The 71,235-nt window shown below is 48.4% G+C and overlaps 4 protein-coding genes and 1 non-coding gene across 6 annotated transcripts in view; 2 read left to right on the forward strand and 3 right to left on the reverse strand.

Moving 5' to 3' along the window:
- Positions 1-11,158: 11,158 nt before the first annotated feature.
- Positions 11,159-12,175, reverse strand: LOC124672738 (putative cyclin-dependent kinase F-2). The gene has a single exon (XM_047208912.1). The coding sequence runs from the start codon at positions 12,173-12,175 to the stop codon at positions 11,159-11,161; it is 1,017 nt and encodes a 338-aa protein (XP_047064868.1).
- A 2,997-nt stretch (positions 12,176-15,172) lies between these two features.
- Positions 15,173-24,826, reverse strand: LOC124679189 (tubulin alpha-1 chain). Its single transcript, XM_047214992.1, has 5 exons — positions 24,584-24,826; positions 23,663-23,877; positions 16,847-17,046; positions 15,865-16,373; positions 15,173-15,747 (listed from the first exon to the last, which is right to left on the reverse strand). The coding sequence occupies exons 1-5, from the start codon at positions 24,694-24,696 to the stop codon at positions 15,432-15,434; spliced, it is 1,353 nt and encodes a 450-aa protein (XP_047070948.1). The 5' UTR covers positions 24,697-24,826; the 3' UTR covers positions 15,173-15,431.
- A 31,841-nt stretch (positions 24,827-56,667) lies between these two features.
- LOC124679400 lies at positions 56,668-59,230 on the reverse strand. Its single transcript, XM_047215164.1, has 2 exons — positions 59,122-59,230; positions 56,668-58,229 (listed from the first exon to the last, which is right to left on the reverse strand). The coding sequence occupies exons 1-2, from the start codon at positions 59,228-59,230 to the stop codon at positions 56,686-56,688; spliced, it is 1,653 nt and encodes a 550-aa protein (XP_047071120.1). The 3' UTR covers positions 56,668-56,685.
- Positions 59,231-63,902: 4,672 nt separating this feature from the next.
- Positions 63,903-63,991, forward strand: LOC124680022. Its single transcript, XR_006995427.1, has one exon. It is a non-coding gene; the product is annotated as a small nucleolar RNA SNOR75 (small nucleolar RNA).
- A 4,093-nt stretch (positions 63,992-68,084) lies between these two features.
- The window catches only part of LOC124674763, a 6,995-nt gene continuing 3,844 nt past the window's right edge, over positions 68,085-71,235 (forward strand). The window contains exons 1-3 of one of the 2 annotated variants that reach the window (XM_047210817.1): positions 68,085-68,120; positions 68,198-68,296; positions 68,888-69,103. The gene's annotated coding sequence lies outside the window, so the exon portion shown is untranslated. Of the gene's footprint in view, positions 68,121-68,197; positions 68,297-68,887; positions 69,104-70,149; positions 70,526-71,235 lie in introns of those variants that run through there. The other variant, XM_047210818.1, reaches the window with a different exon arrangement.

Genomic DNA, 71,235 nt, shown 5'->3' on the forward strand with positions numbered 1-71,235 from the left:
ATAAAAAGAATTGTATGGTCTGTATATTGAAAAACGGATAGATCTGCATCAACAAGATAGTGAATTACAGCTTCATTTAAGCCATCAAACTCAGCACTCGTTCAATCAAAATAACGAGCATGTCAAGCACTATATTAAATAATATTGGTGATAATAGATCGTCTAGCCTCACCTCTTTATCATATGCCAAAATGTGATTGTAGAATTTTACGGTGATCTTCTAATCTTCTATCGTGTCAATTATCTGATGTTTTGGTTAGAACATTTCCGGTGGATTTTTACAGCGATCTTTAGAGAACAACTGAAGGAACAAGGCCCTAGACTACTTGTCGCCCCTCGAAGCGGTTGACGGTCTGACCCCATCGTTGCCTCCCTCCCTCCTCAGCTTCTCCGCCGTCCACCGCTCCATCCGCCGCGCGGTCGCTAGAACTTGCATCCTCAAGTAGCCGCTGCCGTAGCGCCTCGTTGGCGTCATCCTCGGAGCTCGAAGGACGCGACTAAGGCCCTCTGCTCCGCCACCTTCTCCTCCGGGTCAGGCCCGCTCCACTAGAAGTCATCATCGTCGGACTCCTCCTCTGAAGCCGCCGCCTCCCTACGGCGTTGCTCTCCGCATCGAACGTCGGCCGCGTTGGCCACCCACTCCTCCTCTGCCTCCTGCTCTGCGTCAGCCATGAATTTCACGTCCATGGCCGCATCGATGACATTGTCCGCGCTATCTTCGCTCTCGTCGTCGGAGCTGTCGGACGTGGGAGGTGGAGTCGAACGTGGAGGTGGAGTAGCCTGGCCGCCGCTGCTCATGATTGCAAAGGTGGAGGAGAGGTGCGAGACGACACTACGGTGGAGGTTGTGGCGGCTAGGATTTATGTGGATGATGAGGTAGCCGCGCACGCGCCCTTCTTTATGTACGCCAGAGGCAGCCAGGGGGCGCATCACGTGTGGCATCGCCATTAACTTCGTTGGCAGAGGTGGACATCGGTCGCTCGACACACAAGGTATCGCCATTAACATTGCACAGACTACCGAAGCGATGCCTCGTCGCCAGTACTGGCGCGTCTGAGAAGACGCATCGACATAGGTCAATGTCAGGCAGGTCCAGACGCATCCGAAGCGCATATTTGAGCCACGGTTGCGTCTTCACGGATAGTCCAGTTACCATGCGTCGGGTCACTGGCCTGGGTGCAGACGGCATTTTTCAACCTTGTAGAGTGATATATTTGTGTCGCCAGTTAGAGATGCCTAACATGCCAGGAACGGAAACTCACACAATAGCTGAACTCTGTACTCAACACAAATTCCACCCAACATTGTCTTCCTTCTCCAATCCCGCTAGAGGGAGAGCACATCCGGTGTTCAATCAGCTCCGCTGGCCCACCGAGGGAGCAGGCCTCGCCTCCTCCGCTCGTCGGGCCAGGTATGGCTGCGCAGCTGCTGAGCCTGGGGGCTGGGTCTGCTCGTCTGCGTCCGCGGTGATCTCTGTCCAGTGTCCAGTCCTCCTGTTCACCGCCTCAAGTTGTGTGTTCGGCCCCTCAGACCCTCCCTTCCGTTCTTCTTTTCCTCCCTAACGTTGTTGTTTGGAATTCGTGCAGGTGCGGCGAGGAGGTTGGACAGGATGCTGAGATGCCCGCGCACGCCGATGATGTCCCCCAGCTCCCCGGCCAACATCAGCCAGTCAGGGGGTGCTTGTGGTACGTTCAATACTCATTATTAGCGATTGTCTGCTGGTATCATTGAACACCTACAAGGCTACAACACATAATACCTAGATTGGCTGTGGAAGTGGGGAAGGAGATCTTTTCTAATGCGGGAGACCCAAGTTGGCTCTACCTCAGAAGCAAAGAAATTCTTCCTCTTGGGTGGTGATTGAAATACTCAATGAGACCAAAATAATTAATCATCACCAGGCATGTTCCAGCATTTACAAGTTAAAGTGACCGCAATGGATATTTTTTTCTGTATCATGATGTGGTCATATTGTTCTTTCGGGGACATACGATAAAACTAATATTGTTACATTGACAGAATATCTGTTCATGTCCTATCTGTCGCTTCTGGACAGAGTAACAAACTCATTGGAACTTGGGCATTATTTGTCTTGCATTCAAGCAAGATCCATGCTTATTATGTGTGGGAATGCCCACATGAGGAAAATACTTAACCAAACACATGAGCTGAAACAGTTAGCCGCATATTGTGGTGGCAAAAGGCATGCTTCAGAATGCGCATGATGCACTATGTGCATAGAAAGTTTTCGTGTCAGATACATCCCTTGTGGTTGTGAAGAGGAAGTTACCCTGTGAAATTTGAGCACTATGGCTCTTGCGGTTAAGTATGATCCGCACTTATTTATTTGTGGGAATGCCCACATCAGCAAAAACAATTAACCACATATTGTGGTTGAAAAATGGCTATTTCAGCTTCTACAAGTTGAATTCAAACCATTGAATACTTTGTACTGTTGGTCTTGCAACGGAGCAAGATCAGTACTTGTTCTGCCTGGTAGTGCTTGTTGTGAATGAGCAACTAGTATTCACAGAGGGCCATAGGCCAGTACATGTACATGTGTGACAATATGCAGGTAAGTCTCTCATACACTGGGGAATAACGGAAAAGGGACTATACAACTCTAACACCCCCCCCCCCCCTCAAACTCATGGTGGGTCAACAACACTGAGTTTGGAGAGAAAGAAACCATGCTGTGCTCTAGTCTGGGCCTTCGTGAAGAAGTCAGCAAGCTGAAGCTCTGAAGGCACATAATGAAGAGCCATAACCTGATGCTGCACAGCATGACGCACATAGAAGGCATCAACACCGATGTGTTTGGTGAGCTCGTGTTTCACCGGATCACGCGCAATGCTGATGGCACCAGTACTGTCCGATAAGAGCGGCGTCGGATCGTCAGCAGAAACACCAAAGTCCGCAAGTAACCAGCGTAACCAAGTCACCTCAGCCGTCAAGAGAGCCATCGCTTGCAACTCAGCCTCAACACTCGAACAAGAAACTGCAACCTGCTTCTTGGTCTTCCAAGCAATGAGAGAGCCACCAAGAAAGACACGATGAGGCGTAAAGAGACTTGCGATCCTCTGGATCACTAGCCCAGGTAGCATCTGAGTAGGTCTGGAGCTGTAAGGAGCTGGAGCGAGGAAAGAAAAGCCGACGAGAGATGGCGCCACGAAGATAGCGAAGGACACGAAGAAGATGACTATAGTGGACACTAGTGGGAGCAGCCATGAACTGACTCAGAATGTGGACTGGGTAGGAGATGTCAGGACGTGTGACAGCAAGGTAGACAAGACTCCCAACCAAGTGACGATAGCGAGTCGGGTCCGGAAGAGGATCACCATCAGTGGAACGGAGGCGGACATTGAGCTCCATAGGAGTCTCGACAATGCGCTCATCACCAAGAGCAGCACGAGTGAGAAGGTCCTGAATATACTTCTCCTGTGAGATATAGAAGCCATCGGAGGTAGAGGAAACCTCAAGCCCAAGAAAGTAGCGGAGAGGACCAAGATCAGTCATGAGAAACTGATCGCGAAGACGGGCCTTGACAAAGGCAATGTACTCAGGGTTGTCGCCTGTGATGATCATGTCATCAACATAAAGAAGAAGCAGAGTCCGACCACGAGAGGATGTGTGGACAAAGAGCGCAGGGTCATGTGCGCTAGGGACGAAACCAGCAGCGGTGACCACAGAGGCAAAACGCTGAAACCAGGCGCGAGGGGCTTGCTTAAGGCCATAGAGAGAGCGCCGGAGACGACAGACCATGCCATCGGGAACAGAGTAGCCAGGAGGTGGCTGCATGTATACCTCCTCACTCAACTCACCGTTAAGAAAAGCATTCTGCACATCAAGCCGACGGACGGACCGGTGACGAACGTAAGCAACGGCAAGAAGAGTACGAACAAGTGGTCATGTGAGCCACCGGAGCAAAGGTCTCGTCATAGTCACGGCCATGCTCCTGCTGAAAGCCGCGAGCGACAAGTCGAGCCTTGTAGCGCTCAAGAGAACCATCGGAGCGAGTCTTGATTTTGTAGACCCACTTGCAGGTGATGGGACGAACAGAGGAAGGAGGAGTGACAACATCCCAAGTGCCAGTACGCTCAAGAGCAGCAATCTCCTGAGCCATCGCTAGCTGCCATTCGGGATGAGCAAGTGCATCCCGATAAGAAGTCGGCTCAAGGACAGCGAGAAGACCGTAGTGAGTGGGAGAATAGCGATCAGGAGGAGGACGAGGACGAGCACGAAGATGATGAGTCGGCTCGGACGGAGAGGGCATCGCATCAGAGGTAGAGGGCATGTCAGGAGAAGCAGCATCATCCTCACGGGGACGACGGGAGTAGTGAAAAGGGTAGGGAGGGACGACCGTAGTCGAGGAAGGTGACATGGGAGAGGAAGGTGTGGAGGGTGGTGACGGTGGTGAGGGAGGAGAGGGAGGTCTGGCGGGTGGAGGAGGAGAAGGTGGTGAGATACTCGGCGGAGCAGGGACCGGAGGCACAGGAGGAGGTGAGTCAGGGAACATGAGAAAAGAGATATCATCCACCGAGAAGGAAGAGGAGGAGGGACGCGGGTAGAAAGGACGGGACTCATCAAAAGTAACATCCCGAGATATGCGCATCCGACGACCAATAGGATCCCAACACTTATATCCTTTGTGCTCGGTGGCTATAGCCAAGGAAGACACACTCAACCGATTGAGCACTCAGCTTGGTGCGTTCGCGTGGGGCAAGAAGAACATAGCAAACACAACCAAAAAGACGAAGGGTCGAGTAATCAGGAGTGTGACCAGTGAGACGCTCAAGAGGAATACCACCCTGCAAGGCTGTGGAGGGCTGAAGGTTGATGAGATAGGTGGAAATAGACACAGCCTCAGCCCAGAAGTGAGGAGGAAGAGAGGCAGCGATCATCATCGCACGGGCCGTCTCAAGCAGGTGGTGATGCTTGCGCTCCGCCACGCCATTTTGGGCATGGGCGCCAGGGCAGGAAAACTGGGCCAGAGTACCCTGCTCAGCAAGAAAACCACGCAACAGCTGGGAGATATACTCACCGGCAGAATCAGCCCGAAAGACACGTATAGGTGAGGAAAACTGAGTATGGACCATGGCAGCAAAACGCTTATATATCGAGAGAACCTCGCTGCGAGAAGTCATAAAATAAATCCAAGTGTGGCGAGAGAAGTCATCGATAAAAAGAACATAGTAGCGGTGGCCCCCCTTTGAAGCAAAAGGAGCCGGACCCCATACATCAGAATGGACCAAATCAAACGGACGCTGAGATACAGACGCACTAGTAGGATAAGGTAACTGATTCTGTTTACCAAGCCTACACCCCTGACAACCCTGAAGCGAGACATCTCCTGAGACAGGCCCCAGAAGACCTCGACGAAGTAAAGATGACAAGCGAGAACCACATAGATGACCAAGGCGGTGGTGCCACTGCTGAAAGGAGGCGGTGGTGGAAGCAGCAAGCACGCATGGAGCGGTCGATGAAGTGTGGGAAGAAGGAACATGAAGCCAGTCAAGCTCCCAAAGTCCCTGGGAGTCACGGCACCGAGGGCCAGCCCCAACCGGGGCCCGAGTGTGAGTGTCCTTAACGGAACAAGAATCAACATCAAGAATGACCCGACAACCGGAATCAGTGAGTTGAGCAGCGGAAAACAAATTCATGGTAAGACGGGGAACATGAGAAACATCAGGAACGGAAAAGGAGGAAGTAGAAAGAGTGCCACGACTAGCAACAGGGAGAGAAGTACCATCGGCAGTAAGAACACGAACAGGAAGAGGAAGAGGTCGAAGAGAAGAAAGAGAGGAAGAATCAGGAGACATGTGAAAAGAAGCTCCAGAATCCAGAACCCACGAAGATGTACCTGACTGTGGAGAGGAAACACCCGCGGAGGCAGCAAGCATCCGTCGAAGCGCAGCCGGAGGAGGCAAGGAGACGCTGAAGTCTCACTATATCCTCGCTCGGTGAAGCCGGTGGTGACAGCGCCGAGGGTGGAGCACGAGGAGGCACACCCCGCTGCTTCTGGTAGCAGTCAGACTCAAGGTGACCAGGCCTCCGACAGTGAGTGCAGAACCGAGGAGGGCGAGAGCGACCCCCACCGCGAGAAGAGCGGGCTCCTCCAGAAACAGTAGTAGGCACTGGTGTAGGAAGAAGCGGCGGGACAGGAGCAGGGGGGCCTCGAGCAGCAAGAACAGAGGGTGTCCCAAGCAGGCCAGCACCACGTAGACGAGTCTCCTCAGCACGAAGCTCAGTCAGCACCTCTGAGATAGGAACACGGCCTCGAGCAAACAACTGAGCACGACGAGGCTCAAACTCTGGGCGAAGTCGAGACAGGAACTCATGGATCCTCTGGAAGTCCATATCTGAACGTACTGTCCGGCAACACTGGCAAGTACCACATACAGCACTGCGAAGTGAATCAAGCTGGCGCCAGATCGCCGCACTCTGGGTGTAAAACTCATCAACAGTGGAGTCACCCTGCTGAAGATCATGCTCCTGACGCAACACAGATAAGTACAGAGAATCCCCAGAAGGCTGATAGCGCTGACGAAGGTGAGACCACATCTCGGCAACAGTGGCGAGGCCCATAAACTCGAAGCAAGCCGTGGCTGAACACTCTGAGAAAGAACAGCAGCAGCCCTGGCATCCTCATCACACCACTGAGTAAAGGTAGCCAAACTGTCACGGTAAGAGCCAAGAGCCTCTGAATAAGCAAGTACCTGCTCCTCATATGCCTCATCAGCAGTAGCCTCGGCAGACTTGGCTGCATCTTGATCAGCCTGAGTAGCATCCTCAGCAAGGGCCTGTGGCACGGACGGCGGAATAGGAGGCACTGGAGCAGTGGGGGGCGGCGGACAGGTGACCTCGCCAGTAAGAACACCCCACAGCCGAAGACCGCGCATGTGAATGCGCATAAAGGCAGCAAGCTCTCCATAGTTGGTACCATCAAAGATCACTGGGCACCGTGGAATACTGACATAACCGGACGAAGACGACGCCATTTTTTTTTCTCAGATCTGGATCGGGATCTCAGGCTGGCCGCCCGTGGCAGAGGCAGGCAGCGCCGGAGATGGCCAGCACGGCCAGCAGCGGGGCGGCGCCGGAGATGGCCGCCGCAGCCAGCAGCGGGGCGGCGCCGGAGATGGCCGGCACGGCCAGCAGCAGGGCGGCGCCGGAGATGGCCGCCGCAGCCAGCAGCGGGGCGGCGCCGGTGATGATCGGCACGACCAGCAGAGGGGCGGCGCCGACGGTAGCAGAGAGGACCGGCTGGGAACGGGCGGCGCGAGACGACCGGGAATGACACCGGAGATGGCCGGAATTGGGCCGGAGACAGCGGATCTGCTCGATTTTGAGCTCAAAATTCGACGAAAAAGGGGAAGAAAGAAGAAAGTGGAGCAGCGGCGGCCGGAAAGATCATCGGCGGCGGCGTGGATCGAGCACGGAGTTGCAGCGTGCAAAGAGCTAAACCTAGAGCTCTGATACCATGTTGTGAATGAGCAACTAGTATTCACAGAGGGCCATAGGCCAGTACATGTACATGTGTGACAATGTGCAGGTAAGCCCCTCATACACTGGGGAATAACGGAAAAGAAACTATACAACTCTAACAGTGCTTACATGCACTAACATAATTGACCACATGTTGTGGTTGCAAGAGGTGGCCATTCCACCCAAAGTTTGAACATCGCTATGTCACTGAATATGCAGAGTACGAGTAGTTTCTCATGTTGGGGTGCGTGTGTGTGCGCGCACACACGCGTGTGGTGTGTGTGTGGGGTTGGGGTAACTCCGCCTATGCTATGATGATTATCATGTTACGTAGCCGGTCCCAAGCCCGGAAAAAAGGAGGGACCAACCATCAGAACTTTAGTGTCTATTTTTTTAGTGTGTAATTTGATTCAGATATATCTTACTATGATTCAGTTCACTGCTCAAATTTATAACATTTGTAAGCACTAATGCAGGATGATCTCTTAATTAAAAAAACTTGTTTCACTGTAATTAGCCTTATCATCATTCCTCTCAAGGTAGTGCTGAATAATTTTTCTACTCAGTTGGATCACCAAAATCCTATGGATGATTCAACTCTTGTATTGTTGCACATGTAAAGAACTGGGTTGCGTATTATGATAAATATACTGGTTGGTACAGTTGGTGCGGTATTCTGTACCATCTTGATATATATGTATTTTTGTTCTTTTCACTGTAGCGATCCTTGAAGGCCCTTAGCCACCCGTGTTGCAAGTTGTGATGGCAATTGTACTAGATTGCTGTCAGGAAATTGTCATTTTCGTTTTTTTTTTGTAAATTTAACACATTGATATCAATTCAGTTTCAAAAAGTCAATGACTTTTTTTAGGGTAAAACAGTGGGGCAAAACCCAACAGCAATTTTTATTAATAAATAAAAGAGTTTACAATGTAAAAGGAGTACAAAGAAAAAACAAGACTAAAAGTCAATAACTTCTTTGCAGTCTCCATTGTTATTTGGTCAGCTGCTTTGTTTTTCTCTTTCAGATGAGCTCGATCTCAAGACTGAAGAGCAATGGTAACGGTTGGATTGTGAGGAAGTATTTGCGTACTGCTTCTGTTTGAGTATACGATTTTCTTGTGTTCCTTCACGATTTGAATTTCCTAAAGAAAAAGATAGATTTCTTACATGCTATTTTTTTCCATCTTGGAACATCATCAAGAGTTCAGGACTATCGAGGATTGTTTGCTAAATAATATTGTACATTCCCCTCGAGCAAGACGGATATGTCATCTAAATTCTTTTTTGCCAGTTATATTTTTTCTGATGGAATAACTGATACCTGATACATCCAGAAGAACCCCCTAATTTGTGTTATTGTAGGTAATATCATAATTTTGATATCCAGAGGAGCTTGCAGAAATTCAGTTGACAACAAGATGTTCATATGTAAGGGAAAGAACTTCTGTTAATTACATGCCTCAGTTTTTTATTCTTACCATAGATGCTATTTTTTCCTGCTCCGAGCACCAACACGTGGGAGGAATCAGTTCTCTAAGAACGAATGACTGGCGAGACTATTTGGTAGGAGTATTCACTAAAGCTGGTCTTGGGAAGATATCAGTCAGCTTGTTGTATGAGAAGACATAAGGTTCATCATCCCCGAAGATCCACTCTTGCAGTATATACTAGAACTGTTATTGCTAATGTCTGACCGAGTTTGTTTTTGTTCTAGATGCCGTGGTAACTAAGAGCATGTCTAACAGGCCCCGTATTTCGCTGCCCCGTATAAGTCTCTTATTTCGCCCCGTATCGAAAAACTGCTCCATTTCGAGCCATGCCGTCTAGCAGACCCCGTATTTCGCCCCGTATTTTCAAAAATTAAAACCCCGGGAAGTTCTTCTTCATTGATCATACTAGGGATCATACATACATTTTGATCATACTACAGATCATACTACATCTAAACCTACCTCTACTCGTCCAGGATGACGTAGGGGATGAAGGCGATCCTCGCCGCCTCCTCCCGCGCCTCCCGGGCCTCCCGCGCCTGCCGCGCCTCGAACTCCCGGACGGCGGCGATGGCCGCCGCCTCCTCCTCTGCCTCCGCCGCCGCTTTCTCGGCGGCATCCGCCTCGGACAAGGCGACCGCACGGCGGTAGGCCGCCTCCTCTTCCTCCTCTTCCGCCGCCGCCGCTTCCTCCTCGCCGCCTCCGCTTCCTCCGCCGCTGCCGCCGATGGTCGCCCTCCATTCCGCCAACGCCGCGCGGTCGCGCAGCCACTGCGCGCGCCATTTCTCGAACGCCTCGCCGCTCATCGGCTTGAGCGGCGGGTCCTGCTTGTACCACCGCCCACCCGCGGCGAACTCGCGGAGCGGGTCCGGCACGTACAGCGCGCCTGCGTACTTGCAGGCCGCGCGACGGCTCCCGGCGGCGGAAAGTTTGCACCTCAGCCGCCACGCTTCCTCTACGGTGTCCGGCGAGCGGGATCGCTTCGATCCGCTCGCCGGCGAGGCCCTACTGCGGCGGCGGGAGTCCATCCTAGCTTTTGGGGTGGAATGCGTGGCGGGGGAGCGGCTAATTGCTCGCCGGAGCAGGAGGAGGAGGCGGCGGCGCGCGGCGGAGCTAGGGTTGCGAGTGAGGGGTTAACCCCTCACTCGCACCTGCGCCCACTATATGTACGGGGCGACGGGGCCGATTTCCTGGGCCCCGTATTCCGCCGAAACGGGGCGGCCCGAATACGGGGCCTGCTAGACGGCCCAAACCGCGCCTGCCCCGTATGTCGCCGGAATTTTACGGGGTGGGCGGGTTATACGGGGCCTGTTAGACATGCTCTAAGACTAGTCTGGCAGTGCGCTGGCCACACCGACATCATCCTCCGGCTTTTTCACACCGCTCCTCTGCATCATGCATCCAGGGTATCCAGCGAGTTCAGTGTGGTACTTCTCTTGCACATTGAATGCAAGATATTTCGAAACAAAAGAAAGATCAGTGGCTAGGAGTAAAGAATGCGCTCTGTTTGTGACTGTATGTGTCGATGTATTCAGTGATGAGATGAATGTGTCTGTTCAGTGATCCAGAAAGTTTTCAGTGAAAATTGGGAGTAGAATGTGAGCTTAATGTGCCTGTTCAGAGATTTAGTGAAGGAAAAGCAGTAGGGAATGCAAAGCTGCCAGTAGCCCCTGAAGTCAGTTTTGCTTCAGTTTGCAATGTTCAGCGAAGTCGAACTTAATTTTGTGCTGCATTTGTGTCTCCCGTTTGGAACTGTACAGTGGAAAAGAAGTCAATTTGCAACTTTTTTTTCCGTCTCCTTGTCTCCTGTTGACTTCGTTAAGTTCTTTTTGAAAATTGCTGACGTTGTTAAGTGAATCATAGCAATTTCACCCACCATGTTAGCTTCGATGTGCTGTGCAGTGTAAAGATAGAGTCAGGGAGTTTCCGAAGGCGAAGTGCCCAGCTTTGGTCTCTACGCTATACATGTAATGAGGGGGTTATAGAATGTTGATCTAAAAGCATAAATGTGTGAATAAAATTTAAGAAAGACCCAAAGGAAATAGACAATCCCTTCATATATTCACTAATTGTACTTCACAGGGAAAAGAATAGGGATAGTACAATGTTTTGCTACAAATGCATTACAAGTTCCAGCATGCGCTCGAAGTAGATCAGTCTTTCGAGGTTGCAGCCGCAGCTCAGGATGGAGCGTCATCGGTGAACCATGGATGTCTGAGTGCGGCGCTTGCCGATAGCCTGTTGTCGATGTTGCAGGAGAGGAGCTTCCTCAACACGTGGAAGCCTTGTCGAGACAGGCAGCCCTCGGGAAAGAGCTTTCGCAGCCTGTTGCAGCTACGGATGTCTCGCGGCAACTTCACCAGCTTTCCGGCGAGCGGCAGCGACTTGTACGCCGGCCATGTGCTGTATCCCGGCAGACCGAGGACGTCGAAGATCTGGCATAGCTGGTCCCCGTCGTCGTCCCCGTCGAACAGCGGCTTGCCAGCGAGGAGCTCGGCCATGACGCAGCCGAGCGACCACATGTCCACCTTCGTGTCGTAGTCGGGCTTCCCCAGGATCACCTCGGGCGCCATGTATCGGAGCGTGCCGCACCTCCCGTACGGCGGGGTCTCGGAGGTGGACATGGCCAGACCGAGGTCGCAGATCTTGACGCCGCCTTCCCCGATGACGATGTTCCGCAGCTTGATGTCGCGGTGCACGATGCGGCGCGAGTGCATGTGCTCGGCCCCGTGCAGGAGCTCCCGCATGACGCAGCGCACCTCGGCCTCCGGGAACGGGCTGCCGCCGCGCTGCTCATGAAGAACGTGGTGGAGGCTGGGGCCGACGTACTCCATCACGAGGGAGAGCTCGTTGGTGGCGGGGTCGCAGGAGAGCTCCCGGAGGTTGACGAGGGATCGGTGTCCGCGACATGCCGCGAGGAACGCGACCTCCCGCAACATATCGCGAGCGTCGGCGGCGTGTTTCTTTGTGACGGCCGGATGGAGAGCCTTGACGGCGACTATCTCGCCAGTGGCTCGGTGGCGCGCCATGACGACGAGGCCGAAGCCGCCCTCGCCGAGCACGCCCGTCTCCTCATATTCGTCGGAGCAGCAGATGCGGCTTCTCTTGCAGCTTCTTGGCGCTGGGGTGGAGCTGGACTGCGGGTCAGCCAAGGAGTCGACGACGCATGCAGCGGCGGCAACTCGTTTGACGGCCATCTAGGTCAGAGAACTGGAGAATCTAGAAGAGGGGAGATCAGGAACGGAAGGATGGTGGGAAGGGATCACGGACAGTCCAAAATGGCGTGCGTATATATATTGAGATTTGAGAGGATGCGAGTTCGAGTAGTTCTTGGAGTCGGAGAAGCGTCGCATGGCGCGCGAGGCAAGTAGAGAGGCATTCGCGTACTTGGATTCGAAATCCTGCTAATCAATTTTGGAAAGCAATGCGGTGTTTCTCTAGCCCAAGTAGGATTAGCCTACCATAAGATCAGAACAAGTACATTTTGAGACGGAACTTTTTTTTGCTTTATTACTCAAAAAAGTTTAATCATTACACCCAGCCTCTGCATAAATGAGATGCACACAGCCGTTCAAAGTATCAAAAGTATCAAACACAGTGCTCATAGACGAATAAAAGATAAAACAGTAAATAATCCCGGCCAGGGACGGATCCGGGAATGAAGTATAAGGGGAGCAAACTAGTATGAGGGGAAACTAGCTAAAATCACACAAATAAGGAGCTGACATGGCTTGCGTTCAAGGAAAATCATGAGCCCCCCACCTCCTCCCCCCTCGCCCCCCTTGTCTCCGTTCCTGATCCCGGCACATCCTAGTTAGCCTCAAGACCCCTATTATGCTACCACCCATGTTAGGAAATAAACTCCTTCACTGTGTAGACACCTTCGTACAGAGGTCGCGATCCTCCAAACGCTTTCAAACGGAACCTAGAAGTGTGACGCTAATGTGGTCATATGCTTGCTACTTAAATCTCAAAAATATTCGCTTCCTACTTCCTCCACTTCTCTAAAATAAGTGTCATAATTTTTTTAATATGTAAGTGTCACGATTTTTTTAGATACGAATGTATCTACGCACTAAAATTTGTCTACACAAAGTTGTTACACTTATTTTGGAACGGGGATAAACTTTGCTAGGCAGTCCAAGAAAAAAGAGTATTGCATCCATTCAGTAATGTGGTATGTTTCGAAAAGCTTGGACCTCACAAGAGTAGTTGAATATAACCACCCGAATCCTTTTTTTTTTTTGCGAGAAAGCACTGATTGTATTAACCAACGGTTCTTACAGAATGGTCCAGAGCAAAGATATAAATTACAACTAGGAAGTACCCTATCATTAGGGGGTGAGCAATGTAAACACCTGGCCAACCTTGACAACTTTACTATTGACATCCTTCAATCATATCTGCTGCAGCTAATGTTAATCTTGACAGTGATTGTCCTCAGGAACGTACCCAAGATGAAGTTGCAAAAGACCAAACGAGATAATTATCACTACAGTAAAAGCCTCATATTTAAAACCGCAAATAGTGTAACTCTAAAAGTTGGATCTAAACTACCATAGAGATGTAGAAGCTATCACTTTGTAAATATATCACAAGGTACTATATACCAATCTTTGAACACAATGTGAGATATTTTAATCATCCGCAGTAAAACAATGAAGAACAATAAACAATATTGAACAACTAGCTAGTGCCAAAACAATGAACATCGATGAGAAACTGCCTAATGCAAATCACACACAATGCAAGAGATGATTTCATAGTGCAAGGAAAAATGCACAACCAATGCGCTTGTACATAGAACAATGTACTATAAGCCATCCCTTGAACTAAATGGTGCCACGTATAAATCATTGGTTGATTCAAAATGGTAAGCAGTAAGCCTCCAAGTAAAACCACACACCACTCAAGAGATGATACCTTAGTACCATGGATGAGCACATAAAAAAGTTGTGCTACTACCTCATATAAGCAATGTATGTGGGAAGACCAATCATAATTGGCATGCACTTCATGTAACCAAATGAGGCTCTTCCACACACACACACACATGAACCAACATATCACCAGCCATATGAAGAATGTAAAGCATAAACACCAACTTTCTCCCAAATTTGTAGTAGATGCAACCCTAAGCAATCAAATCGAACCACTAGACAATAAAGATTGACGGAATCAGCAAATCAGATCGCAATCGAACTATTACACTCAAGCTCAAACTCTAAACAATAAAGATTGAACAAATCATGAGATCAAACCATAAGACTACTGTTAGAAGTGCATATCTAGAACCCCTCTACTAACTTTCGAGCTGCAGATCTACCGTCCCATATGGCTGGAAAGGTTAGAAGTAGGGCTTACAAAAATTGCTGAGTGGATGAAGCAATTTCATACGGTGGGAGATGGAGGTGATGCAACGCTTCTGGACCGTCGCATCAGCGGTGGGGTCATCGTCCAAATCTTCGTGTAATCAATGGTCACATCGGTGCTAACGGTCAATAGTAGAGAAACCGCCGAGAAAGATGAGAGAGGAGATTAAGCAGGAAGAAAAAAAATTGGTCTGTTCACAAAGGGAGGGTGTCTCCCGCTCTTCCACGCGCGTGCACCCGCATCGCTCCTTTGTGCTCAATGGGACATGGCTTCACAGAAATGGCCGAATTAGCAGTTCCTATTGGGCCTAACTTGGGGCTACTTTTTAGTTCACACAGGGATCCAATCAACTAATATTTGCATCTCCATGCCTGATGTGGCTTCCTGCGACTTACCAATCACGCGCTTGCATATTGGCAACCTGCATAGACGAAGCGGTGGACGAGCGTCCAAGCTAAACCTCCAGCACTCACTGCTCAGATCATGTTACCCTGTAGACGTTCGATGATTCGACTTTGTGGGTGTGAGCTGCTAAGATCTCCGTGTGTACGCTCTGTATCAGCGATTCTGGGACCAGAACCAAGTTTTCAAAGCATCAAGCGGCACTAGGCTACCTACCCAACCTACCAAACGCACTGGCATCAGGTCTTCGTTCATGTCGGCAGCTTCTCCAGCCATCCCTTGCCGTACGTGCCAACTGAACCTCACAACGTCAAGAATCTTGATATCAAAACCTAGCAGCAATAGGATGTCTAAGCTAGATGCAAAGGTTATCAGTGTTTCCTCATTTCAGTATTTCAGATACAAAGGGAACAGAGTAATGAATGGAAACGGTACATTAGTGTATAGAATATCTGCAATTCAGCTCAGAAAGGGCGTATACACCAAACTTGGGTGTAGCATGGAAAACCAAAATGGAGGTATGAACAATCATGGTCACCAGGGGAGACTAACACAATTTTTAGTACATTACATTAAAGTAAACACGCATAACAGGAAATATGCAACTCAATGGAACCATACCAGTATACAGAACATAGAGCCAATCATTAACAAGCGAACTACTTATTAACCAGCTAATTAATAGTCATCGCCATCGTCACCATCATCATCCGCGCCTTCAGCGCCAACTTCTTCGTAGTCCTTCTCAAGAGCAGCCAAATCCTCACGGGCTTCTGAGAACTCACCTTCTTCCATACCCTCACCGACATACCAGTGCACGAATGCACGCTTGGCGTACATCAAGTCGAACTTGTGGTCGATGCGCGCGAATACCTCAGCAACAGCAGTGTTGTTGCTGATCATGCACACGGCCCGCTGAACCTTTGCCAGGTCGCCTCCCGGGACAACAGAAGGTGGCTGGTAGTTGATACCACACTTGAATCCGGTAGGGCACCTTTGTAGTGGTAGTATAAATAGGTTAGTTAGGCAATCAAGTGTCAGCTATTAAGTGGATAACTGCTTGTGATAAAACAAATAAAGCATAACTAATATCACGATGAAGACAGCTTACCAGTCGACGAACTGGACAGTTCTCTTGGTTTTGATGGTTGCAACTGCAGCATTGACGTCCTTGGGGACAACATCACCACGGTACATCAAGCAACAAGCCATATATTTCCCATGCCTAGGGTCACACTTGGCCATCATGCTTGAGGGCTCAAATACAGCATTGGTAATTTCAGGCACAGAGAGCTGCTCATGGTAAGCCTTCTCAGCAGAGATAACAGGGGCATACGACGAAAGCATGAAATGGATACGTGGGTATGGGACAAGGTTGGTCTGGAACTCAGTGACATCGACATTGATGGCACCATCAAACCTCAGGGAGGTGGTAAGTGAAGATATGATCTGTGATATCAGCCTGTTCAAGTTGGTGTAAGTTGGCCTCTCAATGTCAAGGGACCTCCGGCATATGTCATAGATAGCTTCGTTATCTAAGAGGACCGCAACGTCGGTGTGCTCAAGCAAAGAGTGAGTGGAGAGGACACTGTTGTATGGCTCTACAACGGCTGTGGAGACCTGAAATACAGAGTGGCATAAGATATTAAGACCAAAGGATAATGACAGGCTGAACTGAAAATAATGTAACAACTAATAACATATCTACCCATATTGTCCCCACAACAGCTAAGATGCAGATAACCTACTCACATTAACAACCTGACTGCTCCACAATCAAATGGACAGACATGTATAGTGCTAACAGGATAATTGTTGGTTCATGTGAAGCATATGGTTTACATAATCCATATAAAATCACGGTCCTTAAGTAGATTAATTCTACACCAGCATTAGCATTTTACCGGTTGACATATTCTACTAAAAATACCCAGAAATGATTGAAGAATTAGCTTCATGCATTCTCTACATATTTGGTGGATATCAATACTGAAGACAACATCCTCTAAGAACACAAAACTAGACCAGACTGAATAATACACTCAAATTTCCCGAAATCTTAGACATGACACTGGTGAATGAATAAGTCATACCTGCGGGGAAGGGTAAATGGTGAAACCGAGCTTAGATTTCTTTCCATAATCAACTGAGAGGCGCTCCAACAAGAGAGAACCCAGTCCTGATCCAGTTCCACCACCGACAGCATTGAACACCAAGAATCCCTGCAGCCCGGTACAATTGTCTGCCAACTTGCGTACACGATCCAGACATAGATCTACGATCTCCTTTCCAACTGCATTCACCAGATATAATCAGAATTGGGTACATCCATACTGCAATAGACTTTTTTTTTTTTTCGAGAAAACGCAAAAAGCCTTTGCGTTTCATTTCATTGAAAAGAAGAAGGAGAACAAGGTTTTTTTAGGAGTTACAGCCCAGGCATAAAAAGGACATCAAAAGATTAATGTACATCCCAGGTGTTCGGCAGGATGGCGCGCAGGCCTAGTGCGCCGGCCCTGGCCCATAGGCTGGCCTCGTCCCGTATCTTGGCGGTGACGTCGTTGATGGATGGTGTCGCGCCGTTGAAGACGCAGTCGTTCCGCTGCTTCCAAACCATCCAGGGAATGAGCAGCGACATCGAGGCCAGTCCTCTGCGCATGGCTTTGGGCGTCGCCTGCTTGGCTTGGCTCCACCAGGAGATGAGTGTGTCGTCGCGGTCAGGTGGCCTGCAGGTAGCGCGTAGCCAGGCAAGGATGTCGAACCAGACCTTCCTGGAGAAGCCGCAGCCGATCATGAGATGCTGCATCGTCTCCATGTCTTGGTCGCAAAGCAAGCAGCGAGCATGGTGCGGTAAACCACGGCGCTGCAAGCGCTCGGCCGTCCAGCATCGGTCGAGATGCGCCAACCAGTGGAAGAGCTTGATGTTATGGGGCGCCCATGTCTTCCAGGTTAGCCGCCAGGCATCACAGCGCACGGATCCATGGAAGGTGGCCTTGTAGCAGGAGCTAGCAGAGTAGACGCCGTTGTTAGTCCATTTCCAGACCATGGAGTCTGCCTGATCAGAGAGCTGGGTTTGCTCAATCCTTCGCCAGAGCAACAGATATTCTCCAATTTCCTCGATGCCCAGGACACCGTGGATGTCGCGAACCCAGGAGCGGTCGTGCAGGCCCTGAGCGACGGTGGTGGAGCGACGCCGGCGTTTGGGGATGCAGGCATATAGGTGCGGCACCAACTCGCGTGTGGACTTGCCGTCGATCCAGCGGTCCTCCCAAAATCTCGCTGTGCGTCCATCGCCGAGGCTCATGGTGGTGGAGGCGAAGAAGAGGGCCTGTTCCTCAGCGGAGAACTGGAGGTCAAGTCCTTGCCAGGCCCTAGTCGCGTCGGTTCGGCTGAACCAGAGCCAACGGAGACGCAGCGCAAGGCCAGACTTGGTCAAGTTCTGGACGCCGAGGCCTCCATACTCGAGAGGCCGGCAAACCCGGCTCCAATTGACGTGGCAACTTCCGCCGTTGGCATCCTTGCGACCCACCCAGAGGAATCCTCTCTGGATCTTCTCGATGAGCTTGAGCGTCTTTATGGGCGGCGCGTAGACGAGCAGCTGGTGCAGCGGGATGGCGCCGAGGACGGATTTGACAAGCTTGAGCCTGCCAGCTTTGTCCATCAGGTGGGCCTTCCAAGTGGGGAGTTTGGCGGCGATGCGATCAACCAGGGGCTGCAGCTGGGCATAGGTAGGGCGTCTGATCGTTAGCGGAATGCCCAGGTAGGTCATGGGCATTGTCACGATGGGACAGCCAAGGCCGGCGGTGACGATCGCCGCGTCAGTTTCCTCGCCATGGATAAGCGCAGCGGCGCTTTTGTTGTAGTTGACCTGCAGGCCGGAGGCACGCCCGAACAGCAGCAGGATTTCCCTGACGGCGGCGGTGTCGGCGTGGGTCGGGTGGCAGAAGAGCACGACGTCGTCGGCGTAGAGGGATATCTCGGGGACGCGCCGGCGAGGGTGGAGCTCCTGTAGGATGCCCAAGGCAGTGGCGCGCCTGATCAGACGCCCAAGCACGTCGACGGCGAGCACGAACAGCTGCGGGGAGAGCGGGTCTCCCTGCCGTAGCCCTCGGCGGTGCCAAATTGGCGGTCCTGGCTCGCCGTTGATCAACACTCTCGTGCTAGCTGAGCTGAGCAACAGGGCTAGCCAGTCGAGGAACTTGTCGGGGAAGCCGTACCGGCGCAAAACCTCGAAGAGGAAGGGCCATGAGAGGGAATCGAAGGCGCGGGCGAGGTCGAGCTTGAGCAGCACTCTTGGCGCTCGTAGCTGGTGGAGGAGGCGTGCCGATTGTCGTGTCAGGACAAAATTGTCGTGCAGGCTGCGTCCGGGGATGAAGGCGTTCTGGTTCTTGCTGACCAGGGCGTCGAGCTTGGGGGCGAGGCGGAGCGAGAGCGTCTTGGCGACGAGCTTGGCGACGAGGTGGATCAGGCTGATGGGCCTATAGTCGCCCATGGTTGCCGCGTCGGGCTTCTTGGGCAGCAGGGTCAGGAGCGCTTGGTTGAGGCGATGGAAGCCGCGGCCACGGAGGGCGTGTATCTGCGCAAAGGCTTCAACCATGTCGTCCTTAACAGTACTCCAGCAAGCGCGCAAGAATTCCGCGGTGAAGCCGTCGGGCCCTGGTGCTTTCCGCGCGGGGAGACGCTTGATCGCGTTCCAGATCTCAGCTTCCGTGAAAGGGGCGCCCAGGTCTTGCAGATCCTCCGAGGGCGCGATCAGCTCCTGCAGGTCAAGGGAGATGTCTCTCGTGCTGTCCGTGCCAAGCAGGGCATCGAAGTGCGCGAACGCAGCCTCGGCCATGTCCTTGTGGTCGGTGAGAAACTGGCCGTCAGCGAGGACGCTGTGGATACGGTTCTTCTGCCGGCGGAAGGAGCAGTGCTGGTGGAAGAAGGCGGAGTTGGCGTCGCCGTCCTTGAGCATGGCGAGGCGCGATCGCTGCCTGGCGATGGTGCGATCAAGGGATGCCAGTCCAAGGTAAGTGACCTTGAGCGTTTGGTGCAGCCACCTCTCAAGAGGTGAGAGGAGGCGATCCTCCTGGGCCTTGTCGAATTTGCCGATCACCTCCCGGCAGATGGCCATCCTTTGCCGCACACTGCCGACGGTGCGGGCGCTCCAGCTGGTGAGCGCCTTGGCAGTGGCTTGCAGGCGCAGCCAGAGGCGCTGGAATGGGTCAGGGTTGCTGACAGAATTCCAGGCCGTGGTGACCACGTCGTGGAACCCATCCTGCCGGAGCCAGAACTCCTCGAACCGGAAGCGACGGTGGGCGGCCGGGGAAGGAGTGCAATCGAGCAGCAGGGGGCTGTGGTCGGAGAGCACGGAGGCGAGGCAGCGCAAGTGGCATTCGCCGATCAAATCCTCCCAGTCCGAGGTGCAAAGGGCCCTGTCCAGGAGCACCAGGGTTGGAGGGTCCTGCCCATTCGTCCAGGTATAGCGCCGGCCGTTGAGGTAGATTTCTTTGAGGGCGAGGTCGTTAATGCAGCGGCGAAATTTCCCCATGAGACGGCGGTTGAGGTTGCTATTGTTTTTGTCCTCGTCGCGGTAGATGAGATTAAAGTCGCCGCAAAGCAGCCACGGGCCTGCGCAGGAGGCGCGGATATGTCGTAGCTCGTCGAGGAACGCGACCTTTTCATCATCGTCTTGAGGGCCGTAGACGACGGAGATCCACCAGGGCAGGGCGTCGGCGCAGGAGATCTTGGCCGTGAGCACATTGGTGGTGAACATAGGGTCAGTGACGAGCACTTCCCTGCTCTTCCACGCCAATAAGATACCGCCTCGCGTGCCCGCGGCAGGCAGGTAGGTGTAGTCGTCGAATTCGGAACCCAGAGTCTCAAGCACGATATACGACGGAATCATTTCCATTTTGGTTTCCTGAAGACATACAATAGAGGCGCCAGAGGAGAGAAGGAGGGAGCGGATGGCTGTGCGGCGAGCCCTGGCGTTGAGGCCGCGCACGTTCCAGATGCAGATCTTGAGGTTTCTAAGCATCGGAGACGTGGTCGACGGGGAGTGGCTCCTGGGGATCAGCAGGGAGCTCGCGGTTGACTAGCGCAGCGATGGCCTTCAGCACGTGTCGGGGCAGTGGCGCGGCGAAGATGTTGTCGTAGGCGCGCATTTCCGCGGCGGTGATCACCTGGTCGACGCCAATGATGCCGATGGTGCGTAGCACTTGGACCTGTGCGCGACGCTCAGCCGTTGGCGGCGCGGCCGCCGTTGCCACCGCAGTAGCACGCTTGGCGGAGCGGCCACGGCGCGGCGAGAAGGAGAGTGCGTGGCGTCGGGGTCGTCGTCCAGGGCAGGGAAGGGCCGCAGATATGTCCTTGGTGGCGGCCTTGAGGAAATCACCAAGCGTCCAAGCTTGTGTGGTGCACGGCGTTGCTCTCCTCCTGGTGCGGCGGATGGTGATTGGCGGCGAGGCGAAGCGGCTGGCGGGGCGGTGGATGGTTGGTGAAACCACGGCTTGAGGGTTGCAGCTTGGCGGGAGGGGCGATTGGGCCGCCGCGGTCGTCGTGGGCTCAGGCGAGGTGGGCTGGGCCTCGAAATCGGCCTCGGAGCATGGGGACCGGGCGGGACGAGGAGATTCGAAAACTGGCGCGAGGCCACGTTCGGCTTTGTCTCCAGGGGGGCCCCCGGCAGCAGCAGGGGTGGGCGACAAGGGATCCACCTCGGGAGCTGCGCATGGGGTAGATGGCAGCGAGTCTGGAACCTCGCTGTCCACAAAGCTGCTTTGCCCCTCGCTTTGTCCCTCGCTTTGCTCCTTGGATGCTTCTGGCCGGTTGGCCTCGGGATCGCCAGCTTCTGGCGCCTGGGAAGGCGACGAGGAGCTGTGGCCCACGCTGGTCGTTGGACCGTGGACGCGGTCAGCAGACGTCAAGGTCCGGTCCACGCCTCCTGTTTCCGCCGCAGTCGTGGTCGGGGCAAGATCCATGCAAGGGCCAGCTGTCTGAAGGACAGGCGTGGCCAAAGCAGGTTGGCGCGACGCGTCCGGGGTCGCTGCGCATGCAGGCCTGGGGCCCACGACGCAGCTTTGCCCCTCCTTTTGGCGCCAAGCGAGCTTTCCTCCTGCGGCACGGCGACGAGGACGGTGGGCACCACGGCGTCCCGGCCATGGCGCCATGGATCTGTCGGCGGCGGCGCGGCGCGGTGGCGGCGGCGCATCGTGGCGGAGGCCGGCGGCGGCGCCCCAAGTGTCAGGGAAGCGCAGCCCATCCGCACGCTGGCGGTGATCAGGGAGAGGCCACGGGAATGCATCCATGGCTAGCCCGTCGGCTCTGCCTCCGGCGGCGGGGGAGTTGGGGCGGCGTCGCTTCCTGCTGCGCCGCCGCGGAGGGCGGCGTTCCTGCGCGCCATGGAACTGCCCATCACGACCCTCGCCAGATTGGCCATCGGGAGCACGGCGGTTACCACCAGGGCGGCCACCGTCCCGTGCATCTGGTGATGGCGCGCGGACGTCCTCGTAGCGAACGATGTCGATGGAGATAGGGTAGGTGAGCCGCTTGATGGAGGGCGCTAGGGAAGGGTGGCGAGCCGGGGTGACCTCAACCACCTCCAGGATGGCGCGGCGGCGGATGGATGCAGGGTCGCAGGTGCGGGCCTGTAGGTCGCCATGTCTGCTCTGGTGCGCGTGCTGGGGTGAAGACGCTCGATCCAACAGCTGTCGTTGAGCAGATGCTCCGCGGTGGAGAGGTTCCAGGCCTGGGGAGGGATCCCCCGGAGCTCCAGTTCAACCTTGTAGTCGAACGAGCCGAGGCCGGCGTGCGCAAGCTTGCACCATGGCCGGAGGGACAGCGTGAAGCCGTACCCCGCGCCCCCGATGAAGTGGTCACCGGAGAGTCGATCCTTCAGCTCCTGCGAGCGGAAGATGAGGAGGAAATCCTCGGGCTGGTGGAGGTGGACGGAGAAGTCGCCGGGGCGGAGCTCGAACTGTTCGTGGATGGTGGCGGCGACCTCTTCAGCGGTAACCGGCGGGCGGGTGCCGGTGATGGAGGCGACCATGGCGCGGCGAAGGACCTCCTCGGCCTGCTCGACTTCGACCGTCCGCGAGACGATGACGCGCACCGGATCCCGAGGATCGACGGCGGGTCGGGCTCGGGTTGTCACTGGAGCGGGCGGAGGCGGGGGTGGAGTGGTGGGCCTGGGCGCGGCCGCCGCGAGAGGGACCATGGCGGTCAAGGCGTGTCCGTGCGGAGGCGTCCTCGCGCCGTCGCGGTGCCGCTGCTCGCAGTGGCGAGATGCGTGGCCGGAGACGAAGCAGATGCGGCAGCGGACGTCGCCGGTGCAGTCGCGGACCCTGTGGTGGGGCGACAGGCAGCGGAAGCAGAGGCCTTCCTCCTCCTCCGGGGTGGGGCTGCGCGGGCGAGTCGGGGCGCGTTGCGCGTGCTCGCGGAGGGGGCGACGTTGCCGGTGGCGCCGGCGGGGGCGCTGGAACCCGTCCGCGTCGACCTGGGCGCCGCCGCGCACGCGGTGGACCTCGGAGCGAGGCCCAAGGCGAGCTTGAGCGGGGACCCTGGCCGCAGCCGCCGGCGGTGGAGGCGACGACGCGGGAGGGCCGGCGGGGGCGCGACGCGGAGGGGGAGATGTGCTACTCGCCACATCGCGGTAGGAGCGCGACGAGGAGCCGGAGACGCTGCCGGAGCCCAGCCAGCGGCTGGCGCCGGAGCCGGAGGGCGCGTCGGAGACCGTCATGGTGGGGAGGGAGGAGCGCCGGCGTGGCTCGACGGCGGCGGCGGCGGGCGCGCGGAGGAGCTAGGTCAGGCTAGGGTAGGGGAGAGGAGCGGAGCCATCTCGGGAGAGTACTCCACCATGAGTTTGAGGGGGTGTTTACTGCAATAGACTAGAATTTCTATGACAATCACAAAAGTGGAAGATGACTTACCAGTGTAGTGGCCACGGGCGAAGTTGTTAGCAGCATCCTCCTTCCCAGAGATGAGCTGCTCCGGGTGGAAAAGCTGACGGTAGGCGCCGGTGCGCACCTCATCGATGACGGTGGGCTCAAGGTCGACGAAGATGGCCCTCGGCACGTGCTTGCCCGCACCGGTTTCACTGAAGAACGTGTTGAACGCATCGTGTGCTACCCCGACCGTGGTATCACTGAACCATCAACCAAACAGCAGTGTTAATAGTTGTGCTACCTCTAACCACCGATCTAGACAGAACAAATCCTGGAGGAAGATGCAATTTTTTAATAGCTAGCCAGATTAAACGCTTCGCTTCCCTGCTACAATATTTATGAAGCATCCTACGAGTGTTAATTATTCAGATCTAGCGTCTTGAAATGGATGTAAAGTCGCAATTGTCTCATGGTACATGCCTACGAATTTGAACTTTTAGTACAACCTACAAAAGAACATGAGACGTCTGTCCGGCCTAATTAACGGGGACAGAACAATTGCGCCAACTAGGAGAGTACAGCGGACCTGGGTAATTTCTTAATTATACACGTCGCGCATCTCGTCCTGTTCTTGCCATTCTCTCAACAACCGGCCGAACGAGAATCTTATCCCACAAAAAGCCCGACCGCGAAGTTGAAACGGGAAATACAAATGAACGGGACATGATAATCATCCACAAAAGGAAAATTCCATCCAGGCTACCGCAATCCCCAATCAACCGCTCCGCCGTATCACAAAGGATTTGGGAAGAAAATAAAGGAAAACGGAATATTAGGGGGCGAAAACAGAACAATTTAACGGGCACTCGTAGGTCAAGAACGCCTAGCGCGCTCACCGGCCGCCTCACGACATGGATAAAACGGAATGCATTTGCGGATCAAGATCCGAGGAGGATGAGGACGAACCTGGGCATGGTGCCATCTTGCTGGATGCCGTGCTCGAGGCAGTAGAGCTCCCAGCAGGCGTTGCCGACCTGGATCCCGGCCTGGCCGATGTGGATGCTGATGATCTCCCTCATCTTCCCTCTCGCCTTCTTCTCCCGGATCTCTCCTTGGGTATCAAGAATGAAACCGCTCTCTCTCTCTCTCTCTCTTTCCAAAATGTGTGAGATCGGGAGATAAAAGGGGGCGGGGCGGAGGAGAAGGGGAGGAGATCGGGGGTAGTTTCTTGGTGGGGCAGCGGGGAGCGGTTTGCTTTTACGTGGGAAGATGCTCCCTGGACATGATCCACGTGAACCCGGCCAGTTACAATGACAGTCACGTTTCCAAGGGAAAAATGGAAAACCAAAGTCACGAACGGAAACGGTTCCAAATAACTTTTTTTTTCTAGGTTCGATCGAGTTTATTAGAAAATATGTTAATATATACAACATCACATACATATTGTACCAAAACTATATGTTATGATCAATCTAATAAATTAAGTTGGTGATTTTAAAAAAAACTTGATCAGCCATAGAATGGTTTGACCTAAGAAAAGCATATGACTTTAATTATTTTGGAATTGAGAGAGTAGTATTAATTTGCACTTATTTGATTCGAAAAGATTCTAGAGTACATGATGCAAATAATTAGGCTATGTACTATTACAGTTACGGGTGAGAAAGTCTTGTTTATATTTTACATATTGCTATAAATATGTTACACGATGGGTTATATTAGTGTTGTTTTCAACAATTAATTTGCATGCTCCATAAAGCATTCCACAAATAAAGTTAAATAGAAAGATGTGTGGGTAAGAGAACATGTCTCGATAATGAAGAAAATGAATTATATTTACTTATTATTAGGAGATGCCATTTAGCTAAGAGAAGACAAGTTTTTATTATTATACTTTTATGCCCTCCAACTCATTAGTTATCCTACATGGCATTATGCAATAGCTCCATTTTATGTGCCCTTAAGATTTTTTCCGTGTGTAGACTAGTATTTGATTGTCAACTCTGGAATTAGGATTTTCTTGTGCTTTATTTTGGAGAGAGATATTCGTCCAATTTTTTAAAAATTGGTTTCCCTGTGGTGTGTTGAACATGATGCTATTTTATAAAAAAAATGATCTGTGATGCTAATATATACTGTATATATTGGTGAAAAAAATAAATTTTTGTACAGTATTAAAAATTGGTGTTTTCTCAAATCAAATAAATTCCAACAAAGATAAACACCAAAGATCCATGATAAAGGCGCATCAAGGTTCTCCTAAGTCGCTAGCCTTAGTTTCACCTTTTGTAACTGTAGTATCCACCATGACATTATTGTAAAAATCACGGAAAACTATATCTACACATGTTGTACTAATCTCGAAGACTTCGAAAACCCGCTGGACCCACCCACCCTAAGAGGTGAGAACCTTGTATCATTAACTTTTGGTGCACAACCCTTGGATGGAAAGTCATTCAGCGTCGTTGTTGATGAACAAGACCTAGAACATACATGATTGATATGAGAGAACACTTAACACCATAATCGCCGCCATATGCTAAAACTGCCATTGCAGCTAAAACTTTAAACTTGTGTATTCAGTTCAGAGTTGTGTAGTTAAATGTAAGTATTTGTATGAACTTTTCATTATCTTTTGCCCTATTTTTGTTTGTATATCCCAAAAACTGTGTAGTCGGCTAACTACATAGCTTGTACGTGGTTGTGCCACCGCATAAACTTATTTTTGGGCGGAAGGAGTACCTAAATCTAAGTCTAGTAAAATGCGCAACTCTAGTGAAAATCTTGGTGTAATTTGTACATTGTAGGCAATAAGAAGTGATCAAGATGTTTGAGTGCTCATTCAAATTCCTAGGAACATGACAATGATCTCGTAAAGAAAGGTCATTGGAATAGTACTCCCTTCATCGCATGAAACTTGTCTGAGATTTGTTAAAATTTATATATATCTAGATTCTATTGTCTAGATATAACATGTTATAAAACTTGGGTGGGACGGCGGGAGTAACTTATATACAGACAGGACTAAGTTTGCCGTTTATCGGTCAAAAACTTCAAAAATGTTATAACCTAGTGCAACGTTGCACGTTTCACCATTTGCCACCATGTGGCTGCATTGCCGGCGGCGTTGCGAAGACCGGGTGCACGATGGATGGAACATGGAAGAAAATAGTGGAGCCGGAGCAGGGCCACGCCAAGGTGTCCGTCCCGCGCCGGCACGTGAGGAAGCCACTTTGATGACCTGTTTCGCGTGCAAACGCCAGCGCGGCTCCGTCGGCTCGACTCTCGCTCGTGGCTGGCCCGGCCTTTCCCGGCGAAACGGCCGATCCGTGAGACCAGCGCAATGTCAGGAAAAAAACACGGCGCCTTCTCCTTCTGGTGGTAGTTGACTTTGTAAGGCACGGTATCAAAAAGCAACCACGACGATCCCTAAGCTAGAACTAGAACTCTGGTCAGATTTTTCCAGACAAACAGGGCCATTTTTTTTCCCGAAAAAGCAAAGGCTAAGAAAAGACCGAAACATACACACCTAACACTCAAAACAAAACTGATCAAAATCCATCCAGTACTCCTCTAAGACACTATAGAGTGAGCTCCTCCACGAAAAAAAAAAACCTTTCTCAATGAACATGACGGTTCTTGTGCATCATCAAAATCATCAAGAACCGGCCAAGTGCAACCAAGACACATACCACCCGAATTCGGCGAGCCCACCACGGCTCAGCTAGGAGCATTGCTGCCCCGGCCTCATTCCAAATCCAGGGTACGCCGAGGCACAACATCTACCTCCCAACAACCTCAACAGACATACAAGCGTGCAGTCTTTAGCAACCCGACATCAAGCATAGAAGACAACCACCACTGCTCACCCCGAGGCTTGCTCGCGCTGCCCGAGGAAGATCCTCATTGCGCAAGCCACCCTCGATACCACCCGAGAGGTCGGCACGCCACCTGCATCGCAAGATGCCTCAACATTGAGATCCACGACGAAGAACTACGGCCCGAAGTCAAGCTCCCAAGGCCTCCATGGAGGGTACAACGTCAAAGACGCCGTCGTCGCCTGATTTGGCTAGCCAAATCTGATGTTTTCACCCTAAACATGAGACTCTTCGTGAGGGAAGAGCCAGAACTTCTCGATGATGTCACAGAGGAAACATCGCGCTCAGGCGTCTCCATCATTGGCCCCAAAAGGCAGGGATTTTGGCCGGAGCATGATACCTCGCCACCGCAAGCACTGTACGTTCTTCGCCTGGAGCTCCCGCGCCGACCCTTTCCACTTAAAGCACTAGCCTTACGAGGGCATCCCGTCAGCAGCACGTCTAGCATGCCGGATCGGGTGCAGCCATGCCCACAAAGGGACAATCCGCCTCGAAGAGGCGCCACCAAGCCGCGAGCAACACATTGCCACCATGGTAGGAGTCGCTGGCAGGTCTGCGCACATCCACCTCAGAGATGTCCCTAGCCACCCAGCAGCACCCACCTTGCCGTCAGTGTCACGCAGACGCCCCAAGCCGTCACGCGAAGATGGCGTTGGGCTTAGCTCAACCTGGCCAGAGCAGTAGCACCAATACACTCGGAGGCGAGGAGGATGGACGAGGAGGTGGTGGTTGACATCACCTAGGCGCATGGGACATAATGGCCAGGGTCCGCCTGACCCAGTTGGGGCCCGTATGGCCTAGATGTGAGCCGGAAGACCCACGCCGCCATGGTGGCATCTCCGACCGCCTAACACTGCTTGCCGCCAGTGCTGTCGCCGGACACCCGAGAAGCTCCCGCAGCCACCGTTGGGTTTACCCGCGTCTCTCGACAAATGAGCAGGTATAAGATGCCCACCGCTGGCGGCGGGGGAGAGGAAGGATGGCGGTGGGGCTGGACGGGGGTAGGGTTTTGGACCTGACTCGCCCGCGTGAACGAGCCAGGAGCACCGGTTCGATAAACTATTCACAGCTCACAAAATATAGCCATTTGGCGAAACCAATGCCTCATCCGGCAAATCTATTTTGAAATCTGATCATTGGGTCCAACGCTAATTGGAATGGAGCTGAAATAGTGGACATCGGCGTCAAAGCATGGACGGCTTTGAGAAAGGTCGTTGCCAAACCACATGGCGCTACCCGTGGATCAATTCCGCGCAAATTTTCTAGCCGCCAACCAGCAAAAATTTAGCTCCGTCCTTATTGGTGACGAACCCATGATTCATATTTTTTTAAGAAAAATGCTCTATATCCTCCGGAGGCTACAAACCTCCCAGCCTCCGGATTTCCCACCGTTGGATCCAATCATTCTGAGTCGTTAGATCGGGGTTCTCCCTGCAGTTTTGCTTTAAATCCCACTTTTGCTTCATTGAAGCAAAAAACGATTCAACATAAAACAAAAAACACAAATACCATTCTGTTGTGGACCTCGCCGGAGACTTCGCCGGAGCACCGTACTTCACCGGAGACTTCGCCGGAGCACCGTACTTCACCGGAGACCTCGCCGGAGCACCGTACTTCACCGGAGAACTCGCCGGAGCACCGTTGCCGGAGACCTCGTAGCAAAATATTTGTACTAAAGTAGCATTATGACAGAACAATTGTAGCAATACTATTATAGCATTGCAGCATTTGTACTAAAAACACGACCTCGTCGGAGAACATCGCCGGAGACCTTGTAGCAAAACTTTTCTACTAAAGTCACAGAATAGGGGAACAATTGAAGCAACAATATTGTACAATCGTAGCATCGATGCCCACTCCTTGAAGCACCGCCTCCACCAGATGGTAGTGTTGTCGCACCGGCTTGTAGCACCACCGTCCCTGGCTTGCAGCACCACCGTTGTCGGTCGCAAGCATTCTCTACCGACGAGGTCTCCGATGAATCTCTCGGCGAGTCTCCGGCCTGCTTCCGTCCGACATGTCTTTTTCTTTTTTGTATTTACATGAACCGCTTTTTGCTTCAATGAAGCAAAAGTGGGACTTTTTTTGCTGCGAAGAAACAATATCTGAGTGAGTCGCAGCACTCTTACTTTTTAGTCTTTTTAGTCGAACCGTTTTTTGCTTCAATGAAGCAAAAGCGGGAGGTTTTTTGCTGCGACGAAGCAAAATCTAAATTTCAGGTGAAAGTGGACACGTGTCACGCATGCAAGCAGGAGGCTGGAAAGTTTGGAGCCTCCGGAGGATTTCTAGCACTGCCCTTTTTTTAAAGAGAAGGCCGTAGCCCTGCCTTAAATTAATAAGGCCGTTGCCGGCAAGAGTTACAGGATGCTGAAGAACAGCTTACAAACATTGATGAACAAGCAAACGAAAGATTACAAAGAAAACAACTTGTCATCAAGGTCATCATCTCAAGGAAGAACCAAAGCGGAGGAGGAACAACGCCATGAAGCTCGCCACCAGGAATCCTGCCACCATCAAGTCCTGTCGCATCGCAGCCCGGATGCCATTGATGGCGTGTATTTCACACGTTCGTAGGGCAACCCCAAGAGGAAGGTATGATGCGCACAGCAGCAAGTTTTCCCTCAGAAAGAAACCAAGGTTTATCGAACCAGGAGGAGCCAAGAAGCACGTTGAAGGTTGATGGCGGCGGGATGTAGTGCGGCGCAACACCGGAGATTCCGGCGCCAACGTGGAACCCGCACAACACAACCAAAGTACTTTGCCCCAACGAAACAAGTGAGGTTGTCAATCTCACCGACTTGCCGTAACAAAGGATTAACCGTATTGTGTGGAAGATGATTGTTTGCAGAGAAAACGATAAAAACAAGTATTGCAAGCAGATTTGTATTTCAAGTATTAAAGAATGGACCGGGGTCCACAGCTCACTAGAGGTGTCTCTCCCATAAGATAAAAGCATGTTGGGTGAACAAATTACAGTCGGGCAATTGACAAATAGAGAGGGCATAACAATGCACATACATGACATGATAAGTATAGTGAGATTTAATTGGGCATTACGACAAAGTACATAGACCGCCATCCAACCGCATCTATGCCTAAAAAGTCCACCTTCAGTGTTATCATCCGAACCCCTCCAGTATTAAGTTGCTAACAACGTACAATTGCATTAAGTATGGTGCGTAATGTAATCAACAACTACATCCTCGGACATAGCGCCAATGTTTTATCCCTAGTGGCAACAAGCACAACACAACCTTAGAACTTTCGTCATCTGTCCCGGTGTCAATGCGGGCATGAACCCACTATCGAGCATAAGTACTCCCTCTTGGAGTTAAAAGTAAAAACTTGGCCAGAGCCTCTACTAGAAACGGAGAGCATGCAAGATCATAAACAACACATGTATAATAACTTGATAATTAACATGACATAGTATTCTCTATCCATCGGATCCCGACAAACACAACATATAGAATTACGAGATAGATGATCTTGATCATGTTAGGCAGCTCACAAGATCCAACAATGAAGCACAATGAGGAGAAGACAACCATCTAGCTACTGCTATGGACCCATAGTCCAGGGGTAGACTACTCACTCATCACTCCGGAGGCGACCATGACGGTGTAGAGTCCTCCGGGAGATGATTCCCCTCTCCGGCAGGGTGCCGGAGGCGATCTCCTGGATCCCCCGAGATGGGATCGGCGGCGACGGCGTCTCAGTAAGGTTTTCCGTATCGTGGCTCTCGATCGGGGGTTTCGTCACGGAGGCTTTAAGTAGGCGGAAGGGCAAGTCAAGAGGCGGCACGGGGGCCCACACCATAGGCCGGCGCGGCCGGGGGTGGGGCCACGCCGCCCTAGGGTTTGGCCACCCCGTGGCCCCTCTTCGTCTCGTCTTCGGACTTCGGAAGCTTCGTGGAAAAATAGGCCCCCGGGCTTTGATTTCGTCCAATTCCGAGAATATTTCGTTACTAGGATTTCGAAACCAAAAACAGCAGAAAACAACGAATCGGCACTTCGGCATCTTGTTAATAGGTTAGTTCCGGAAAATGCACAAATATGACATAAAGTGTGCATAAAACATGTAGGTATCATCAATAATATGGCATAGAACATAAGAAATTATCGATACGTCGGAGACGTATCAAGCATCCCCAAGCTTAGTTCGCTCGTCCCGAGCAGTAAAACAATAACAAAGATAATTTACGAAGTGATATGCCATCATAACCTTGATCATACTATTTGTAAACATATGTAGTGGATGCAGCGATCAAAACAATGGTGATGACATGAGTAAACAAGTGAATCATAAAGCAAAGACTTTTCATGAATAGTACTTCAAGACAAGTATTAATAAGTCTTGCATAAGAGTTAACTCATAAAGCAATAAATCAAAGTAAAGGTATTGAAACAACACAAAGGAAGATTAAGTTTCAGCGGTTGCTTTCAACTTGTAACATGTATATCTTATGGATAATAGTCAACATAGAGTAATATAACAAGTACAATATGCAAGTATGTAGGAATCAATGCGCAGTTCACACAAGTGTTTGCTTCTTGAGGTGGAGAGAAATAGGTGAACTGACTCAACATAAAAGTAAAGAGAATGGTCCTTCAAAGAGGAAAGCATCGATTGCTATATTTGTGCTAGAGCTTTTATTTTGAAAACATGAAACAATTTTGTCAACGGTAGTAATAAAGCATATGAGTTATGTACATTATATCTTACAAGTTGCAAGTCTCATGCATAGTGTACTAATAGTGCCCGCACCTTGTCCTAATTAACTTGGACTACCGGATCTTTGCAATGCACATGTTTTGACCAAGTGTCACAATGGGGTACCTCCATGCCGCTCGTACAAAGGTCTAAGGAGAAAGCTCGCATTTTGGATTTCTCGCTTTTGATTATTCTCAACTTAGACATCCATACCGGGACAACATGGACAACAAATAATGGACTCCTCTTTTATGCATAAGCATGTGGCAACAATTATTATTCTCATATGAGATTGAGGATATGTGTCCAAACCGAAACTTCCACCATGAATCATGGCTTTAGTTAGCGGCCCAAAGTTCTTCTCTAACAACATGCATGCTCCAACCATGAAGGTGGTAGATCTCTCTTGCTTCGGACAAGACGGACATGCATAGCAACTCACATGATATCCGATACGTCTCCAACGTATCGATAATTTCTTGTGTTCCATGCCACATTATTGATGTTATCTACATGTTTTATGCACACTTTATGTCATATTCGTGCATTTTCCGGAACTAACCTATTAACAAGATGCCGAAGTGCCGGTTCCTCGTTTTCTGCTGTTTTGGTTTCGTAAATCCTAGTAACGAAATATTCTCGGAATCGGACGAAATCAACGCCTGTGTTCCTATTTTACCCGAAGCATCCGAACACACGAGAACCGCCAGAGAAGAGGCACAGGGCCACCAAACCCTAGCCCGGCGCGGCCAGGGGGGGCGCCCCCTAGGGTGTGGGCCCCCCTTCGACCTTCCTGCGCCGCCTCTCCGCCTATAAAAAGCCCCTGGATCGAAAACCCGATACCAATTGACGAAACCCACGTAAACCTTCCGGAGCCGCCGCCATCGCGAAGCCAAGATCCGGGGACAGGATCTCTGTTCCGCACGCCGCCGGAGCGGGAAGTGCCCCCGGAAGGCTTCTCCATCGACACCGCTGCCATCTCCACCGCCATCTTCATCACCGCTGCTGCTCCCATGAGGAGGGAGTAGTTCTCCATCGAGGCTCGGGGCTGTACCGGTAGCTATGTGGTTCATCTCTCTCCTACGTGTGTCAATACAATAATCTCATGAGCTGCCTTACATGATTGAGATTCATATGATGATGCTTGTAATCTAGATGTCATTATGCTAGTCAAGTGAGTTTTACTTATGTGATCTCCGGAGACTCCTAGTCCCACGTGTGTAAAGGTGACAGTGTGTGCACCGTGTGGGTCTCTTAGGCTAGATTTCACAGAATACTTATTCACTCATTGAATGGCATAGTGAGGTGCTTATTTATATCTCTTTAAGATTGCAACATGTTTTGTATCACAATTTATCTATGTGCTACTCTAGCAATGTGTTATTAAAGTAGTTCTATTCCTCCTGCACGTGTGTAAAGGTGACAGTGCGTGCACCGTGTTAGTACTTGATTTATGCTATGATCATGATCTCTTGTAGATTATGGAGTTAACTATTGCTATGATAATATTGATGTGATCTATTCCTCCTACATATGCATGAAGGTGACAAGTGTGCATGCTATGCTAGTACTTGGTTTAGTCTCGTTGATCTATCTTACACTTAAGGTTACTTAAACATGAGCATTATTGTGGAGCTTGTTAACTCCGGCATTGAGGGTTCGTGTAATCCTACGCAATGTGTTCATCATCCAACAAAAGTGTAGAGTATGCATTTATCTATTCTCGTTATGTGATCAATGCTGAGAGTGTCCACTAGTGAAAGTGTAATCCCTAGGCCTTGTTCCTAAATACCGCTGAGTTACTACCGCTTGTTTACTACTACTGCGTTACTACCGCTACATTACTACTGCTTGTTTCATCGTTTTACTGCGTTACTACTGCCGCAATACCACCACCATCAACTACACGCCAAGCACTTTTCCGGCACCGTTGCTACCGCTCATACTTATTTATACCACCCGTATTTCACTATCTCTTCGCCGAACTAGTGCACCTATTTGGTGTGTTGGGGACACAAGAGACTTCTTGCTTTGTGGTTGCAGTGGTTGCATGAGAGGGATATCTTTGACCTCTTCCTCCCCGAGTTCGATAAACCTTGGGTATCCACTTAAGGGAAACTTGCCGCTGTTCTACAAACCTCTCGCTCTTGGAGGCCCAACACCGTCTACAGGAAAGGAGGGGGAACGTAGACATCAAGCACTTTTCTCGGCGCCGTTGCCGGGAGGAAAGGTAAAAGGCTCTCATACTACGGTCTCGTGTAAAGTATTTTTCTCGGCGCCGTCGTGTGTGTGCTCAAAGCTATTTCCTTTAGATCCTGCAATTGCATCTTGTTGTTTCTTGTTTACACTAGTTTGGCATAATGGACAACAATGAGCTTCTTATTCTATTTCCTGAATTAAAACATGGATTGTTTGGTGCGAAAATTAAAAAACCTATGGAACCTTATTTGCATGCTGGTAGTAATATTAGTATGAACGCTTCGAACACCATTGTTGATAATGATATAGAAAGTTCTAAGCTTGGGGAAGCTGGTTTTCATGATATTTTTAGTCCCCCAAGCATTGAGGAGAAAATTTTCTTTGATGATACTTTGCCTCCTATTTCCGATGATGATAATGATAGTGGTCTTTTTGTGCCACTTACTGCTGAGAGTAAATTTTGTTGTGATTATACTATGCCTCCTACACTTGATGAGAATAATAATGATAGCTACTTTGTTGAATTTGCTCCCACTACAACTAATAAAATTGATTATGCTTATGTGGAGAGTAATAATTTTATGCATGAGACTCATGATAAGAATGCTTTATGTGATAGTTATATTGTTGAGTTTGCTCATGTTGCTACTGAAAGTTATTATGAGAGAGGAAAATATGGTTGTAGAAGTTTTCATGTTACTAAAACACCTCTCTATGTGCTGAAATTTTTGAAGCTACACTTGTTTTATCTTCCTATGCTTGTTACTTTGCTCTTCATGAACTTGTTTATTTACAAGATTCCTATGCATAGGAAGCATGTTAGACTTAAATGTGTTTTGAATTTGCCTCTTGATGCTCTCTTTTGCTTCACATACTATCTTTTGCGAGTGCATCATTAAAACTGCTGAGCCCATCTTAATGGCTAAAAAGAAAGAACTTCTTGGGAGATAACCCATGTGTTATTTTGCTACAGTACTTTGTTTTATATTTGTGTCTTGGAAGTTGTTTACTACTGTAGCAACCTCTCCTTATCTTAGTTTTGTGTTTTGTTGTGCCAAGTAAAGTCTTTGATAGTAAAGTAAGTACTAGATTTGGATTACTGCGCAGAAACAGATTTCTTTGCTGTCACGAATCTGAGCCCACTGCCCTGCAGGAAGCTCAGAAAATTATGCCAATTTACGAGCATGATCCTCAGATATGTACGCAACTTTTATTCAATTTGAGAATTTTCGTTTGAGCAGGTCTGGTGGCCTAATAAAATCCATCTTTACGGACTGTTCTGTTTTGACAGATTCTGCCTTTTATTTCGCATTGCCTCTTTTGCTATGTTGGATGAATTTCTTTGATCCATTGATGTCCAGTAGCTTTATGCAATGTCCAGAAGTGTTAAGAATGATTGTGTCACCTCTGAACATGTTAATTTTTATTGTCCACTAACCCTCTAATGAGTTGTTTCGAGTTTGGTGTGGAGGAAGTTTTCAAGGGTCAAGAGAGGAGGATGATATACTACGATCAAGGAGAGTGAAAGCTCTAAGCTTGGGGATGCACCCGGTGGCTCATCCCTGCATATATCAAGAAGACTCAAGCGTCTAAGCTTGGGGATGCCCAAGGCATCCCCTTCTTCATCGACAAATTATCGAGTTCCTTCTCTTGAAACTATATTTTTATTCGGTCACATCTTATGTGCTTTTTCTTGGAGCGTCTCGTTTGTTTGCTTTTGTTTTTGTTTTTGTTTGAATAAATTGGATTACATCATGCTTGTGTGGGAGAGAGACACGCTCCGCTGGTTCATATGAACACATGTGTTCTTAGCTCATAATATTCATGGCGAAGTTTCCTCTTCGTTAAATTGTTATATGGTTGGAATTGGAAAATGATACATGTAGTAATTGCTATAATGTCTTGGGTAATGTGATACTTGGCAATTGTTGTGCTCATGTTTAAGCTCTTGCATCATATACTTTGCACCTATTAGTGAAGAATACATAGAGCATGCTAAAATTTGGTTTGCATAATTGGTCTCTCTAAAGTCTAGATAATTTCTAGTATTGAGTTTTGAACAACAAGGAAGACGGTGTAGAGTCTTATAATGTTTTCAATATGTCTTTTATGTGAGTTTTGCTGCACCAGTTCATCCTTGTGTTTGTTTCAAATAAGCCTTGCTAGCCTAAACCTTGTATCGAGAGGGAATACTTCTCATGCATCCAAATACTTGAGCCAACACTATGCCATTTGTGTCCACCATACCTACCTACTACATGGTATTTCTCCGCCATTCCAAAGTAAATTGCTTGAGTGCTACCTTTAAACAATTCAAAATTTATCACCTCTGATTTGTGTCAATGTTTTATAGCTCATGAGGAAGTATGTGGTGTTTATCTTTCAATCTTGTTGGGCAACTTTCACCAATGGACTAGTGGCTTCATCCGCTTATCCAATAATTTTGCAAAAAGAGGGATTGCCAGTCCCAAATTAATTAACAAAAAATAGACACTCCTCCATGGTATGTGATTGTTGGACGGCACCCGAAGGATTCGGTTAGCCATGGCTTGTGTAAGCAAAGGTTGGGAGGAGTGTCATCATAATAAAACTAAAATAAAAAGGCACTCCTTCATGGTATGAGATTGTTGGCAGGCACCCGAGGTTCGGTTAGCCATGGTTTGTGAAAGAAAGGTTGGAAGGAGTGCCATCCAAAAATAAAATAAAATGGGAGCCGCTCTTTGAAGGTTTGTCTGGCAAGGGGGTTAGAGTACCCGCTACCATTCGTTGACAACAACATACACCTCTCAAAACTTTATTTTTATGCTCTCTTTATGTTTTCAAAATCAAAGCTCTAGCACAAATATAGCAATCGATGCTTTCCTCTATGGAGGACCATTCTTTTACTTTTATGTTGAGTCAGTTCACCTATTTCTCTCCACCTCAAGAAGCAAACACTTGTGTGAACTGTGCATTGATTCTTACATATTTGCATATTGCATTTGTTATATTGCTTTGCATTGACAACTATCCATGAGATATACACGTTATAAGTTGAAAGCAACCGCTGAAACTTCATCTTCCATTGTGTTGCTTCAATACCTTTACTTTGAATTATTGCTTTATGAGTTAACTCTTATGCAAGACTTATTGATGCTTGTCTTGAAGTGCTATTCATGAAAAGTCTTTGCTATATGATTCACTTGTTTACTCATGTCATATCCATTGTTTTGATCGCTGCATTCACTACATATGCTGTACAAATAGTATGATCAAGTTTATGATGGCATGTCACTCCGGAAATTATCTTTGTTATCGTTTTACCCGCTCGGGACGAGCAGAACTAAGCTTGGGGATGCTGATACGTCTCCAACGTATCGATAATTTCTTGTGTTCCATGCCACATTATTGATGTTATCTACATGTTTTATGCACACTTTATGTCATATTCGTGCATTTTCCGGAACTAACCTATTAACAAGATGCCGAAGTGCCGGCTCTCGTTTTCTGCTGTTTTTGGTTTCGAAATCCTAGTAACGAAATATTCTCGGAATCGGACGAAATCAACGCCCAGTGTTCCTATTTTACCCGAAGCATCCAGTAACACACGAGAACCGCCAGCAGAAGAGGCACAGGGCCACCAAACCCTAGCCCGGCGCGGCCAGCGGGGGGCGCCCCCTAGGGTGTGGGCCCCCCTTCGACCTTCCTCGCGCCGCCTCTCCGCCTATAAAAAGCCCCCGGATCGAAAACCCGATACCAATTGACGAAACCCACGTAAACCTTCCTGCAGCCGCCGCCATCGCGAAGCCAAGATCCGGGGGACAGGATCTCCGTTCCGGCACGCTGCCGGAGCGGGGAAGTGCCCCCGGAAGGCTTCTCCATCGACACCGCTGCCATCTCCACCGCCATCTTCATCACCGCCGCTCGCTCCCATGAGGAGGGAGTAGTTCTCCATCGAGGCTCTGGGCCGTACCGTAGCTATGTGGTTCATCTCTCTCCTACGTGTGTCAATACAATAATCTCATGAGCTGCCTTACATGATTGAGATTCATATGATGATGCTTGTAATCTAGATGTCATTATGCTAGTCAAGTGAGTTTTACTTATGTGATCTCCTGGAGACTCCTAGTCCCACGTGTGTAAAGGTGACAAGTGTGTGCACCGTGTGGGTCTCTTAGGCTAGATTTCACGTAATACTTATTCACTGTTGAATGGCATAGTGAGGTGCTTATTTATATCTCTTTAAGATTGCAACATGTTTTGTATCACAATTTATCTATGTGCTACTCTAGCAATGTGTTATTAAAGTAGTTCTATTCCTCCTGCACGTGTGTAAAGGTGACAGTGTGTGCACCGTGTTAGTACTTGGTTTATGCTATGATCATGATCTCTTGTAGATTATGGAGTTAACTATTGCTATGATAATATTGATGTGATCTATTCCTCCTACATATGCATGAAGGTGACAGAGTGTGCATGCTATGCTAGTACTTGGTTTAGTCTCGTTGATCTATCTTACACTTAAGGTTACTTAAACATGAGCATTATTGTGGAGCTTGTTAACTCCGGCATTGAGGGTTCGTGTAATCCTACGCAATGTGTTCATCATCCAACAAAAGTGTAGAGTATGCATTTATCTATTCTCGTTATGTGATCAATGTTGAGAGTGTCCACTAGTGAAAGTGTAATCCCTAGGCCTTGTTCCTAAATACCGCTGAGTTACTACCGCTTGTTTACTACTACTGCGTTACTACCGCTACATTACTATCGCTTGTTTATCGTTTTATCATGCGTTACTACTGCCGCAATACCACCACCATCAACTACACGCCAAGCACTTTTCTCGGCACCGTTGCTACCGCTCATACTTATTTATACCACCCGTATTTCACTATCTCTTCGCCGAACTAGTGCACCTATTTGGTGTGTTGGGGACACAAGAGACTTCTTGCTTTGTGGTTGCAGTGGTTGCATGAGAGGGATATCTTTGACCTCTTCCTCCCTGAGTTCGATAAACCTTGGGTATCCACTTAAGGGAAACTTGCTGCTGTTCTACAAACCTCTGCTCTTGGAGGCCCAACACTGTCTACAGGAAAGGAGGGGGAACGTAGACATCAATATCCAACAAGAAATAGTTGATGGCGTCCCCAGAAACATGGTTACCGCTCAACAAGCAACTTAATAAGAGATAAAGTGCATAAGTACATATTCGATACCACAATAGTTTTTAAGCTATTTGTCCCATGAGCTATATATTGCAAAGGTGAATGATGGAATTTTAAAGGTAGCACTCAAGCAATTTACTTTGGAATGGCGGGTAAATACCATGTAGTAGGTAGGTATGGTGGACACAAATGGCTCAAGTATTTTGGATGCATGAGAAGTATTCCCTCTCGATACAAGGTTTAGGCTAGCAAGGCTATTTGAAACAAACACAAGGATGAACGGTACAGCAATACTCACATAAAAGACATATGGTAAACATTATAAGACTCCATACCGTCTTCCTTGTTGTTCAAGACTCAATACTAGATGTTATCTAGACTCTAGAGAAACCAAATATGCAAACCAAATTAGCAAGCTCTAAGTATTTCTTCATTAATGGGTGCAAAGTATATGATGCAAGAGCTTAAACATGAGCACAACAATTGCCAAGTATCAAATTATCCAAGACATTTTTAGAGTTACTACATGTAGCATTTTCCAATTCCAACCATATAACAATTTAACGAAGGAGAAACTTCGCCATGAATACTATGAGTAGAACCTAAGGACATATTTGTCCATATGCAACAGCGGAGCGTGTCTCTCTCCCATAAAGTGAATGCTAGGATCCATTTTATTCAAACAAAACAAAAAACAAAAACAAACCGACGCTCCAAGCAAAGTACATAAGATGTGGCCGAATAAAAATATAGTTTCAGGGGAGGAACCTGATAATGTTGTCGATGAAGAAGGGGATGCCTTGGGCATCCCCAAGCTTAGACGCTTGAATCTTCTTAATATATGCAGGGGTGAACCACCGGGGCATCCCCAAGCTTAGAGCTTTCACTCTCCTTGATCATATTGCATCATACTCCTCTCTTGATCCTTGAAAACTTCCTCCACACCAAACTCGAAACAACTCATTAGAGGGTTAGTGCATAATAAAAATTCACATGTTCAGAGGTGACACAATCATTCTTAACACTTCTGGACATTGCATAAAGCTACTTGGACATTAATGGATCAAAGAAATTCATCCAACATAGCAAAAGAGGCAATGCGAAATAAAAGACAGAATCTGTCAAAACAGAACAGTCCGTAAAGATGGATTTTATTAGGCCACCAGACTTGCTCAAACGAAAATGCTCAAATTGAATGAAAGTTGCGTACATATCTGAGGATCACTCACGTAAATTGGTATAATTTTCTGAGTTACCTACGGAGAATTAGACCCAGATTCGTGACAGCAAAGAAATCTGTTTCTGCGCAGTAATCCAAATCTAGTACTTACTTTTCTATCAAAGACTTTACTTGGCACAACAAAACATAAAACTAAGATAAGGAGAGGTTTCTACAGTAGTAAACAACTTCCAAGACACAAATATAAAACAAAGTACTGTAGGTAAAAACATGGGTTGTCTCCCATAAGCGCTTTTCTTTAACGCCTTTCGGCTAGGCGCGAAAGTGTATCTCAAGTATTATCGAAGGGTGGTGCACCTACAGCGGGGTTTGGAGTTTTCTCAACCATGCAAAGTATATTGGATACATAATTTTCAGCGTCTCCCTTGTCATTAGTCTTGGGCTTGCTACTCTCATCAAACAAATTTTCAGGAACAAGCCAAGCATAGTTATGTTCTAGTGCATCATTCATAGCTAGAAGTTTACATGGTATTGGTGCTTTGATCTCCCCACCATCATTAGCGTTATTAGTGTATCTTATTCTATCCATGTCCATCTTTTTAAGGAGACTAACAAAATTAGTATGAGAACCAAGCATATTAAATTTAGCAAAGACCTTTCTAGCTTCTCTTGCTAGACCACCAAATTCTCTAAGAAGGGTTTCTAAAACAAAATCTTTCTTCTCCCCTCTTCCATATCACCAAGTGTAAGAAACATGTGTTGGATTATAGGATTGAGATTAACAAATTTAGTTTCCAACAAAGTAACTAAAGCAGCAGCAGCAATTTCATAGGTGGGAGCAAGGTCTACCAAGTGTCTATCTTCGAAATCTTTAACGGTACTAACATGGGTGAAAAATTCTTCTATATTGTTCCTCCCAATTATAGACCCTTGTCCTACTGGTATGTTCTTTGCGGTAAAATCAAAAGGAAACATGATGAAGTAAGTAAAGTAAATGCAAGTAACTAATTTTTTTTGTGTTTTCAATATAGCAAACAAGACAGTAAATAAAGTAAAGCTAGCAACTAATTTTTTTGTGTTTTGATATAATGCAGCAAACAAAGTAGTAAATAAAATAAAGCAAGACAAAAACAAAGTAAAGAGATTGAGAAGTGGAGACTCCCCTTGCAGCCGTGTCTTGATCTCCCCGACAACGGCGCCGTAAAATATGCTTGATGGCGTGTATTTCACACGTTCGTTGGGCAACCCCAAGAGGAAGGTATGATGCGCACGGCAGCAAGTTTTCCCTCGTAAAGAAACCAAGGTTTATCGAACCAGGAGGAGCCAAGAAGCACGTTGAAGGTTGATGGCGGCGGGATGTAGTGCGGCGCAACACCGGAGATTCCGGCGCCAACGTGGAACCCGCACAACACAATCAAAGTACTTTGCCCCAACGAAACAAGCTGAGGTTGTCAATCTCACCGGCTTGCTGTAACAAAGGATTAACCGTATTGTGTGGAAGATGATTGTTTGCAGAGAAAACAGTAAAAACAAGTATTGCGAGCAGATTTGTATTTCAAGTATTAAAGAATGGACCGGGGTCCACAGCTCACTAGAGGTGTCTCTCCCATAAGATAAAAGCATGTTGGGTGAACAAATTACAGTCGGGCAATTGACAAATAGAGAGGGCATAACAATGCACATACATGACATGATAAGTATAGTGAGATTTAATTGGGCATTACGACAAAGTACATAGACCGCCATCCAACCGCATCTATGCCTAAAAAGTCCACCTTCGAGTTATCATCCGAACCCCTCCAGCATTAAGTTGCTAACAACAGACAATTGCATTAAGTATGGTGCGTAATGTAATCAACAACTACATCCTCGGACATAGCGCCAATGTTTTATCCCTAGTGGCAACAAGCACAACACAACCTTAGAACTTTCTCGTCATCGTCCCGGTGTCAATGCGGGCATGAACCCACTATCGAGCATAAGTACTCCCTCTTGGAGTTAAAAGTAAAAACTTGGCCGAGCCTCTACTAGAAACGGAGAGCATGCAAGATCATAAACAACACATGTATAATAATTTGATAATTAACATGACATAGTATTCTCTATCCATCGGATCCCGACAAACACAACATATAGAATTACGGATAGATGATCTTGATCATGTTAGGCAGCTCACAAGATCCAACAATGAAGCACAATGAGGAGAAGACAACCATCTAGCTACCGCTATGGACCCATAGTCCAGGGGTAGACTACTCACTCATCACTCCGGAGGCGACCATGGCGGTGTAGAGTCCTCCGGGAGATGATTCCCCTCTCCGGCAGGGTGCCGGAGGCGATCTCTCGGATCCCCCGAGATGGGATCGGCGGCGACGGCGTCTCGGTAAGGTTTTCCGTATCGTGGCTCTCGGTACCGGGGGTTTCGTCACGGAGGCTTTAAGTAGGCGGAAGGGCAAGTCAAGAGGCGGCACGGGGGCCCACACCATAGGCCGGCGCGGCCAGGGGTGGGGCCGCGCCGCCCTAGGGTTTGGCCACCCCGTGGCCCCTCTTCGTCTCGTCTTCGGACTTCCGGAAGCTTCGTGGAAAAATAGGCCCCCGGGCTTTGATTTCGTCCAATTCCGAGAATATTTCGTTACTAGGATTTCTGAAACCAAAAACAGCAGAAACAACAGAATCGGCACTTCGGCATCTTGTTAATAGGTTAGTTCCAGAAAATGCACAAATATGACATAAAGTGTGCATAAAACATGTAGGTATCATCAATAATATGGCATAGAACATAAGAAATTATCGATACGTCGGAGACGTATCAGCCATCCGCCTCCACTTCCGAAGAAGGTCCCAACCTTCTCGCCCTGGATCGTAGGGCGCCGGACCGTCGGCAAGCGGAGTAGCTCTCCCTAGAGCACGAATGAGCACCAGGGGCATCAAACCAAGGACAAGAACCAGACACGACCACCGCACGCGAAAGACCACAGGCATCGCCGCCGGCCAACGCACCGGCCACCCAAAAGACTTCGGCGATCGGGACGGAGATCGCCGAGAGAAGACACGGCAAGCGCCGCAACCGCGTACCGAGGACACCCACGCAGCACGGACACCTTCCGCCGACCCAAGGCGGCGCCTTCAAGAAGAAACACGACGCCAGGGCGCCGTCGCCGCCCAATCCAGAGATTTGGGTTTTCACCCGGGTGCCAAAGGAAGGAGGGAGGGGGGATATACCTCAGCATCGCCTCCAAGGAGGAAGACGGCGTCCAGGACGTCGCCGACGCTGTGACCGCCACCGCCGGCCAAGGATTTCTCCCGGCCAGAGCCCCTCGCCCTGCCACCCCAACCACACCGACGAGAACGCCGGATGACATGGCCTTGGGGTGGGTACCACATGGAATCCGGCCTCCGTCTTCAGATCTGCCACGAGGTCGACGGGGCAACCACCGCGGCCCGAGCACCCTCCACCGCCTCCACGCCGCCCACGCGACCGAGGAGACGGTCCTCAGCATCAGCAAGCGCTCCCCGCCGCTAGGGACCGCGCCGCCCTCACCTCGCAGAGGCCGCCGCCTCCGGTGCCCAAGCCCCCACCGGGATGAGCGCCGGTCGACCACGCCCCGACCCGCGGCCGCTCCGGCGAGGAGCAAGACGCAGCAGGGGCGCCGACGTCGCGCCCGCTCCGGCACCAGCAGATCCCGCGCGGCGATCCTCCTCCTATCGTCGCGCGCGGAGCCGGGAGCCCAGATCCCCGCCGCCCCCTTCCTGGGCGTCGCGGTCTTCGACCGGCGGCGCCTCCGGGGGCGACGAGGAGGGGAGATCGAGGCGGGGGGGGAGCTGGCGGCGGCGGCCTAGGGTTTCGTCCCCCGGTCGCCAGGAGGAGGCGACGCGGGGGAGCGAACCGGTTTCCTCCCTTCTAGGCTCTAGCTTCTTCACACCATGATTCATATTTTAAAATAGCTCCGTGGAGATCAGATGAGACATTGGTTTTGCAAAGAGTTAGATATATCGAATTTCACGTGCCTAATGTTTTCGGTCGATCTAGAACTAACTTAATTTTTTATCACCTAATTTTAGGTGTAACTGAAAAAAAAGATGTGCAATTGCATGACCATGTAATTAGGCTCTCATGTGTGCGCGAATGAGAAAGCAAATCTAATGGTTTTAGAGCTGAAGTAAAATTAACTTAATTCTCGGCTAACCCAGTACCAGAAGAAGGGATGATAAATCAGTAGTACAGTGTCCATCTATAACCCACGGCAGGGATCAGGGTATATCAGAGACGAGTAGCAACGGAACTGGGACAGATCGAAGCGGATGTTTCATCTCCGCAGATCGTGAGGTAGCTACTCCGATCTTGGAAAAGAGAAAGGCTTCGACTTTTGAGCTGGTACGGATGGCGAGCTACTACCCACCGCACCTGACCTAGATTACCCGTTACAGTCTCGCATCAATCATCACACCATCGACACACACACCCCGATCACCAGAGAACGGCGGCCGGTGGACAGTCGCCAGCACGGACAGCTGCGATCCAGCCGAGAGAAACCCAACGACCGACGGCGGCACCAGTGACCCAGAGGCTCACTGGCCGGCCGCCGGCGGACATTCCGACGATCGATCTATCACGCTGTCGGCCGGGGTACAAGATGTCAACGACGGCTCCGTTAGTTTCAGCACATCTTCTGCCGTTGTGCGCGCTAAGATCTTGATTTGGGCTCGGCGCCGGCCAGCCATTGGGGGTTAATTAGGAAGCGTCCGACTAGAAAATTGGCATGTGGGTTAAGAAGTTCCACTAAACTATTAGTAGCATAGCATGTTATGGTGGCAATATCTAATTCTGATGGCTACCTGACCAGTGACTCGATCAGTGCTGGCTTCCCGATCAGTGCAGTACGGCTGACAGTGAGGCGGCCACCGGTGACAGCTGCGGAGGCTTCAATCCCAATCCAAGCCTGCTTAATCAAGCTCGAATATAATTCCCCCGGGCCAGCCGGCCGGCCGGCCAGGCCGGACGGATCATTGTTTGTGCGTTTGCAGCGCTGTTGCTGCTGCAACTTGGCAGTACTTAAGCCAGCCAAAAAAGTTCGTTTGGTGTCTATTATTGTGCATCCACGAGATCGACGAAGCGGGGCTTGACCGAGCAAATTTGCGTCAGATTCCTTCCTCGCGAGCACTTGTTTAAGCGGAAGGAGCTGCGTCGGCCACTCCCACTCTGCTGGGGTGGATTTCTCTGGCTTGCTCCACTGGCCGTGCTCCTGTAGCTCCGCTGTCTGTGCCGCTTCCATGCATGTGCGCAGGGTCGATCCATGCAAGTTACCGGGGGAAGAGACCAGCATCTTGCATTTTGGGCAGCATTGGTCCATGGCTCACAAGAGAGCTCTCTCGTTTGATCTATACAGTAAACTGATTACTGCTTGCTGTTCAGGATCAGGTGTATTTGTTTCTCAGCGGGTACACATGTACTCTCTCTGCTAACTATCACAAGATGTTTTAGATATTTTAATTTTAGTTACTAAAACGCACATAGACACATTCATTTTCGGAAAGCCTTAAACATCATATAATAATGAACTGAGGGAGTTTTTTTTTTTTCAAAACAAGGCAAGAAGTCTGCATATCCACTGCAAAAATTATTATTTTTTATTATACAAAAAATTTCAAACATAAAAATAGTTCAGATTTAAAAATGTTCATGTTTATAAAATGCGGAGATCCTATAAAGTTAAAATTTGAGAAAGTTCAAAAATGAAAAAATTCAAAATATAAAAAAGTTCATTTTTTCTAAAAGTAAAAAAACTCAAATATGGAAAAAAGTTCAAAATTGAAAGTTTTCAAACTTGAAAATGCTCATAGTCAAAAATGTAGAAAATTTTGAAAAGTTAAAAAACTCAAATTTGGAAAAAGTTTAAACTTGAAAAATGTTCAAATTTATAAGAAGCTCAAAGAACCGATAAAAAACTAAAAAACCAGTAGAAAACCGTAAAACCCGATAGAAACCAAAAGAAACAATAAAAGCAATAGAAAAACTGAAAAACCTGCTGAAACCGAAAAAAGCACGAACGATCCCGCGTTGATGGACTTGGCCCGGTCGGTGTTAGCCTTAGGCGGGCAGTGAGCGGCGAATAGGGTTGACCTTAATTTGCCCTTACTATAGCTCCAGATTAATTTTTGGCCAATCCTTTACACCAACAGGTCGGTACTTACGAAACACCACACACCCAGGTCGGGTATTGGGCCTGGCCCATTTTTCTTTTTCTCCTTTTTTATTTTGTTTTCTCTTTTGTTTATTTCTTGTTTTGTATGCGTACAGCCCCGCGTACATGTACAGAAGTATAGTTCCCACACGAGCAAGTGCGTACATTCACGCCAACAAGCAAGTACATGTATAGAAGTATAGTCGTGCACACCAACAAGTACATATACATAAGTCCAATCGCACACACCAGCAAGTACATGTAGAGAAATAGAGTCGCCCACACGAGGAAGTACACGTACAAAAGTACATTCGCGTACACCAACAAGAACATGTATAGTACAGTCAGCACACGAGTAAGTATATGTACAATCACGCACACGAGAAGTACATTTACATAAATATAGTTATGCACACGAGCAAATACATATACAGAAGTACAGTCGCGCACACGAGCAACTACAAGTACAAAAGTACAGGTACAATACCGCAGACGACCAAGCACAGTTACAAAGTAAAGGGGAAAACTGCACCAAATACACTAAAAATAGAACTACTTATCAGTTCAAGCATGAGTACACTTAGGTACACACCACCATATTAGTATTGGAAGTACGGGGAAAATATCTTGAAACCTATCAACATGAGATGTAGTTTTGAAGATCTCAACGCGCGAATCTTAAAAGTGAAAACGGGTCGTAATTTGGACCTACGATTTTCAAGATATTTTATTTTGAAAAAACAAATCTAAAAAATAAAAGAAAAAGCTGAGAGCATCTCCAACAGAAATAGTATAATAGCGCGTGGTAAAAAAGCCTTTACAACGTTGTTTTAGGCTTTGACGCGCACGCTAAAACCAGCGCTCCACCGGATGTTCTATTTTTCAGGCGTGGCAAAACAACGCTCCACCGAGCGCTGCATTTTACAACGCGCGCTACCGCACGAACACAAATCTCACAAGCATCTATTCGCATGAGGATCAAACACACACAAATAAAATCAACAATAAATAGTTCAATTATATTACAACACAAATAACATCAATAATGAATAGTTCAAATGAATAAAATGAATGTCTAAGTAACAATACAACAATACAACAAATAGAACAAATGCAACAAATGGTAAAATAAACTGAATATATTCATTGTTGCCCATGCCACTTCCACCACTCCTTGATGATATTAAGTTGAAGTTGATCATGCATTTCGCCTTGACGAATGGCATGGTATGATATAATAAATTGGGCTAGTCTCTCTTCTCTTCTACGTACTTGGACGGGAACTCCCATCAAGTCATAGTGGGTGTAGTCCAATTCTTGGTCACATTCATTCTCGATGATCATGTTATGCATAATGATACAAGAGGTCATGATATACCAAAGGATATTTTGATCCCAAAATCTGGCTGGTCCCCTAATAATAGTAAACTGGGCTTGCAAAATCCCAAATGGCCTCTCCGCATCTTTCCTAGCAGCCGCTTGTGCATTATGAAACTAGAGTTTTTTCTTACCACTTGGATATTTAACCCGCTTCACAAATGTTTGCCACCTTGGATAGAAGCCGTCATCAAGGTAGTAGCCATAGTTGTATGTGTGGCAATTTGCTTCAAAGTGCACCAGTGGACCTTCACGCTTGGCAATCCTTGTCATGAGTGGGGAGCGATGGAGGACGTTGATGTCAACGTAAGAGCTCGGCATTCCAGAAAAAAAAACAATGCCAAAACCAAGGCTCTTCATCGGCCACGACTTCAAGGATGATGGTGGTATCCTTTTTGGCGCCTTGGAATTGTCCATGCCAAACGACATGACAAGTCTTCCAACTCCATTGCATGCAATCAATCGAGCTAGCATACTGGGAAACCCTCTAGCTTCATTCATCGCCAAGATCCTAGCGGTATCTTCAGCATTGGGGGATCTTAAGTAGTGCTCACCGAACATTTCCATAATGGCTATTGCAAAGTGTTTGACACACTCAATTTCTTGACTCTCACCCATTGCCATATGGTCATCAACAAGATTGGCTGGAATTCCGTACGCCAACATACGCAAGATGGCGGTCACCTTTTGGTAAGTAATATGCCCAAGCTCGTCGCAAGTATTCCTTCTTTGCTCGAAAAACCGATCATGCTTCGTCACCTCCTTGCAAATATTTTTGAACAAGTTGATACTCAACCTAAAACGGCGATGGAAGTCGCTCTCGGGGAAAGTTGGTTCATCCGCAAAATAGTACGAATCAACTTGTTATGCCCCTCAATGCGCTCCCTCCACAACTTTCGACGAACGAACACGGAACCACCATACTTCAGCCACTTTGCGCGCATAGCCAAAATCATCAACATATTTTCTTCCTCTTCTAAATCCATCTCCTCATCGGACGAATCATACGAGAAGCTCGTCTACGAATGGTAAAATCCTAATTTTAGGCATCGAAATCATCTATACAAACAATGGAAAATCGTTTTTGTCGGACGCCACATACCTGTGTGCGGCTCATGTTGAATCCGCGGCGGCAGCGACGCGGTTGTACGCCCGCTTGATTGGATCAGCGCCGGCGAGCAAGGTGCGTCAGCGGCGCGGTTGACGCTCGCTTGATTGGAGCAGCGCTGGCGAGGAAGGGGTGGCGGTGGCGCAGTTGTTGCCTGTCGATTGGAGCAGTGCCAGTGCACCAAAAAAAGCTAGGGGAGTCCCGGCGTGCGCTGATCTACTCCGGCAAACAAGGCGGGGGTGGCGCCGAAGTGGGAGGCGGAAATGGGGATGCGGCGTGAATTTTGAGGGGGGTCATTGGCCACGCGCGCTCGCTGTGGCTTTTCACGCGCTGAAAGGCAGGTCGCATATATGGTGCACACGATTGTGCAAAATGACGCGCGCGGAAAACTATTTGCTTAAGCGCGTCTGTTGGAGCGGCGCGGCCTCGACACAATAAATTAACGGTTTTTGGGCGCGGCGCTATTATTGTCTGCTGGAGATGCTCTAAGACAACTCACCCTCCTCTGGCATTCTTTCTCCTCCCTCATCCCCACCTTACTTCCTCTTACGACACATGATAAGTAGGGAAATCACTTCTGAGGATTTTCTGGCACCACAACGCGTTACTGAACCTCCCTTGTCCGTTTTTTATAGAGAATTCGGTAATTTTTTTGAGGGAAAGATAATTCGGTATAATTTTTTTTTAGAACAACCTCTCAACCTCTTTATTAATCAGAAGCTAAGATGTTTACATGAAATAACAAGCCCTCAGGCCTTCTTCCTAGCCAAACATGCCTTCCAGCTGGTAGGGATGTCGCCAGCCGTGCTAGGCTGTGGGCTTCGCCATTAGATCGTCGATTTTCATGCCGAAACACCACCCCTCAGCGCATTCTGGCTGCTTCCTTGATCTCCTGGAGTACATGGCTGTAGATGCCCATGTTCGCCTCCTTCAAGCCCTTCACCACTTCCAGGCAGTCCGTGGCAATCACGGCATCCCCTTCGTGTAGATCATCCAGAAGTGCTAAAGCCTCTCTGCAAGCCATTGCTTCAAGGCACCCTGGGTGAGTGATCCCCTCAAAACCCTCCGCAGAGGCTCCGAGGTAGGTTCCTTCTTGTGATCGGCAGACCACACCCACCGCACCTCTATTCGCCGTCTTCGCCACGGCCCCATCCGTGTTAACTTTGCACAGTCCCAACGGCGGTGCGATCCACTTGGGCATCGGCGCACTGCGCCTCTCCCCCGGCTGGCTCTTCTGCTTTCCCTTACACATCTGTAGATCGGCAAGGTAGCTCTAGATCAACTGATGAGTGGTCAACGGGCTCTGGAAATGTCCTTGTGGATGAGCTTCCTCCTTGCGTGCCAGATAGCCCATAGAGAGACCACCAACATCGTAAACTCATCATGGTCCATAGAATGCATCATGGAGAAGATCCATTGGCGGGCCGATGGTTCCGCCTCTATGCTTATATGCTCAACAATGGTGGGTTTGGACAGTGCCCACACACACCTAGACATGGTGCACTCAATCAACGAGTGACGCCATGAATCCTCCTGCCCACAGACCGAGCATGCCTTTGACTGTGCCATGCCCCTGTGGTGACGAACATCTCCCGTCGGCAGCGAGCACTGGGCTAGCCGCCAGAGGAAGACTCGAATTTTCGAGGGAACTTCACACTTCCACAGCTTTGTCCAAGATTTTCCTTCTTCAGCTGTGCTAGACGAGGCAGCACGCTTCTCTAGCCAATCCTCCCTTGTTTTCTTGACATGGACCAACTGTCTGTATGCAGACCTCACCGTGAAGATGCCGTTCTTCTCGAAATGCCATGCCTAGAAATCTTCCTGATTACCCATGCATAGCGGGATGCCCTTGATCACATCCACATCCATGGGGAGAAAAAAATCTTCAACCTTCTCCATATTCCATGTAGCTGTAGTGTGATCAATATAGTCACTTATGCGGCGTGGCGCCCCACTCCTCCTTGGTGCGATCGGAGATAACCTCTCGTCCCGGGGTAGCCAGTTGTGTTGCCACACATCAGTGTCCTTACCATTGCCAATTCTACGGATGAGGCCCAGCTTCATGGCATCCCGCCCCTCCAGAATCGCTCGCCAAATCTGGGATGGGTGAGTTCCCAGTCCGGCTGATAGCAAGTCAGTTCCAGGGTAATACACCGCCTTCAGTATCCTGGCACTCAAGGCTGATGGTTGCTGAATTATCCTCCATGCCTGCCTGGCGAGCAAAGCGAGATTGAAGAGCTCAATGTCACGGAAGCCCAAACCACCCGCATGTTTTGGTTGTGTCATCTTCTCCCACGCAACCCAGCAGGTCCTTCTCTTGCCATCCTTGCTTCCCCACCAAAAGCTCCGCGGCATGGCATTAATATGATCACATAATCCTCTTGGTAATTTGAAACAAGATATGGAGAACGTAGGCACTGCCTGAGCTACTGACTTGATGAGTATTTCTTTGCCCCCAAACGACAGTAGTTGTTGGGAACTGAAAGACTGTGGGGATGGGCCCGTGGACGAAATTAGTAGGCCGAGCTTTCTGTTTCGCATTGTAACTGGAATCTCTCCGCTGAAAAAAAAAAATGTAACTGGAATCTCAAAACAAAAAAGAACTTGAACTTCTCGTTTGGGTTTGGAGTTTGGACAGGTCTGTTTGCGCCCAGCACGACCGAGCAGGCCGAGTCCTTATCCGCTCCGACCAGCCGGGACATGTCAAACGCATCCGATATAATCCGTCTCTTTCTGCACGCGACGGCGCACACAACCTATATATACTTTCCCTTGCACCGGAAGAAAAGCTTCCATCACCGCATCGTCGATCGTGGTCTCCGCAGCCTGTCGAGAAGATGGATTCGCCGGTCCGAGAGATGGAGGAGGCGGACGAGTTCGTGCTGGTGCCGGACGCCGCGGACCTCCGGTCGTACCAACTCGACGAGGACGCCGACGATGCCTACGACCAGGAGGCGCACTTTCTCGCCGGCAACAGCGAGAAGACGATCGACCTGAACTACTTCGCATCTGAGCCTGCTACCTCCAACCCAGCGGCGCAGTGCGTCACGATGGAGGCAAAGGTGGAGTGCGGCACGACGGAGGTAGCGGCGCAGCTCGGCACGACGGAGGCAACGGCGCCGTCGGGCGCGGAGAGCGACGGTTCAGGTGCGCAGGCGGGCGCGGAGGCGGAGAGAGAGAGTTCAGTTGACGACGACGTGGAAACTGTCGACGGGGGCCTGTCCGATGAGGAGGGTTTGGGGAAAGAGGAAGTGGGAGTGGAAGTTGCAGAGGAACCAGCTGGGTGCAATGGCAGCGAAGGTGATCACGGGTGGCAGCAGCACGCCGTCGGGGTGATCTGCTCCGTGGGGCTGGCGGCGGCGGCCACCGGCCTGGCGCTGCTCCTCGGCGGCCAGCAGCAGACGCAGCACAGGGTCCACCTCCGGGCCGCCGGTGATCGCAAGGTACGGCACTATAAATTTCCGACCGCAAATTAACCGTCGCCCTGACTATTTGTAGGTGGATAACCAAAAAAAATCACGATGTCTCTCTTGTTTTTTCGTGCAGGCGGCTAAGGTTTCAGCGAAGAGAGACCCGAGGGCTAGGCTAGAGGAGGGGATATCGGAGCCGCGATTTGAGAATGCGCCGGCCATCCTCTCGTTCGGGGGTTCCTACGACGGTTTTAGGTTTTGACTGCGGGATCGTGTGCCGTTGCTGAATTCTGGTCCACAGTACCATTAACGCGCGCAGCTCGCGTGTGGTTTCAGTTAGAACTGGAACCCAAATTCGTCGACTTGATAGAAGCAAAGATAGTTTGGTCTTATATTTATCGTGTTTGCATGTGACCTACAGACACTTTTTTTAGACATAGAATGCCTGTGTTAAATTAGGATGCGATGAATTGTCGGTTGATTGAGAACTAAGTTAATTTTTAATCGAGAAAATATGGCTGCAATTGCAACCTCATGCGAAATTCTCGGTTGCACACGAGTAATAATGCAAATCCAGTGGTTTGGAAGTCGACAAAGCTATAACTTAATGCTCGCTTAATCTAAAATTAACAAAACTGGTTAAACTTAATGATGCCCAAGAAGCGGTGAAAAATACAGATTCGCTAAACCATATTGCATGCTAGAACCGCCCAAATGAACTATTTTTTTTAAAAGCAAACAACACCACTGTATGAGCTCTGAGATCACTTGAAGATGGTTGGATGGTTGTATCGGACTAATGTGACTGGATTTAGGGTTTTCACCCGATGAACCAAGCGAGGTGGGGAAGCCACAAAGGCGGATTTCGAAACGGTTCGGCCCATCCTGTCGCTCCCCGCGGGCGACCCAAACCCTAGCCCCAACCACCCTCCCCACCCCACTGCTGCCATCGGCGTGAACCGTCGGGCAAAGCCCATGCAGTGCTGGCGCTGGCGGACCTTGGGATCCTGCTCTTGAGGTGGCGGCGTGGGGCTCTCCCATCCTAGCGGCGGAGATCTGAAGCGACGAATCGGCAGATCCTCGCGCGGCGGGCCGGTGGCCGCGGCGGTTCCTCGTGGTGAAGGCGGCGAAGCTCGACGGCGCTGGATTTTTCCTCGCGGTCGACGGTAGCGGCGGCGTGGCTTCTTTTTTAGCGATCATTCTTTCGTTAGATCAATTTATCATTTACTCCAGTGATTGTTCTTCTTTCTTAAGTCTCTGGCCTATTTTTTTTTAGTTCTAAGTCACTCTTTTGTTTTTCCCTTTTCTTTAGTCTCTCAATATCAAGTATTTTAGTTTTTCAGTCACTAAATCCTCCTCGAATTTTTATTCTCTCTTTGTATTTATTCAGTTTTCATTCCAGTACTTCGACTTTTTTTATTTTTTCATCCAATATTCGGACGTCTAGATTATTTTCGCAGTCCCTCGTTATCTCATTTCTCAGTTAATTAAATGGACTTTGTGTTTAGTTCACGATATTTGAATTTTCTTCAGTAATTGAGTATGATATTTTTTCCGGATGTGACTAGCTTTATATATTCTTTAGTGTTCAGTTCACGATATTCATAATTTTCTTCAGTATATTTAGTGTCTCTTTTGTCAGTGATTATCTATCTATTTCTCAGTCTTCAGTTCACGGTATTTCATTAGTGTCTCTTTTGTTTGTTAAGGAATCAATTAGCGAGTATGACCTTGATTTTATTTGTTTATTGGAGACATGATGGTTTAATTTTGCAGTACCGTTTCTTCGAGAGCTGTCGGCTGGTAAGAATTTTGCTTGGTTTTGTTTACCGCCACATGGGAGGTCAGAGGGATCCTCGTAGGAATTAATACTACTACGTTGAAAGTGAATAGAGTAGACACTAGAGAATTTTGTGTTAAACTATCTGTCAAATCTAAATCTGATGGGTTTGAGTGGTTGCTCGTGCCTGTGTATGGGGCGGCACAAGATAAACATAAACATGAGTTTCTAGCTGAATTAGGTAGGATGTGTGACTCTGAAACTTTACCAATGCTTTTGGCGGGGGATTTTAACATTTTAAGGAGACCGGAGGACAAAAGTAATGATAACTATAATCCTCCATGGCCCTTCATTTTTAATGCAATCATCGAAAATTTGAACTTACGCGAGATTGCATTATCAGGGCGACAATTTACTTGGGCTAGTAGACGATCAAATCCTAATTATGAAAAGCTAGATCGAGTAGTTGCTAGTGTAGAATGGGAACATAAATTTCCTTTAGTCTCGGTCTAGACTTTGACTCGCTCTGGATCGGATCATACACCATAGCTGATTGACATTGGTTGTCAGGTACATATTGGAAAAGACTCGTTTCTCATTTGTATCTTGGCTTGAGGAGGAGAGTTTTTATGATTTGATTGCAGCTGAATGGGTTGCAGCCCCCATTTGGAAAACTCCTATTCAAACCTGGCAAAATAGGATTAGACATTTGCGTCGTTTTTTAAGGGACTGGGCTAAAAATTTAAGAGGAAAATATAAAAAAAAGAACGACTTCTTGTTATCATTGACGCTTTAGATATTAAAGCGGATACTACTCCATTATCAGCGGATGAGCGAAAGGATTTAAACATGGCTAATGAAAAATTAAATAAACTCCGCCGTGAGGAAGTAATGAAATGGGCGCAAAGAGCTAAGGTCAAATATATTCGTTCGCCCCCCACGGCCAGCATGAGCGACGAAAGAAGGAAAAAAAGGTTGTCCCAATCTTCTGATTTGAGCATGTATTCTTTCCTATACTCTTAGTTAGCTTTTAGCCAATTTCTCAGTAGTGAACGCTAGATTAGTTTGTCTATTTGGAACTTATAAATTAATTTGGAATTTGGCTTGTTCCCTTGTGCATGTATTCATTTCCTGGTTGGAATATTTACCTCATATCAATCGTGTCTATTGTTTGCCTTGTTTTTAATAGGTGAATGTCAATTCACCTCATACAAAAAAATTCTTGGAATACTCACCTCATACAAGCTTGTTGAGGTCATTTGGTGCAGCCGTTTTGGTACTAAGAGCTGTAGCTAATGACCATAAGGTTTTGTGGAATTCAGGAGGAGATGCTAAGGGTGCCCTTAAGTTCCTAGTTAGATTCATTTTGCCTTCACACTAAATTGGGAGGTGATTTTCTTCGCAATTGTGTGCTAGTCTACATAAAAAGAGAAATAACAGAGAAGTTAAGTGTTGAAGAAATTATTGAGACCTTTGATCTTCGTGCCTCGTAAAGCCAAGTTCAAATTCATAGATATGTAACTTCATTCACATTCCAGAAAAATCGGGCATATTTTGACTATCTAGACCTTATATTATTTGTGGTGTTTTGCCAAAATTTTGTCTATGGTTTTGATGCTTGAACTCTTTGCCCCCCCCCCCTATCCGCAAATCCTGGCTCCGTCCCTGCGTGCTGCTCATTGGATTCAACAATAGGTTTTCCTTCTCCCGCTGGAGCTGCGGGAGGATATGGTTACTGGATGCAACCGGATGCTAGTGGTTGCTCAAGACTTCTTTTCCGTACTATCGGGTGACATCATCTTAATAGAATATCAAATGGATAGCTTTTCCGTAGGCCGTGTTTTTTATGGTTGATACTTGTATCGACTTTACCTTTTCTTTGATTGTAATGGTCGAATTATGATGAACTGATACCGTGTGCATTTATTGATGCAGAGGCTGGGGCGATACTCCTATATCTAAAAAAAACACTAACATGCATAAATATATCACACGAACTTTGCATGGAACTGTCACATCGATCCGACTGTTAGCTAACGAATAGAGCTTCACATGAGAACTAACATGATGACGCACACATGTACATATAATCATCGATCAGGTTTTGGGATCCCTTTCGTCATTTCTCCAGCTTCCCTTCATCTTTGGTCCTGTCGGCCCTTCTCCGACGAGCAGCTTCTTCACCAGCTCACCCAGCCGCTCCCTCATCGCCCGTGGTAGGATCCTCGCCGCACGGTTGATCTCGCGCCCGATGTCGTACTCCTCCTTCGGCCCCCACCCCCTCTCGAATCCAAGCCACGCCGGTTCAGCCACCTTCCCGGCGCCGAGGTACTCCGCCGATACCACCTCGCACCTCCCACCGCCGGTGTCCATCATGCTCCCCTTGGCGCAGTCGTTCCGTATCCCAACCCCCAGCTTCGAGTCCCCCTGCAGCACCACCCCCTCCTTGGTGTAGAACGCGTGTCCGTTCCGCGACGCATACATCACCGGCCTATTGCCGAGGTACTCGAGCTGCGATGCCTCCACCCACGTGCCCGTGCTGTGCTGCGATAAGTACACCCGGAGCAGGTCGCCGGAGAAGTTGCTCACGCGTAGCGTCAGGTGCTCCCAGTCACCGACGTGCTCGCCGATCATACCGAGTGGGATAGTGAGGGGGCCAACCTTGGCCCGAGCCGGCCCGTTGAACGGGTAGAAGAACCACAAGGCGAGGTCCGTAGCCGTCCCTCCCAGCATCGGCTTCGCCCGCACGTAGGCCTTCGCGCCAGCGAGGTCGCCCTTCTTGACCCTCTCCCTCTGGCCATTATCCACCGGCAGGTCGAGCCAGTACGCTCCGTCGTTGCCGCCGCCCTGCGGGAGGTTCGACCCGTCCGCGACCACGGGCGTCGGGGCCGTCTGGCTACCATTCTGGTACAGCAGAGCGCCGTTCTCGAAGTACCACGGCACCGACGAAGGGAGGTAGGTGTCGCTGGGGTGGAGGTACACCTGCGGCGAATAGGCCGCGAGAATGGCATGCAGCTGAGCCAGGTCGGGCATGCACGACGTGTAAACCCCGTTGTTGTTCTTGAGACACGCCAAGGTCGTCGGCGCATTGCTACTCTGTACGTGGGCTCCGAACGTGCCGACGTGCACACCCCGGGCGTCGATGCCACGAACCGCCGGCCTCAGGGCGGTGGCGCTAAACCCGTCCTTGTCGCTGCTCCACACAGACTCCTCGTCCTCGCATGCATCGGTGAAGTCTGCGCGGACGCACGCAACCTCGTTGAGCGGCGGCTTATCCTTGGTCGTGGTGACCGCCATGCCCACCGCCCTGTAGCCGTCCGGAGGGGTGGGGAGCCAGAAGAAGCCGGAACCACCATCCTGGCCGCTGGACCAGACGAGGGTGTAGTCCAGCGGCGGGGCAAGGAGTGCTCCGGTGCCGGAAGCGTCTCGGGCGACGAGGACGTGGCCGAAGAGTGGCCGGTTGTTGGGCTGCGCGTAGTGACCCAGAGCACGGAATCCGGCGGGTATCGGCGACGGCTTAAAGAAGGTGGCGCCGAGGCCGTCTTGGCCGCCCTGCGCCGTCGACCAGACCTTGTCGAACGTGGTGACTTGGCGCGCCTCCAGGCCTCCTAGATCTATGATGCCTTTTGCAAACCCTCCATCTGAAACCGGAAAAGGAATACCAGTGGTCAACAAAAAATGTTCAGTGATCGTCAGTGCAATAGTGCGCAAGAACTGAACATGTAGGATCGATGGGCCGCTGCCTTACATGAATATGCAAGTGTTATAATAGTAAAAAGATCTAAGCAACCTGATGAGATGATGTGCTCAACTGCTCATGTTTATCGTCGGAGCACTCGAAATGTAAGTCGCTTCCAAAAAACAGAAACAACGCACATACGCTACTCTGAATGAAGACATAACATAACGTCCAAAGCATGGCGATTTGATAGACCAACTTGGTCACGCGTAATTAACGTAATTTTCTTATTTTGTAAGTAGTTATATTGACCCTCACAATGCAGATCAATTGTAACATCGAAACCGAGGATGATCCTTTTGCTGAAATTAAAGAAGATTGTTCCTCGTTGCAGTTTCAGCCAAACTACCTGCCCAGCTACCGCTAGCTACCCGACGCCGACAGACATACCTAAAAGCCGACTTAAATATTTCACCATCGGAAGAAGAAAAACACATGTCATGAACATGCAAGCACACATACTGTATGCAAGCCGACTTAAAGATTGAATTCCTTGATCTTGCTTGTTAAGAATTATGTCCGACATTTACAGTACGGAGCGGCCGCAATTGGGACATCGAAACAGGAGACGATCTTTTATTAGCACACTAATACACCCTCCGCGAAAATACATGACTCACTTATTTCCGAACGGAGTAGCAGAGATGGTTCGTTTTTGTTGCAGTTTCAGCCATGCAACCTGCCCAAGAAGCTACCCAAACCCCGACAACTCGACATACTCTACCTAATTAAATAGTTCATCATGGGAAGAACAGAAACACATGGCATGAACATGCAAGCACGTACGCACATACCTGATGACGGCCACGACTGCATCGGAGCCGGAGGAGCAAAGGACCTCTCCACGGGCAGCGCCGCCGTGCTCCTAGGCACGCAACCCAAGCAGGAGTTGCTCCTTCGCATTACCGGCCGGCGGCGACAGCGACGAGAACAACGACGACGACCGGAGAAGATCGACAGAAACTGGGGCCGAGTCTCGCTAGCTCAAGGCGTGCACGGTTTCGTCTCTCCCTAGCTAGCTCGAGTCACTTGCACGCATGCAGCTGGAGAGATAGGGTGCAATGCAAATGGTGTTCTGGCCAAGCTAACCTGTCACTTATTATAGCCCATGACTTCACTTCTTATAGCCCATGCTTGACTGCTTGAGCTTAGCTTTGCAGGCGAGTATGGCTTGGCTTTACGGCTCTTCTCCGGGAACACAAGCTAGTCTCTGATCTGATCCAATCATGAACCAATTGTCCATCTGTATCACGATGTCATTGTCGCTTTCCATTGAAGCACACGTACCAAGTGTGTTGTTTGGCGTTTCGTGCCCGTTTGGACTAGCGCCCGGCCGGCGTGTTAGTTGGAGGCCGGCCAGCCAGCGTAGAAGGAAGCGTTGGAGAAACTAAAAAAAACGTGCGCCGAAACGCGACCGCTCGTCGCCAGCCGGTGCCTGTTCGGGGAGGAGGTCACGCACCTCCGCGAGCTCAACGACGGCATGCACCTCATGTTCCCGCACCTGCCGATCCCGGCGCACCGGAGACGCGATGCACCGCGCGTAGTCGTCGGATCGGTCTCGTATTCATCGGTCATCCTCACGTGCGTAGTCGACGGAACGAGCAGAGCGATCCATCGGTGGTACGTCATCCTCACGCGCGCGTGCGCAGCGATCGCTTCTCCACTCCTTCCTGCGCGCGTGACACGGACACGTTAATCCACTTGAATTTTTCATGCTACCTACCTAATTTATTTTCTCTCCTCGTCTTCTCTATTTAAATCAAACCAAACCCCGGATTCGCACGCACAGCACAGCTGCCTCGGTTTTTGCTACTAGGTGCGGTCCATGCTGGAGTGAAAGCAGAAGGCTCGCCTCGCGCGTTCCTTCATCTGCATCTAACCGAGTTTCCTCTTGTTTACTCTGTTTTGGTTGGATTTCAAACGGCCCCTCTTTTCCTTTACGGAGTAAAAAAAAAAGTACAGTCAACACATAATTAACCTAGTCAAAGGTTAATCACCCGGGATTTTCGGCATAAATTTTGCAACCTTTTCAAGTCCATTATTTACGTGCGCGGAAAGATAATATAATCCATCGCAACTTCAGTTCATATATACAATTGATGAAACACAGCTCTGCAGACGGTTTAATAATATGAAACTCCATCAAAACTTCAATTAAACAACAAATGAAGTCCACGGCGAAATGATATTACAAGCAAGCAAGCTTCTACATGTTTGTTTAACCGTCTCCGTTTATTACTAGTTGCCCCTGATTTGGATGTATCTAGACAAATTTTGCGTATAGACACCCAAGTATAAAATAGCATTTACATTACCAATGTCAAAACATGCAAAGGTAACCCCAGTGAGCATTTTTTTTAAAAAAAATCTTAAGAAGCACCAACTGCTCGCCCGGCTCCAAAATTCCTTCTTATTAGAACTAGGAGAATTCAACAATTGAATTTTGATTTCCCTTGTGGACTTTGGAACATTCCAAAAAGTGGGAGACTTTATGGTGAAAAAACACACAAATGACAGTCGAACCAATCGTTTCAACCTGGCAACATAAACCTCATCCTTCTGAAAAAAAACTACAAGTTAGATTTCGTGCGCACATACCCCATGAATGGTACTCAATACGTCTATCTCTCGTACCTATGTAAAAGTACATAGTGAGCATTTTTTAGCTTAACAAGTAGGAACTGTTCTGGATCCAAAATTCCTTCTCATCGAAACAACGAGAACTGATAACGCACTACTTGGAAAAAGACTACCGCCACCGGACCAAAATAGGTTACCACCGGCGCACCAGCACTCGCCGGTGGCAACACGCCGGTGATAACGGCTTATCGCTGGTGCACCACTCCGGTCCGCCGGCGGTGACACGATTTATCGTCGCCCACAATAATGGTGCGCTGGCGGTATTCTTTTTTCAGAATTCAAACAAAATCCTATCTAGATCTAGCTCGGGAATCGTGTCCATGGGCCGCCCTCCTGGGTCAGGTTGTCATCGCCGCGCCGGTGTAGAGGGTGCGATAGGAGGAGGCCGATATCGTCGGTGCGATGCAGGTGGATGAGTAGGTGGTCGAGGCCATTGGTGCAGGAGGAGCCCGAAGGAGGAGGAGGCTCGGTCCCGTCAGTGCACGAGGAGGAGGAGGTGCAACATGAGGAGGAGGAGGACATTGTTTGGCAAAGCACATTGAATTCAAGAATATCAAGAGGCAAGAGGCATTAACCACGAAGATTGAAGTTGAAGTTTTGGGTTTGGGGCCAATTTTGGGACGCGCAAAGTCTCGTGAGCTCATCACACCCAAATTAAAGTCCCAAACAATCCAATCCGTCCCACTCAACCCCATCACATTTCTCCTCCTTCCCATCGCTGCGCCGCCGTCCCGGCAGATACCGACACGCCGGCGGCGGCAGCTTCTCCCATCGCTTTGAGCTCCGGCACGACGTCTTCGCGGGGCTCCAATCGCGCCGCCTCCTAGTCTCCCCTCCGCCTCGCAGCGCAACCTCCCTCTCCCGACCCACCGCCCCTACCACCTGGACAACCAACCCACGGACGAGGCCAGCCATGCTCGCGCTCGTGGTGGTAGCCGTCCGAGCAACGGAGCTCGAGCCGTGGACCTCCACGGGTCGACCTGGTGGCCGGTGGAACCCTAGGCCCTAGCGCCGGGCCGGCGTCGAGGACGACCTCGCCCAGCATCGCGCCGCTTCTCGAGGCCCACCTCGTACCTCGCCCGGCAGGCTGGTCGGCGTAGCCCGCCTCCTGCTGCTCCCGGCCGTCGACGGTGCTGTCCGGCAAGACCCTGCGGTCCTGGCTACTCCAGGTGCGCCGCCGCTGCTGCGACAAGGAGGCCGCCGCTGCTGCGACAAGGAGGCCGCCGTGTGCTTCTCGGACCGGTGGCCGTCCTCCTCCTCCGCCTCGAAATCTCCCCAGACCAGTACCCATGGCAGAGGCGCGAGCCGTCCGGCAGTCCTGCCCGCGTTCGTCCATGTGGTGGCCGGCTGACAGCGAGGACGGGGCAAACAAGCTAAGTGCAGGGGAGGCGCGGAGCTCCATGGTGGTCCTTTTGGCCGGTGAGGAGCAAGATGGCGCCACTGTGGATCTCACTTCCAGTGAACCCTTCCGGCTGGAGGGACGCAGAAGCTTGCGGCGGATGCAGGGAGGTGCGGAGCTACTGTTGCCGGTCGCTTCAACGATCTGCTGCTGCTGGCCAGCACTCCAGGGGCCTCTGCAAGGCCAGCGAGAACCGCTTCAGCCTTGGAGCTAGGGGTGACAAGGTCTGCCTCGTCTACATCAACCAAGATGACGTGTAGGTACGGCACACATGCACAGGATTGAATCTTTCTTGCAATATGTTTAGATGCTTCTACTGTGGCAGAAACATGTCATGATGCAGTTTTTCCATTTCCATGCTTCTATTTTATTCAACCAAATGTCCTACTGGTGTGCTAATAGATAGGTTCAGTACCTGGAGTCCTTGCTTATCTTGTTAGTGGAACGATTATTATTTGGTAAGTAGCTCCTAAAGTTTAAATGTTTAGTTATGCATATGTACACCACCTATCATATCGCGCTGATGATTCATTATGACCATAATAGCTTGCTGATTCATGTACACGCTTCTGCTTTAACTCTGTCCCTGATTCATGTAGATGCATGGAGCTGCTCTTTCTTTATTTCAAATACCTTCCTATACATTGACTACCGTTCTATTTCCTAATCCGAATATGTTTTAATCATAAATATACTCTTATATGATTTTGTGCTGCTTATGCATAGGCATATTTGCTCTTATGATTAGGCATATTTGCTGCTAATCGTAAAGGAAATGGATTTGCTTTTTTTTCCATTTATTTGTTCTTATGATTAGGCATATTTGAATACTTGTATACATTTTCAGGTTAAAATAGTATCGGAGGAGGAGGAGCTGAAGGGTGTGAAGCTGGGTTACCGGGAAGAGCAGGTGCGGTAACAGACATCACCCACGACATCCATAAGTGCATCAGGTAGGCGCAATGTATAGGAAATGGAATTGTTTTCCCCATTTGTTTGTTGTTATGATTAGGCAGATTTGAAAACTTGTATGCGTTTTCAGGTTAAAATCTTATCGGAGGAGGAGGAGCTGAAGGGCGTGAAGCGGGGTTACCGGGAAGAGCATGTGCCATGACAGACATCATCCATGACGTCCAGAAATGCACCGAGTAGGCGCTCCGGTGGCTGCCAATGGACTACGTTGTATCCATCAAGAGCAGCGGCTGATTGCTCTTCTCCGAGGCCCTTGCCTATCAGGTTATCACTGCCCCCATTGTCTGTTTGGTTCAGCACACATTGCCGTGCATCTTTTGCTGCCAAGTGTGTTGCTGGATTATGAAGTAATGAAGAGTGGCAAGCAATCTTGTTGTTCATATCATTGTTTCAATATACACTGTCGTGTTCAAGATCGAATCGATCACCATGTTTCCTATTCCTGATGTAGACTGTTGTAGTTGCAGGTACATGTCATGACCCAGAATAGACTAGCACTGCTATCCTATTCCAGATGTTTCCTCGTCAAACTATTGTGTTTTTGGTGCTCATGGTGTTTGTGGTTCACTGTGATGATGACGCACTGATTAGATGCCCCATGCAGCCCATTCCAGTAAACCATGGGGATAAAATGAGGCATTTGTCTGAGAGAAACAATCTGTTTTTTTTTTTTTTTTCTTTTTCTTTTGCCCTGTCATGCTGTTGCTGCTGCTATGTAGACACAGTACGTGTTAAGTGTTTGATGGAATAGATTTGCTTGACTTCCCGTGTCAATCAATCGGTTATGTTTTTTCATTCTCTATGAGAGAACGATGACTGTTAGTTGGTTTAGTTGTATTGTTGGTATAAATCCAGCCACTTGTTGCCTTGTTGGTTTTGCACTGTTCTTGATTTATCTCCCCCTGTCCGTTCAATGTTTTGAGTGCTCAGATTTGGTCAGCCTGAAAGCCACGAGCAGAGCTAGCACCCTCTTTTGATGCTATAGTAAGAAAATATGTTGCTCATGTCTTGTATAGTTGAGCATGCAACTCAATCTGATCCATTATCCTGATGATCTGACCAGATATATGATTTCTCCTTCATTTGTTTCTCTTTTACTGACATTTCTCATTCATTTCTTCTAGTTCATCACATCTGAAATTTATGCATTTGACTAGTTAAGTGCCCGTGCGTTGCAACGAAAAATAATAGTTAATTTACAACTCGTGTGCTTCTTGTGGATTAAAAATCTGTTACATGCTGTAAGACTATATCAAGATTCCTGTGTTTTATTTGTTGAGATGATTTTCGTACATTTCTAAATTATAATAACAGAAAGTACTACAACCCATGTTTGAATATTTTTATAACGGCTAGCACAAAGGAAAATTGCTTTTCATAAGAAAAAAAGGAGATAAGTAATATCACCTAGCTTGCTTAAGGAGTATAGAATGTACTATTGCTTTTTTCCTCTTCTTAATGGCACTCAGGTCTTCCGATCTAAGAAAGTCTTGGAAAGGCAAACCTTATCTACCTGCAGCAAGCACGTTCCTGTATAGTAAAAGATTTTCAAGTAACATTGCAACTGGAAAAATCATAATCACTTTGTTGACCTCAACCACGATAAGTGCCAAGATACCCTTTGCTGCGACATCATCTTCAATGCCCTTGCTCACAATCCTAGTCTCCTCGTCTGCCAAGAAGGTGAGAACAGAACAATTAGTTCGGTTGGCTGCCATTGTTGCACTTGGCCTTGATTGCTTCCGCCTCTATAGTTTTAGTTACCTCATATCCTCAAACAAAAGAATGCAAAAATATAGATCCATGATATAGTGCTTAAGTACTAACAAGAATCTCCCTCGATTTCTTCAATACCTCCAAATTTAGTTGCTTCAGTGTGTCCTAAAACCTCACACCAGGGCACCAGGCATACTGAGATATCGTGTGTCTGTTATTTGGCAAATCTCACACCAATTAGTAGGTCTTGCTTAAATACCAAAGTTGACAAGCAGTTTTTGGAAAAATGGGTGTATTTCTTGATGTATATGGTTAATAGGTAAAACATATTCCATATTTGAAACCGAGGCTATGGCTGCACATCAGAGAAAGAACTCATGTAGATACAAATCAGTTTATTAGCGACTATGATGCCTAGCCCAGCTAGATAAAATCCAATGCTCCAAGAAATAAGAAAGATGTAAGGTAGATCATTAAATAAGAGTACATGGTGGCCACTGGATGACTGAACACAGAAGCACAATGGCTAATCCTATTAGATATATATTAATATATTACGTAAGTATGAAACAAAACCTACAAGCATGATATACAGAGAACCTTTAGCATTTCATCAGTGAGTAAATTTTTAACAAGTTGTTTGAAAACTGGAAGATCGGTTTCATCATCTGAGCTTCGTTTCCTGGAAGTTTCCTGCTCACCTCCTTGAAGACACATGTGAGACATGCTCAATTGAAAAGCAAAACATACAGACAATGCACACTGGTGGTTTCTTTGCACTATAGCCCAAACTAATTGATTATCAGAAGACCATAACTCCAGTTCCCTGGTAAAAAAAAAGTAAAACTTTAGTTTACAAAATAAACTCAGCTATGGACTTCAGTTTACGAAACAAATCTCAGCTTTGCACTGATAATGTCCGATTGACCTGGGATCTACCAGTGCCCTGCTCAACAGAGCGACAGAAACATGGGCAAAGCCATTGAGACATAGACATCTTCGTTGTTAAAAAAAAGAGGTGTACTGGCATATAATATTCATGCTTCATTGTTGAACTTTTGATTAACGGTAAGACCTGAATCGCTCCTAAAAGTTACTCATAGTTGTCATTGCGCAGAAGATTCAAATTGCTGATTTCTTACGGTCATTAGGCGACATAGAGTGTTGACGGAACTTGGCCGGAAAAAAGAGTCGTGGGCAGAGCATTATGGACCTCACTTGTTGATCAACGCTGTGGGGATGCACTCGTGAGGATGTGGGCAGGCTACAACCTCAATGTGGTCTTGTGCCAGAGAGCGGGCGGGGCCGGCAGGGGTGTGGCCTCCAAGCTATCCGTCTGATGGAGGGCGAGCAAGCAGGCCGAGGGTATGGCCTCGACGTTGTCCTGCCGACAGAGCAAGTGCTTTGGCAGCGAGCGTTCCTCCGCGGTTCTGGCGAGAAACTGCGCCAGCGGCAGGCACAACCTCCACGGTCCAAGCAAGCGGTTCGCCGGCAGCGTGTGTGGACTCCACAAGCTTCCAGTGGCTGCGAGAGGATATGGCAGTGGACATACCATGCATGACAGAAGGGAGTGAGAGGGATGGGGCATTGCACCAGCACGGGGATAAGCTTCAATTTGAAATTTGAAACGCCACCAATGGCCATTGAGGAGTGCAGATGGTAGGACGAGGCTGCTTGGGGGTAGGAGGCGGAGGAGGGCGATTGGGGCCTTGGTCGTTGGGAGCTATGGATTGCTTTGGTTCCTTGACTTGGACATTTTCTCGAGCCCACTTTTCACGTTGAGAGGAGATGAGGTGAACGGACATCCATAAACTGAATCTTTTATAAGTAATAAATATATCTAAGTAGGAAAGATTCTCGGGCACATGATAGATTTAATTCCGGTGATACAGTAAAAAATGTAGGCCTTTTCACCAATGTAGGACTAGATGGTAATCTGAATAACGGAAAGCACCTTTTTATTTATCCCACTAACAAAGACTAGATACTTTCAGGAAGACGAATGCTGAGTATACTAATATCTTCATCAAATTACCTTGAATAAGTGGTTGCTGTCATTGTTGCCATTTACTTTCCTATGCATAATATTTTTTATTGGCTGACGTTGAGCAATTGCACAACTCCAAATATGTATAATTGATCATGAACTTGATTTCTATTATTTTCTGGGATGCTTGAACACTAAATCACTTATGTGCTATGTCATTATGTGTATTGTTGGTGTTCTTGTGATCAGTGTGTGTGCTGTACATAGTGATCATGTTGCATTCCATTGATCTAGTTTATGTTTTGTGCATAGCAGCGTAATTATCCTACTTCCTTTTCTACTATGCCGACTTTTTATATGCAAGGTGCATAACTGTGTGTTCATAGTGGCCTATCTGTGGTTGCGAGTTCACCGCACCTAAACAATGATGGCGCTGCTATCTTGGCCCTGTCAGCAATTCTCTTAGGTGATTCCTTAGGTTCCCCTTCATTGCTGTTTCAGGCATCAAATGGATGCCATGTGTCTGGACATCGAGCCGTTGGGCTTTACGAATTTTTAGTGCTTTTCTGGTTCTAGAATGTGCTGTTGCAGGTGTAGTTGATCTTGTCAACACTTACCATAGTATCTATTAGGATTGTTTGTTTGAATGTCTAGAGAGGTATGCTGTGTGCACTTTTGCTCTTTTGTTATATGAATTGTGGTCTGGATGTCCAAAAAATGGCAAAGGTCATGGCAAAATCCGGAACAGTATTTATTTTCCTTAGAGAAAATTCATAATTATCCTTTGTTTGTCTTATCATATATTATTTTCTATAGGATTATTTGTATATCATGAGCTAGCTAGTTTGGCATGTGAGCTAGCTAGTTTGTTTATCACTGGATTTCTTTTAGCCTTCTCAGAGTATTTGATTCAAGTGAAAGTATTTTGATGCCACCTTCCTATGTAGTTTCAATTCTGTACATGCTGCTCAAATGATATTTTTGCATTCTTTTCTCCTTGCTAGTTCCAATATTAAATCCGCATAGGAGAATCTCGACCTGCTAATATTTTATTTCCATGATGGTTATTTTACACATAGGTGAGAAATCAAAACTTGCTACGCTGTATGGTTGCTGCCGTTAAAGCTGACCATCATGTTTGGTTCTTCTTGTGCAGGGATAATGAGGAGACTAGATGACTGTCAGGTTAGCTAGGACCTGTAGCTGCCTGGGTGCATCACTTGCAAGATGGACCCTTTCGGATCCCTTTGCCTAGGTCTGAGCTATCTCCATGCAGCAGCTTTTCTAGCTCCTAAACTTTGCGATAATATGGCTACAATGCATGTGGCAAAATTTCGAATATCGTAGCACAGCAGCATTCATGTGTTGCAATATATCCATCCCAAGATCGATTGTATTAAGCTTGATGCGGTGCATCATCTACTTTTCCTTGACATTTATTGTTATGTTTTGTGGAGTTTCATTTTTAGCTAGAACTCTGATCGAGATGAATAGTATGTTTAAATGTCACATGAGTTTTGTATGGTCTATTTCGAAGTATATTATTTGCTGTGTGATGAGATGTCCGGAAAACACTATAGGTAATGCCAAAATTTTCCAAAACTTGCTAGTTAAGCTTTTATTGATTAGTTAACCATTATTTTTCTTGCTTAAAGAGAATCCATAAATGTCTATGGCTTTTCTTTTCAATTATTATTTGCTATAGGACTGTTTCATTTTTTACCTGGTTTGGCACTTCGGCAGGGTACAGTCATAGCTACCTTGCTAGTTAGTTGATTAACTGCTTAACTAGTAGTTTTATTTCTTAATAAAAAAATCTTAAATTAATTTCTAGCTCTGATTGTAGTGTGCAGATTAATGATGTGCCCTGGACAGTGCCTCTGCTTGCAACCTGGAAGCTTCTGCTCCCAGCAGGGGCTCCGGCGGTGGTGCAGCTGAGCTGGCTATGCCCTGGACAGTGCCTCTGCTCGCAACCTGGAGCTTCTGCTCCCAGAGGGGGCTTCAGCGGTGGTGTAGCTGAGCTGGCTGTGGCCTTGTGCAGAATGGTATGAAATGCAATCTGGTTAGTATTAAACGAAGCTGCTCACACATGGGTTTTTATGCTTTTTAGTAACAATGATGTAAAATCCAATGGCCGCTAACTTGGATTTTTAGTAACGATAATTCTTCTACATGAGATCTTTTTCTCATTACATCCACATGATACTTGATGATTTAATTGGACTAGTATAAGACCATCAGTGATGTTTGTCATACTCATGTGCTTCTGTAAATGCAGCAGAAATTTCAGTTTTGAGATTTTGTAGGCTACTCAACTCTTCCTTTTTTTAGTTCAACTATTCCAAGCTGGCACAAACTATGTAGCTTAATTCAAATTTGAGAACTTTATATCTACTAACCTAGCTTTTCTAGACTGTGTATCAGTCTTATTTTGTGCTGCCTTACATTATTATTCTTTTGTGTTAGGTTAGATTAAGGTAATAAACATGCTCATATAATATGTCATTCTGGTCTTGTACTACCTTGCATTTGTTTTGGGTAGGTTGAATTGAAACATGAAGGCATAAGATCAACCCCTCCAATGAGAGAAATTGGAGGTCGGAATAGTAGTAACAGGTGGAAAGGGACAATATACCAAACTAGATTTCCCAGAACACTATAATGTGCTGTTAGGTCTGGAGACAAGTGCTTATCTGCGTTCCTCTGCACGTTTTCATATCCACCAGATGACCGTTGACAACTTTATCTTTTGAGAAATATACATCCATAGCATGAACAAAATAGTATCGTTTTCTCTTGTGAGCACTGCTCCTGGATATATACTTGGATACATGCATGTCATTGTTGCAGCATGTCATTGAGTTGTATCATCTATTATTTCTTTAGTATTGAGCTATATTTTTCTAAGTTTTCAGTTTTGTAGTAAATTAATTTGGACAAAGAGATATATGAGAATGCTCTTGCTACTAGCTATATTCCACTTAGTTGGTTCTTGATTATGCGTTTTTCTTTTCTTCCTGTTTATAGTACTGTTGTTCAGTTCTTCATACATGGACAAGTGAGTTCTATCTAGCCTTGTGTAGGTTCTCTTCTTGACCCACTTTATTATTGTTCCGTTAGGACTATGGTCTTCTTCTGTTCTGGGAATTGATATCCTGCCTATAAATGAAATGGTACAGTTCAATTGACCACTAGTTGCAGTGGCCTTTTGAGATCTCGCCAGAGCAAGTGATTCCCACATGTGTGTGTTCATCTGATTGATAATTTGTTTTATAGTCTGGTGTACATGATTGACTTAGAAATTAGCGTTGCTATTCATTCCCTTTAATATCATATCAGATGAATCGATCTACTAGCCTCTAGGTTTTAGTAATCATGGTTAAATACTCGTGAATTGTTGTTATGCAGGAAATGTTTCTGCTTTACTACAAGGGGTTCGAGGCCCGGCCTGTGTTACACTTTTCTGTTTTACTACAAGGGAAATGTATATATTTGAAACTACTCTATGCTCTAATAGTTGCGTTTTTACTGTAGTTAATGCCAACGTTCCATTTAGTTGCATTTTGCTTCCTGTATGGAGTACATAAGGCTAATTATCTTCAATCTAGCCTGTAGCATTTCCCTATGTAAATAGGATTTATTTTTGTATATAGACTATATATGTTTACCTGGTATGAAGTAGTGGTGAGTTGTGTTAGTTCGTTAAATAAAGAAAATCTTCCCTGTATTAGTTGTCTGCATGTTGTATAGCAGCCAGTCCAAAGGTGTTTTGTACAGCGAAAATAAGATGCATGCAAGGAGCTAGTAGTACTCTACTCTTTTGCTTTGGTTGTTGGTGTTTTGAGGCTTCCAGCTGAAGCACTCGTTGATATTGTGTCTTTTGCTGCCTGCTTTACAGCTACATGTGTCTTTTTGGACTTTGACCAAAGTAGTTATGCAATGCACTATTGCATTATTTGGGTCCTGAGTGGATTCAGCAGACATAATTGAGGTCCTAGATCTGGGTGCTACTAGTTGGTCTCCATTTTTATTTTTGCTTCACCTGGGACATCTCTAGCTAGCTATCTATGTACACAGATCTAACTAGCTACCTGGCTACATGTGGCTGCTGCATTTACCTACCCTGTTCACCTGTACACTTTCTTTGACATGGTCAATACTCATCCATTTTCTCCGAGAAAATTGGTCCATCTC

The sequence above is a fragment of the Lolium rigidum genome, chromosome 7, assembly GCF_022539505.1.
Source record: "Lolium rigidum isolate FL_2022 chromosome 7, APGP_CSIRO_Lrig_0.1, whole genome shotgun sequence".
Lineage (NCBI taxonomy): Eukaryota > Viridiplantae > Streptophyta > Magnoliopsida > Poales > Poaceae > Lolium > Lolium rigidum.

Excerpts from the sequence above, each read along its gene's own strand:
- LOC124672738 (XM_047208912.1), bottom strand. The coding sequence starts at position 12,175 with ATGGCCGTCAAACGAGTTGCCGCCGCTGCATGCGTCGTCGACTCCTTG.
- LOC124679189 (XM_047214992.1), bottom strand. The coding sequence starts at position 24,696 with ATGAGGGAGATCATCAGCATCCACATCGGCCAGGCCGGGATCCAGGTC. Across the intron at positions 23,878-24,583 it reads CAAGATGGCACCATGCCCAG|TGATACCACGGTCGGGGTAG; the intron begins GTTCGTCCTCAT and ends TTGATGGTTCAG. Across the intron at positions 16,374-16,846 it reads CCATTTACCCTTCCCCGCAG|GTCTCCACAGCCGTTGTAGA; the intron begins GTATGACTTATT and ends TCTGTATTTCAG.
- LOC124679400 (XM_047215164.1), bottom strand. The coding sequence starts at position 59,230 with ATGCGAAGGAGCAACTCCTGCTTGGGTTGCGTGCCTAGGAGCACGGCG. Across the intron at positions 58,230-59,121 it reads GCAGTCGTGGCCGTCATCAG|ATGGAGGGTTTGCAAAAGGC; the intron begins GTATGTGCGTAC and ends TTCCGGTTTCAG.